The sequence below is a fragment of the Crassostrea angulata genome, chromosome 3 (genome assembly GCF_025612915.1).
Source record: "Crassostrea angulata isolate pt1a10 chromosome 3, ASM2561291v2, whole genome shotgun sequence".
Classification (NCBI taxonomy): Eukaryota; Metazoa; Mollusca; class Bivalvia; order Ostreida; family Ostreidae; genus Magallana; species Magallana angulata.
Genome location: NC_069113.1, coordinates 5,096,127 through 5,168,215, shown reverse-complemented (window position 1 = coordinate 5,168,215; position 72,089 = coordinate 5,096,127). Strand labels below are relative to the sequence as shown.

Sequence of the window (72,089 nt, the reverse complement as noted above, 5' to 3'; positions counted from 1 at the left end):
ACCGACTCTCTGATTCACTGAGTCAACTTTTCTGCGCCAACTGCTACAAGAAGGCGCGTCTGTTAGGATACCCTTCGTCAGTGGTTGCTATGGATACCCGGGTCCCACGCGTCAGAGGAGCCAGTGGTCGTCTGCGTGCAAAATCACCGCGCTTCGCCAAGTGGATTTTTCGTAAATATGTTTACAAGTTGTCTCAAAAACACTCATCTATGATATTTAAATGTTGAAGTGTAAACATTACACATCTAATATATGAACTAACCCACACAAGTCGTTGACATACTGAACATTCGCATTTTGTATGCCAACGTCTCCATTACTGTACGTCCCACTTAAAGCCTGGAAAAAAATATATACGAAATGGTGCAATGTCATATCTGTTTATCATATAATATTGAGGACCAGGCGCTGAAGCATAATAAGTCAAATTGTTGTCCCTGTCCGCCTCTGTATAACGTTGTTTTAATTGAGATTGGTCGAGATAAATACTCTCCACGTATTGTATATACTAACAACGAATTTTGCTAACTTTGAAAACTGGCCCGATTTAGTGGCCAGTTAAGCATAATGATGAGAATGTCTCACGTTGTCATGTTTTGCACGTGTCTGTATGTTTGTCCGTGAGAATATCCGAGTGACGCTGTATGTTTGAAATTCATATTAAACGTTGTTTTGTATGAGTCTTATCACAGACTTCTGTTTTTTATTTCTTCAAACTTTACAAGTTTAATTTACTTTCGTCTTCGCAACTACAAGAATCAATTGACTCTCGGAACAGCATTGTCATGTAAAAACTTTTCCACCTTTGTGTGGACAAAAAACTAGAAAATAAATTGATCAACAAAATTCTAAAAATTAAATTATCGCTAAATTATTAATCTTTATTTGCTCAAGATATACATTTTGTGGGATAATGCACAAAATGAGTAACTATATATTATATGATTTACTTTAGCTATGGTACAATGTCGGGTGTGTAATAAAGACACAAAAAAATGGCAAAAAAAAATTAAAAAATTATGGAATACCATTCCTGTTATTAAAAGCTAATTGGAGATATTTCCCCAGATTACACAATTCTTTCAAATCTTGGACACTTAATAATTGTATATATTTATAAACTGTGTGCTCTTCCCAATAATATTTCTTACTTTAAGACAAAATGAAACTCATCTTCAATATCTATCTATCAATAAACAAGTTTTTAAAGACGATTTTCTTTTGTAACATTTGTGTGCAGATCACTTTCAATAGCAGGGTTATGGAAAGACATTCTAATTCTAACAAAATGTAAATTTTAGGAATTGATTTTTTAAAGTAATATTTAAAAGAAAAATAATCTATAATATGTTTATAAAAATGACATCTAGACGAGGAGTTGATTTGTTCAACAAGGTTTTAGATAAAATGATTTAATAAAATTTGATAATCAATATGATTATATATATCGCATCTGGAGAGGCTACGAGAAAGAATATTTAAAGTTGAGAATTTTAGAGATTTTTAAACGAAAAAAGTGATGTCACCATTCACAATTAGTATGACTTGTTTAATAAAAATAGTGATACCATAAGCTATGTACATGCATAATTATCCTGATTAAATCGAAATACCGTATGTGCAACAGGAAGGGAGAGAAAATTCAAATCGGGGAAAATTATTTATTTGGGAAAAATTGCAAGAATTCATAGTACTTCTCATTTTGAAATTACAGGCACGGGGGTTACATTATTCCATTTTTTCAATTGAAATAAATGTTTAATCCTCTTAATCCTAGTTCTAAAATATATATATTTTTTTTCATCAATTTCCTTTTCATGTAAGAAATAAATTGAATAGCTTGACATCTCTTCCGCTGGCGGTTCCAGTGAATCCATAGCCTCTCACGGTAGTCGTCAAATTTGTTTATATTAGAAGCAAACGGAATAAGTTTCCGGCTAAAAGCTATCGACTTGTTAATTTTGGTTAATCCAGTGCCAGAAATAAGGGGCGCCATGATTTTAGGAGAATCTGAAAAAAAGGAGAGAAAAGTGGTTCTACATTAATTTTTTTTTTTGATGTTTATTTGTAAAAGTGTATTTCCAAATTACATGTAAATTCTTCAGGAAAAATTCTGAATAACTTTACTGAATAACTTTATGTATTTTTCATTGGATCATGTATTAGCCATTTACTATACTTTAATCGAGTGCCTGATAAAATAAGAAAGCAAGCAGTGAACATGTATCGGTAAATTGATTTGAAATTATTTTATTGTTTAATGCAGATAAAAGGATTAGATGCAAGATATCATAAAAACGCTGATCTGTAATAATTCAATAAAATAGTTACAAAAGCTCAACCATAGGCTTAAGGAACCAATTTTTAGGTAATGTAAGTACTGCAGAAAATAAAAAAACCCACGAAACCAAATGACGAATTTTTGAAATATACACATCGTGTAAGTGTTCAGCTCGTGTCAAGGGGAAATGTAAAGACTCAAATATATGTATAGGGTTTCCTTCACGAGATAAGTCTAACTTCAGAGAAACTATAAAATGCTTTAAAAAGTATAGCATTCATCTGCAATATATTTTAAGAGTATTATTTGAATTGCATTTCTGCAAGAACGCGGTTTCATTGCATATTTGGCAAAATGCCACATTCCAAATAATATAAATGTATATTTTGACATTTTTTAATTCTAAAAAGTTGATTGAAAATTTCAGTTGATTTTTTAACAATCATTTCTATACAACAACAAGTGTCGTCTTTTAATTTGTCGGATAATTAGTGTTTTATAAAATAAAATAAAAAACATTTCAATCAAAAGTTATGCTTCACAAGTAAGCATGTATAGTAGTAAATTCTTCTACAATAACGTTGAGATTTTCAATTCAAAAATTGTATAAATGTTATAATCATAATAATCAGTGAATTTTCAAGGAGCATTTATTTCTCCTTTCCATTTGTCACCTACTCATATTAGAATTTTAAACTTTCAATTCAAAACTTAAAAGGGATCATAGCTACTCCCCCTCCAACTTTATAAAGACTAAGTACCATTTCTTGCCAGTGCATTGGTACGTCATTTTTCGGAAACAGTTTTATGTGTTTATATAATGAAGTAACAATGCACTGGCCAAAAATGTCACTTGACAGAAATAAGTTTAATGTTAAAATTTATTTTAACAAATAATATATGCAACATTATATCAGAAAGGACATTAGGACAGCACTGTACATATATGTACATTGTACATGATTTGTATTGTGATATATCATGGTATATATCAGAACCGATATGGTCAGGGTAAAGTAAATAAAGTTAGACCGCCACTTGGTTCCTGATCCATTGTTACATCATATTGATTTGATATGCCACTTTAAATGTTAAAAATCAAAAACAAAATATATTGCAATTCAATATCAAATCATGGTAAAAGTAATTCGGATACCCATATTCAGTTTAACATCATTTTAAAGAGGTGGTCAATACCATATTATGGGAGAGACTGTAGGCATGTCATTTTAAATACATATGTATATGTTTCATTGGTAAAAAAATGGCAAGAACTCAGATTTTTGTTACCTATTTCCTTCCCATTTCAATGAAAATGGCAGTTTGATGAAAACAAAATTTGCTACACTTTTTTAAACAAGGCTATTGTTAGTTATGAATAATTGGTAAACTTATTTAGAATGTCCCTCCGCAAATTAACAGGCGATTTTATTAGTGTCCACACAAGTCACAACTTCGAGTGGCCGATTTACTGTAGATGACCTATATCCTGTTTGGAAATCAATCAAACCTCATTGTTTAATAGCTAAATAACTAAAAAGTATGTCGGGATTTTAAGGTAATATTTTATTGAATTTAAAAATAACTTTTAACACAAATAAACTTTTAACACAAATAAACAAGTCTATATATACCGAGGACATTTTCAATAATGACAGGAAAAAGTCTTTGCAATTGCTATCTCATGAACTATTTTGTTCTAAGCGGTGACCATTTACTGATTTTAAAAATACCAAAAAGTCCTGGTTTGTGACAAGCTCTCATATTGAAAAGGAGGGGCTTGATAAAGCTTAGTATCGAAAATAAAAACAGAAGGTAACAGCTTTTTAAGGTGGAATGCTACATCAAACTTTTGTAGTATGGATCGTTAAAGTATCATTTCCGAAACATGACTTCGTTGTCCAAAGAAGGATATTATATACTCTCAATTATTTAATACATTTTCTTTTGGTATTTTTTTAATGAGAAAGTGGGAAATCTGTTTTGGATGCAAGTAACACTTTGTTGAGTTTAAAAGTTGGTGTTAATAAATGTACGATATTAAAATTTCAAGTGATGCCATTAAGACATTTTAATTATAAAACTATATCATTAATGAAAATTTAAAATAAAAACATCTTTTGTTCATATTTTCCAAACCTTTGGATACAATCTTTTAAAGAGACATGTCTTTTAGAAAACATTAAAGGTAGTCATTTAAAAAAAAGAAATTGATTAAGATGGCGAAATTTAGAATATTATTTATTTATTTGCTTTGCAACCTTTTATAATACAAATGTTCATAATTCCACTCTGATTAAACAACTCAAAAGAGTAAAATGATTTTCCCATTTGTTTTAGACTTTTATATTCAACCTCCCAGACTTGGTTATTGGTGGAAATGTCTTGTGAGGTCGCATAGCAATATCAATTCAACGTTATCACAATATAAACGAACATCGCGTTGGGAAAGAAATGGTGGGAAATTACATTTCAATAGCTGTTTCGCCTTAACATTGGAGAACCCATACCGGTCGCCTTTTGAGTTGTAACAGATAACTAGAATTGATAATTAGTTTTCAGGTGAAAACATGGGATGATATCCGCTAAAAGAAGAATTTCAGTCAATCGCGCCGAAGGTGACAAGGGTTAGCTGGTTGAAATCGAACCGACCCTTTTCTATTGCAAGCAGTGAAAGCTGTATCACTGATGACTTCAGACACGGACGGGAGCTGAATTTGCAATAAAATACAGGTATATAATGTCTTTTTACAATGCCGGGGAGAATGAATGGTAACACACTCAGGTGTTTCTCAAAAGGAAGGCGTATTCCATTTGCAGCGATAGAATTGATTTAATTTCCCGTTGAGAGAGTCATCACGAGAAATTAAATTTTAATTTCTACAACTTCTTGCCATACTCTTCCTCGTGTAACAAGAGATTCCGGTCAGACATTCAAAGTGCACATAAAAGTAGACAACGAATTGGCGAAATCTAAAACTGTGGACAAATCGATGCCGCGATGTATCTCTCAACATAGTAAGGAGATACCTGTTACCAGACAGGGCACGAGATCACACTCGCCTTTTCACACCTAATTTTTTGCTCACGTCCTTAGCAGTGGACATTGCAAATAGCGTGGAAAACCCGTGAAATAAATTGGATTAAAACAGCTGTGGTCCTTAATAAAAAATATTTAGGATTCAGAACAAGTACTTTCACAAGGTACGCCAGTTGTATAGTGTTAATCCGCAAAATACTAGTATCAAAAAATCTGTTATACGCTTTCAAACCGATAGTGTGAGTTTAGCAATCAAACTATGGTAAAAAAAAGTCTTATATGCTTATTTGACCTAAAACTTATTTAGAACCAGTATTGTTATATAGCTTCGCATTGAAACATACAAAAAAAGGAATGAACAGCACAGTGTTACTTAAATTTTCATTTTTTTCACACAAAAACTTGGGTAGCGGTAAATAAAGAACCTGAACAATCTATATACACAATGCCTCCTCAATGTTGATCAACTTTAAGAGTTGAATTGCATTCCATAATTCAAAGGTAATTAATTACATGTTCAGTTCAGTTCAGTTCATTTATTCGCTCAAAACCATTTCAAACATATGGTACATGAGGACAAAAATAACATTAAAATATACATATAAATTGGTTAGAGGTAAACATATATAAATATAATGGTTATAAAGTTAGGAAAAGTTATACAGAATGAACATCATGGAGGACAGACTACCTCGTATGTCTTTGTTATAAATACACAATTTTCTCAACAATTTCATGTTATATGTTGTCAAAATTTTAGCACATTTGGTCGAGCCGAATTTTTTTTGTCTATAAACTTGTTCCGGACTTGTGATATTGCATCACATTCTAAAATATAATGAAATTCATCGGCTATACGGTTTGTGTTACAGAGAGGACAAAATCTTTCATTTAATGGGATATCTTCCCATCTTCCCAGTTCAACTGGTAGATGGTGATTTGAAGTACGAAATTTTAAAGAATTTTTCTGAATTTGAGGGGTAAAATATCTAAATATTTTTTTCATATCCAAAATTTGTTTTAATTTTTTTTTTATATATAACTCCTTTTGATGAATTATTTATATTAGCATGCCACTTTTGAATAAAATGATCTTGTAATCTCTGTTTAACTGCCGTTGAAACCCATTTTTGGTTAACAATATATAAAAACTGACTTTGCCAAACATTTGATAAACAACATGAGTTAAAAATATGGCGAATACAATCAATCCAAGGGTTAATACTGGTTGTATTTTCAGCCTGATTTAACAAGTACCGGTATAATATATTTGTAATGCTAGTATTAGTTCTAGAAATTACCATTCTAGTAAATACAATTACAGATAAAGGAAAACGGCCTGTTTCACCGTAAACCATATAGTTTGAAGTACTACTTTTTAAACATAAAATGGGCTTTAAAAACTTTAAGTGAACACGTTCAATACTCTCAAGTTTTTCAAAACCCCATACTTCTCAACCATACATTGTATAGCAATACAGGTCCAACAATTTTATCAAAAAGTTTTAACTGACATGTAACTGGTAGATTAAATTGTCTAATTTTTCTAATGACACCATATATTGCCTTTTGGGCTTGGTCACATAATTTCTTTTTGGCTTTTAAAAAAGAGCCAGCTCTTGAAAATATAATGCCCAGGTACTTAAATTCTTTAACAATTTCTAAAACTCTGTTGTTAAAATAAAAAACTCTTTTACACATAGGTCCTTTGGAGAAAATCAATACTTTTGTTTTATCTATATTAACATTTAATTTCCACTCTTTACAATAACTTTCAAACTCATTCAGTGCGTTCTGCAAATCATCGCCAGATTCCGCCAAGATAACAGTTTCGTCTGCATAAAGAAGTACAAGAAGTTTTATATATATGTACATAATTCATTTTCTATTGATGTGGTAAAACTTTGCAGACCAGGAATATTTTTTCAACAAGATAATTTTCTAAATCATTTTTGTACAATGAAAACAAAAATGGTGACAAATTTTCTCCTTGGCGGACTCCAACATTGCAAGAAAAAAAGTCGGATACCGTGCCATTCATCTTGATGAGTGATTTAATACCTTTATACATATTTGTAATATATTTAAAACATTTACAAAAAATGGCCAGGGGTAAAATAGTCAGCCAGGTGACCTGTTCTAGCATTAAATTCTCCCATTAAACAAACATATTTGTTGTCATTTGATAAATTGACTAAATCTTGATCAATCTCCAAAAACAGTAATTAAGGTCTTCCGTTTCCAACGGAAGACCTTATTGTTTTCGTACTGTTTCTTATTATTATTTTTTTCCACAAATTTTGTGCACGCGATTTCTCAGAAACTGTTCAGCCTATTTTGACAATTTTTTCACAGATGATTGCCAGAGGTCATAATTCTAGACGTTTTTTGAAATTTTGAAATCGTCACTTCCGGTACCGAGTTACGGCGGAATTTCTATCTATTTACGACCTATTTTGTGCAGAGCTGATCTCAGAAACTATTAAAGATATGAATACGAAATTTTCAGGATAGGTAGTGTATAGTTTGAAGTTGTGCACTATTATATTGTTTTACGCCAGTGGCGCCATTTCTTGGAGCTCGCCTGGGCTCGAAAATTGGGTACGAATTTCTATTCAAAATTTTCATACGTTTTGATCTGTATCTTTTTATGAGTTGATATTTTGTTAAGACATGTATAACAAAAGTAGTAGATAATCATAAGTTCTTTCAACCGAAATCAAGAAAAAGGGGGCTGGCCCCTTTTTTTTTGGGGGGGGGGGGTGGCAAGAAACTCTTAGAGTCTATTACAAATTACATAAAAACGATTAAGATTTCGTAATGCATTATAAAAGCAAAGTTGTTATTTGTAGCAATATCTATCTGGAAAACTCATTGCAACACCCATTTATTACGTAATTAAGGATTTGTATACATTATCTGAAAGTGTGTGTGTGTGTGGGGGGGGGGGGGGTAATTCTAAAATTATATCGATTATTCATGGTATGATTAAAAACAGAAATCACAAGGAAGACCTACTCGTTACTCGTAACGAGATCGTATCTAGTTTGAAGAATATTTGCTTCCCCCAGGCGGGATATAACAAGCTCCAAAAAGTACATCTTCACACGTATTAATAAGAGTTTTGTTAATTTTAAACCTAAAAGCATAATGACAGTCTGTTTTGATAATATAATATGTACATATTTTACAATGCTTTCTCTAATAGCTACAAGAATTCCACCTGATCTGACATTCGATAATGTATGTCGGTTTTTAGTAAATGGCACATATCCAGGTAGACTTATACTGTCCGAGTCGTCTGTTTTTGTTTCGGTGAGACCGATGATATCGTATTTTGAGATGAAATCTGTAAAGTCGGCATAGTTCAATCTAGTTTTTATACCACAGACATTAAGTGATAGAAATTTGAGATCGGAATAAGTCTGTTCTCCTGCGTGTCCCTTCTTGGTATTGTCTGGGGTAGACGACACTCGCGCTCTCTTTGGGTTTCGCTCACTCGGCGTACGATTGTTCCACGCGGGTGTAGGGCTGGGAGCGGATTCTGGCGGGGTGTATTCCTTTCCGTCTATGAATAGCACGTCACGCACTAGTTGTACACGTTTATTGTCTTTTTTCGCCTGCCTTTGCACTGGGTTTAACTTTCTCATCTTTTCTTCAATTTCAGGTGGAAACTGCTCATTTGCGTAGACTCTGCTTCCCTTGAGTCGCTTGGCTGCATTTATGCGAATGTAAATGCAAATGTTCTCTCTGTCTTTGAAGTAGGAGAATTTGGCTACTATTTTTCTTGGGTGCATTCCATTTTCACATCCTGTGTACTCTTTCAAAGTCAATTCTGTACTCTAAGTTGTACTTACTTTGTAAGAAGTCCTGTATCCTCCCCTTTTTGCTCTTGTATTCCAGTGAAAACCAGGTTGTCATGCATTGACCGCGCTTTCAAATCAATCACAGAATTTTGGAGACTAACACTGATTTCTTTGACAGTCTGCAATTCGGAGTCTAAGAATTTTTGTGAACTTCAATATCTTTGCAGTTTTCGTTCATGGTTTTCTTCTGTGCTTTTGTTTCGGAATTGACTGAGTCAAATAGCTTCCCTAGGGAGTCCATATTTGAATCCAAGGCTTTGAGATCACGTTTAGTGCTCTTCGTTTCCTCCTCTAGCCTGTTGAATTGCATTTTCATGGAATCGAGGGTACCATGTAATTGATCTAATGAATTTATTTTGGCTTCAATGGTAAACAATCTTGCGTCCAGGGTATTGTTTTTAAGCTCAATACTAGATAGTTTACTAATCATCTGTGTTAATAAGGTATGCATTGTTGAAAGCGTTACTTGAATGTTAATAAGGTATGTATTGTTGAAAGCGTTACTTGAGACCCACCAGAGTGATCGCCAGGTTCGTCATAGACAATGGAACGGGTTTCCTCAAGAAGTTTGGCTGTCTCAGATACGGACATGTTTTTTTTTTTTATCTAGCCTTAAAATATATCACATGAATGGAGAAACTTGGCTCTGTATTTTGAAATAAACCTTCTATAAACTAATTGATACAAAACAACAATTTTATTTACTGTATGAACACAGTAACTGCTCATGATCAGTGCAATCAACTCGCACACATTTGGACGCCCGAAAAGTTGCACCCGTGTTCATTTATATTCATTTAGGAATCCAATGATAAAAAAATTAAAACTTTGTTTTTTCTTCAAAATTAGAGTTGATATTAACCATTCACGTTGATAATCGTCTATACTACACTAAGTACTAATAGATATGTAAAACCCCACATTTTTATCTGTGAAGTAGTCATATACTTTCGAATGAATTAATATGTTAATCCAGCGAACTCTGTTCTGTGCTGTGACGTTTGATTCATTCTCCAATTGCTGACTATGAAACACTAAACCAGTGTAGTACAGGTACACAAGTTTAGCACTCAGAAATATCAAACTTTGGAAAATTCGTCGGCATTGTAATAAGTCAAACTCGATTAATTTTCAAAATTATCATCAAATTATTTTTCCAGTTAAGTTATATAATCGAGAAGACACACTCCAAACTTTATTTAATAATTGACTAAAGAATACAATCGAGTTAACTTGATGTAAGTGTACTGACGGTGTAACCGTTACTTCTTTGGCATTTCGGGCAGAACTTCATATGTTAGAGTTCTGTACAAAATTGAGTCGCTTTCCATCAATTTGTGGTATTGATATTGATATTAGATAATCTTGAATGTCTTTCTGTGGTATTTGTTCGGTTAAATCGGTGAAATAAAAAAGTTCAGCACTAACATCTTAACAAATACATGTAATAAAACATTGCTCTATATTCATATAAAAATTCATATAAAGGGGTTGTCATGGGCGCCAACGTAATACAATTGAGGTTGTTATTCCACTCTTCGGAAAGACCAAGAAATTGTCAATGATTGTTAGTGATCGACGTTGATGCATAGGAATTTTCATCAATTACGGCGTGGAAGTTGAACTAACCTTACTTGAATGCATTTTGCAACATAGAATAACTGTCGCAAGAGGCTGGTCCGCTCACTCTAAGACGTTTCTATCTGTCGTTTGGGGTAATTTCTTTTAAAGCATTGTGAGTTGTAATTTGAAAGACTTTTATTTTGCTAAAAAAAATCAATATGACAATAATTCTGTCCTAAAATAATTAATATGACAATTCTGCATATAACTTTAACTGTTTTGATAAATAATAATTCCTGTACCACAAACTGTACAGCAACCAATTATTTTACAAGATAATGATAATCTAGTTTTTCTTCAGTAAAAAAGACAGTAAAATAAACACTTTTCTTAAAAAACAAAGAATCATCTGCTGGTGTTTGTTGAAGGTCTAATAAACAGTATATTTATTCTATGATTTCAATTGATTCAATGTACATGTTTTCCTGATCTGGTATATATGTCGTGTTGCTTAAAACATTTCAAGACCCTGCAAAATGTCATGATGGTTCCCATTTTTAGGTCACCTGAGTCACTCAGGTGACATATTGCAATTGGTCTTCGTCCGTCGTCGTGCGTCGTGCGTCTGTGCGTCGTGCGTTAACAATTTTACATTTTTAACTTCTTCTTGAAAACTACTAGGCCAATCGTTACCATTTTTGATGTGAAGCATCTCTATGGTAAGAAGAATATAAATTGTGAAATTCATGGCTCTACCACCCTTGGGGTGCCACGGGCGGGGCCAAATATGCCAAAAAAGCCAAATTTTCAAAAATCTTCTTCTCTACTCCCACGCATGTGAGGAAAATACCGGTTGCATGGTTATGATGTCCATGAAGCCCTCTACCAAAATTGTGAAATTTATGGCCCCAGGATCAGGGGTTCTGGCTCTAGGGTGGGGCCAATATGGCCATATAGTAAAAATGTATTAAATCTTAGACAATCTTCTTCTTTACTACCATATATATATTTTTTTTAACTAAATGCATGATTATAATGTCCATGAAGCCCTCTACCTAAATTGTGAAATTTATGACCCCTGGGTCAGGGGTTCAGGATCTAGGGTGGGGCCATATGGCCAATAGTAAAAATGTATTAAATCTCACTGGCGTCGGAAGCAAATTGAAAGTGGGGGGGGGGGGGCGGCTAGACTAATCCTCAAAAATATTGAAAAAAAAGTAATTTCCAAAATCATGAAAATCCTAATCCGTAGGGGGGGGGGGGGGGTAGACCTATACTTCCAAAAAGAAAAAAAAATTACCCACATTTTTTTCCAAAATCATTAAATTCTTTCATGCTATGTTTCTAATGGTTAGGTATAACTTTGCAAAAAAAGTGGGGGGCTAAGCCCCACCTAGCCCCCCCCCCCCGGTTCCGACGCCTATGAATCTTAGAAAATCTTCTTCTCTTCTCCCATATATATTTGTTAAAAACTAAATGCATGATTATGATGTCCATGAGGCCCTCTATCAAAATTGTGAAATTCATGACCCCTGGGTCAGGTGTTCATGCTCTAGGGTGGGGCCAATGTGGCCAAATAGTAAAAATGTATTAAATCTTAGAAAATCCTCTTCTATTTGTTAAAAACTGAATGCATGGTTATGATGTCCATGAGGGCCTCTACTAAAAATCTGAAATTCATGACCCCTTTGTTAGGTGTTCATGTTCTAGGGTGGGGCCAATATGGCCATATAGTAAAACTGTTTTAAATCTTAAAAAATCCTTTCCTCTACTCCCACACATGTGGGCAAAAAACTGAATACATGGTTATGATATCCACAATCTCCTTTACCTAAATTGTGAAATGCATGGCCCCTTGGCCAGGGGTTCAGGACATGAAAGGGGGGGGGGGGCAATATGGCAATATAGTGTTAATGCATATAATGTTAAAAAATTTTCTTCTCCATTCTCACACATCTGTATTAAAAAAAACTGACTAATAATTATGTTTACCAGGAAGTCTGCTACTGAAATTTTAATTTTCATGTCCCCTCAAGGATGGGTTTTGACTCTAGGACAGGGCCAAAATGGATGTATAGATGTTAATGCATATAACGTTAAAAAATTATCTTCTTTACTCCCACACACCTGAAAGGAAAACTGAATTCATGATTTTGTAGACCAGATCTTAGATTTTCACCAAAATTATAGGTTTCACAGTTCTTTTTGAAATGTGGTCGTCATTACAAATTTATAAATTGTTCTACTCCAGTATGAAACCTAATTAATTAGATGCATATATGAGGCTCCGTGACAAGTTTGTGTATGGAATGTATGCTACTCAGGTGACCGTTAAGGCCAATTGGCCTCTTGTTGTTACGTGCAATTGAACTTCCTTTATGGCAATCCATTCACACAAGAAAAATGTTCATGTAGAAAAGTTATTTTTCGTTTCGGACGTTTGCGGTGTACATGATCACACGTAATGTTATTTGAATAACTTATTGCTAACAGAACGAAAGAAGTCTACAGTTGAATGGTTAATGTTGTTTCAGGAGATGGGGGATGAGAGACCTGGGCTGATTAATCTAAAACACGTTTGTTTCATTCCATAAACTATTAAACATAATCAAATTATCAAAATTTTATATAACTTTTGTAAGGCCAATATTAGAATATGCTTCTGTTGTATGAGATGGTTGTTCTTCCACAGAAACTGAAGAATTAGAAAAAGCACAGCAACACGCTGCAAGCATTGTCACGGGATTTCTAATTTTGGCCACAAGGGAATCGTTGTCTTTTGAAACGGGTTGGGAATCTCTATCTAAAAGAAGGGAAATAGCTAAACTAACGATTCATTACAATCTTGTACCACAATATCTTAGTAATATTGCTAACATTTATAGGAACGATAATTCTCGCTACAGTACTCGTTATGAAGACAATTATATACCTCCTAGAGTTAAGTATGATACATATAGAAAAACATTTATTCCAGATGCTATAGGCAAATAGAACTCACTAAATTGGAATAAAAAAATTCAACATCAATCCGCCAGTTTCAAAGAAGCATTTGATTCAAAATTTCCTAAATATTTTCTTCATGGTAAAAGAGTAACTGACATCATCCATACAAAATTAAAATTGTTTACTAAATTATGATTTACACAGAAGAAATATTGTTGATTCTCCAAATTGCATATGTGGAAAGAGAGAAGATGTATATCATTTTTTATTTGTTTACAAACTATTTTTTAACACAAAGAATACCTTACTTAATGAACTATTCCAAATACAAAATTTAGGTATTAAAGATTTGCATTCTTTACTATGGGGTAACTACAACCTATATTATAAAACTAATCTTAGAATTTTCCCAGCTGTGCAGAACTTTATAACCAATTATCGCAGATTTATATAAGTATACTATTTTGTTCTTAATTTTTTTTTTCAATATATATGTATATATCATGTTTTATGACAATTGCAAATTACTTGTATTAAGGTGAGAACCTAGTTAGTTGCAAGAACTTGTTTTCGAACCTTTTGTATATCATATATACAATAAAATATGTTCAAACCACACCAAAGGTAACATATAAATTGTATTACATGTATATTAAAGACTTTTGAAGTGACATACTGTAACCGTTTTACATTTGACTGTGTATTCTATTTAACGTTTTTTGCAACAAGCAGCTTCCGGTAAATCTAGTATACCGCAAAATGACATGCAGATATGCATAATGTTAGGCAGATTTAGAAAAATGTTAATTCAAATACAGGCTAACATGCTGGCTGAAAAATTAATGTTTGCCGAATATTGTACGCGCTAAATACTAGTATATTACATTTACATTAGTGCATTCATTCATTTTCATTCAATATTTAATTCCTCTTTTCAGAGAGTACACAAAACACTTAGTCTAGCACTGGTCTACTTGAATGGATATTTTTCTCCGATGAGTGTTAACTACAGAAATGTTATTTCCTCTTGGAAAGACTAACGCAATCAAAGACAGCAGAGATTGGTTGTAATATCACGATAATGAACTTTCAATTTTCCGTGCCACATGTTGTTATATAAAATCGAGGTTACAATATAAAACAATATTAAGTCTTAATTAGAGAAAACAAATCAACATAGTTAAAGTCCGTTGGGGATCTGACCTAGCTGGGTTGATATTTTTCTCTCATGAGTAAAATAACAGGTAAAGTTCATGTCAACAACTTACAAATAAAGAGAAATTACTGTTATATAACAACACAACATTGTTACATGTAAAGTATTTCAATGCATACTGTACTTCATATAGCCCTGCATCATGTTGTCTAAGTGTTGTTAGAAAATGAATTTCATTGTAAGTGTGAACATGTAAACTGAGTAATCAAATCATTGTAAGTGAGAACATGTAAACTAAGTAACCAAATCATTGTAAGTGAGAACATGTAAACTAAGTAATCAAATCATTGTAAGTGAGAACATGTAAACTTAGTAATCAAATCATTGTAAGTGTGAACATGTAAACTAAGTAATCAAATCATTGTAAGTGTGAACATGTAAACTAAGTAACCAAATCAAATACTCACAAGGCAAGGTTCGATTTTCAATGTGCAGATTTTGGGCATTCAAAAAAAAATATCATAACACACTGAGAGGTCCTCTATCACAAATTGCGCCACATTGTTTAATTTGAATCACACTATAGTAACTTAATTCTCCAGAGAGTGTTTTCAGAACCCGGGGCAATATACTAGTAATATCCACCGAATTTCATCCGAAAAGGGCAATATGAGTCGAAACATTGTTTCAACTTTTCATTTACGGTAAAAATCCTGGTCATTGAAAAGGACCAAAGAAACAGAGGAGCTTGTTGTACCGAAACTCTCTTTAGAGATGTTCTTAAGCAAAAATACTGTGTAAACGAGATTTCAGGCTTTAAATCGGATTGGGATGAAAAATGTTAAGTTGGGCTACTGTGAGTCTGTAATCTGTCTTCAATGGAATCTGTTGTCAGCTGATTAAGCAAAGCCAGCTCGGTGTTTGTTACAATAAGAAGATTACATCTGGTCTACAAGCGATCGCCATCTTATCTTGTTGTAGGAGTTAAAATGTTAAACAGGTGAGCAAATGTGGATAGAAAGTTAAAAGGATATACCAATGATAGCGTGTTTCAAACCGACTGGTGGTTAGGAATGGAATATAATTTTAACGAACTGTAATAAATCAAGGTAACTTGGTGCAGACTTGGTTGACCCCTGGAACAAGATGACAACTGCCCTATGAAGTGAGGCTGAATACCAGAAACGGTTGTCAACAGAGTCTATTGAAATCTTCTGCTTGCTTTCTGCTCCTCTTCAAGTATCTACACCAGACCCAGCGCCAAGAGTTGAAACCCCAGTTTCGCACCGTGCATAAACACAATTTCCGCAAATTCAAAGCAATATCGCCATGTTTTGTTGATTAAAAAGGCAAATATGCTAATAAGGAGAGACCAATTTTATGCGGGCATGGTTCATAGAAAAAGATTTGGAGAAGTGATGACGAGGCGCCCCTCACCAGTCGATTACCTCCTTGAATTGTACGTCTTGAAAGAGATGGTAATATTATGGAAATATTTCTCCTGGCTGGCGATAAAAGGGAATATTTGTGTGTAAATCCAACCAAGCGTACACGGTACATAAGAGGAGGTGTTCAACACGAACTTTCAATCAGCGGTAGGAGTTGGACTACCCAGGAATCGCTAAAGAACCCTCACCTTCACGTCGGCTGATGCTAGTTTGCAAGATATTAATTCTCCGGATCTACACTATGTTGTTTGTTTGTTCGATTTTATTTATTTGACATCATGGTTTTTTACAATTGGGTAGAGCTGTCAAAGGGCAACTAAGTAAACAATATACAATTATTTCAGGTAATGCAACTATGTATCATGCTAGCTAGAGAACCGTTACTTCTGGGAAATTGTCCAATATTAATCTATTTTTTTAAATTTGAAATAACAGCCTGATTATGACCATGCCTAATGCACTTAAGTGTGTTTGATGTGACTTTCATACACATGCACCTGTTAAAGTTTATTGGTTTCTCTCACAATAGCGTTAATTCTTCTTCTCTTCATTAAAATCTTTCATACACGTGCATTTAAAAATAAGAACAAAATTCAAATCTAATTCAGACACAACAATCAAATCACATTCTTATAAATGTACTTCATTTTTAACGCAGTTATAAAAATAGAGACTGCAGTAATTGAAAATCCACTCTATAAATTTGTCTTTTTTTGTTGCACGTTTTCATGGTTAAACCGGAAATAACGACTATGATATACGTGGGAAAAATTGCGGAAAGGAGAACATTTTTGCGTCAGTTTATTTTTTAACTATGAATAAAATAGAACAAAGTATGATTTTGCACTGTAGAATATTTCTTTGACAAATACTCCCCTTTTAATGAACGCATGTCACACACACACACACACACACACACACACACACACACACACACACACACACACACACATATATATATATATATATATATATATATATATATATATATATATATATATATATATATATATATATATATATATATATATATATAGGGATAGAGATTCCCTATGATTATGATTTCACAATTTACTAGTAAACTTTATAATTAAAAGAAAAAAATAGAAATACAATTTACCTTAAAAAATACTTGTAATATATTTATATACCCTATATATTTAAGTGTTCTTTGAGTAATTATACATTAATGACAGAAGTCAAGTGTAAAATGTTAAAATTTATAAACATTCAGCAAAATATTTTGAAGTGTTTTATTAAATGTGGCTGTTTGTGTTGATCAGATGAAATAATAAAATGGGGTTAAATATACTCCCCGGCCCCACCGTCACAAACTTTCCTCGACCTCAATTCTGATTATTGACCTCAATTTGATATATTTTCTTTTTAAGAATTAGGGCAAATGTGTTGTGTGATTCAAATAAATTGTGAGGTGGTGCCTGATGCAGTACGATGAACTTTACAATGTATGTCACTTTATCTCAGGACTTCGAGGAGGGTTAAAATGATGCGACAGTCTACTGTAATAAATAAATATAATCAACACGTTGATATGCTAATAGATTACTTCGCGCGCTAATTTGCCAGTTTTCCGGAACTGAATTCTTAGAAAATGAACACATGTTTCACACAAATCGAGAAAAACTGTCCTAATTCCGATCTAACAAATACGTAATGAAAAATAACACGCTGGAATAATAAGTCGGTCGTCTGTTGTGATCGGGACTATGACCAATCGTGCAAACTATCCGAAGAATCTGTTCCAGTGTCGGAGACATCGCGCACCTGTTGTTGTCCTACGATCAGGAATCTACTTCAATAAAATTAGTTTAATTGGAATAAATTCTTCACAGCACCCTTGTACAATAGTTGTGAAATTAGTCATAAAAGATTTAATGTATTTTAAACTGAAAATAAAACAATGATTTGATAGACCTGGGAGGGAATGTTTTTCAATCTAAATTTGGTGAATTTAAATTGAATAAAAGCATTAATACAAACGAACAGGAAAAACAAACTAGTCGCTTAATATGGACTTGAACAAACAAAGTAAAAATTTCTTTCTGCAGTATCGCGACGTTTTAATTCCTTAGGCAATTTTAAGAGGACTTGTAAGAAAACTTTCCCACACGAAGCGGAGAAAGAGAGCGAAGAAGTAAAACTGTGTGACCAATATACGTACCCCCAAGGTCGATAGCCGAAAGCATGAAAAAAAAATTATGTCTGCAAAAACGACGACCAAAGGAAAATAAACTCATCAATTTCAAGAAAAGCATATCCTACGGTTGGTAGTTGCAACAAATAGTCACATGTACTTAATGCAATAGTATATTTTACAGTAAAGATAATGTAAATAAATATATTCACCAAAAATAAACATTCTCTTTAAATTACAGTATGGATTCAACGTTGTAGATAAGATCTCGGAGGGACGTACATATATATGACTCTTGCATACATCTATTCAAGCGATTCAATCTGCTGATTAAAATACATCACTCATTGAGGTATAATTTACGAACAACACTTTCCAGTTATTTTAGATACAGTTACCGGTACACATATCTTTAGATATCATGAATACATATTTGAAGAATCAAAAGAACATTCTACATATAATGGGTGTAGGAACATTCATCATCATTGAAAAAAAACCATTGATATATAAATCCAACGTACGCTTTTCTTGTTTCTTTTCTTCTTCAAACAATTCATCAATCACACGAGGAATTCTGGACAAGCCAAAAGGAAACACTATAAAATTGTCTAAGAACTTAGAGGATGGGCCAGCTCACAATTCAACGATGAAAAAGTGAAACTTTCGCAAAAACTCCTCTAACTTTTACATAAACTCCTCTAAAATTAACAAAGTTCAACGAACTTCGAAACAGTAACAAAGTATAATTAGTGACATTTATACAAGTTTGTTGTTATAATTTCTAGTACAAATATAGAAAAACCCTAAGGCAGTTATTATTTTTTACAACACAGAAAATTTCATATCATACGTTAGTATAAAAATATTATGTAACATACCTATTTAAAATAAATCAAATAAATAAAAGGATAATGCAAACCAAAGTACAACATTTCATCTTTCAGAGAGAGAGAGAGAGAGAGAGAGAGAGAGAGGAGAGAAAGAGAGAGAGATATCACTAAGAAGCGTAAAGTTGGTACGTTATTGCATAGTGGCTAATATCTCTGAAGCAAGTAAATTTTTTTACTTAACCATAAATTGTCTTGACACACACTCTGGTCATAAGCAATTGTTGTGTGGGGTAAGAACTTCTAATGTTGCTTTATAAGAAAGATATGGACCCGACAAGATTGCACAGACAGACTGACGGGCGGACGGACAAGGTGATTCCATCCCCAAAACTTTGTTTGCGGGGGTAAAATCACCAAGTCATTATATATACCAACTTTGAATTATACAAGACATACATTTTTTATAAACAGTTAAATGCTACGAAATAGAAGAAAACCAAGCTTCTGAAAACAAGCATTCTGAGAGTATTGCATAAGCAATACACGTCCCCTACCGGGTTTGTATTATTCTATGAAAGCTTCCAAGCACACAACTATTTCAGAGCTATTGTAAACGAGATGTCATTGTTTAATCCGAGATAAAAGAACAGAGGAAATTAAAACTATATAGTTGATATAGAAATTAAATACAAAATAGGTAAAAATAATACTCTTTATTTCATCTCCTGTAATTTCGCTATTCTGTATTCGCTGGTAAGAATTTGTGAAAACAATGCACTGTTATGCACAATATCATTTCTTACCGTCTTCTGTACCCCGAATCAAACCAAACAGTTAAACAGCACAACCCGAAAACGAACCCGATTGTAATAATACAAAAAAACCCTGCCGATTAAATTTACAACACAATGTTTGACACTATTTTACAGAATTTATTTGTTTGTTAGAAATGATAAAAGGAATGGTACAAATAACGCACGATATCATTACTGACAACATACTAGCCTCGTTTATTCAATACACACCGAACCCGATAACGAACCCGAACATTAAAAAATTGGAATATGAAAAATTAATTTTCTCGAAAATATGTCAGTCAGACGCTACAAAAGTGTAAACTTGATCTGTAGTTTGACATTTTGAAGCTGTTCAGCAAGTTTCATATTATTCATCAAATGCATAAAGAAAAAAAGTGTGGATAACTGAAGTGGGACAGACAGACGGACGGACGGACTGACGGACGCAGTGGAAAGCTATAGTCCCCTCCGGTGAAACCGGTAGGGGACTAATAAATACAGGCATCCTGTAAGTTCTATAGTCATGAAAACTAGCGGAATAAGGAGGGTTCTGCCGAGTAATATTTAGAAAACGTTCCATCTACACGGATATCAAATAGATAACCGTGGTTAACTTAACAAGTCAAAGAAAGGCAACCTCTGTACGACACGAGCGTTCGATAACGCACCCACAGATCATGTATGAATAGTGCAATGTTCGCAGGTAATTACGGTTTTCTTTCTTTATATACATGTACTTTTTGCCATTTATTTTCTCATGAAACATGTATTTTTTGCCTTATAACGCATCGACATAAAGATGTCCTCCTCTGACAATTTACAGGGAATTTATTTGCAAATTTCACTCAAATTTTTTAGAAGAAATTTAAAAACGATCTACAATATTGGAATTTGACATAGTTATATAATAATTTTATGCTATATCTTAGCTTACATAAACCCTATGTCACTCTTTAGATCACGGTTATCCCGTATATATTGTTTCCTAAATACAAAGCTTTAGGCAGTCTCTAGGAATGGCCCAATGTGTACCTTACATCGCATTGGAGTTTCTGGACATCGACGACTTGAACATAACAATATAACAACAAACAAGCTAAGTTGTTTTTCGATTGACTCTCTCATCAACTCAAAATAATTTCCTTTATTTGTCACCAACTTTATTTCATCTTTGACACTGGTGTTTACATATAAGGCCAAGGACACTCACTTACAAAAGACGAAAAGGGCCAAATAAAAATATTTTTATCTCGTAATTACGAGAAAAGATCTCGTTATAACGTGTACATTATCTCGTAATTACGAGAGAAAAATCTCGTTATTACGAGTTAATTATCTCGTTATTACGAGAAAAGATCTCGTTATTACAAGAAAAAGATCTATTTAAAATGGCGCATTTCATTGTTCTATTCTCTTTATGTAAAGTATATGAACTACTGCAATCTCTTTTATCATACATATACTTAGCATAATCATCATTTAAAAGCATACACTTTGATATAAAATCGGTCAAAGGGATTTTGAAGAAAGTTTAGAAGAAGGAGCAGATTGATTAATTTAATTGAACCATTTATAAATAAGCTTTAAGAAGGATACATGTAATTTGTTTTCAGACTCCAAAATGTTAATACTGTAAACCTACTTTTATTCGCGTGTGAGAAATTTTCGCGAAGTTCGCGAATATTTCTCGCCGCGGACCAGTATTTGCCATAAGTTATTATAAAAGCAAAGGTGGATAAGGCTAGGCAGTGAAAATTACTCGCCGCGAACCAGTTTATCTCCGTTAAAGCGCAAAATAAAATCGTCGCGAATAATAGTTGGTTTACAGTATACAAAATCTATTATTTTAAATGTACATATAGGTTGTTTATGAACATATAAAAGAAAATTTGGGTAAAGCCTGTATGTCCATGATTGAAACTATATAGTAGTTTAAGTCATCTGTAACAAATAGAATCGTGTTTTTACGATTAGGACTACCCGGTATTTACTTCGGAGTGGGATTATAATATTTAAGATAAAAAGTAGAATTACATGAAGTTCTTTCCACGTAATCATATATATAAGATAAAATGTCAAATCCGATCATTTCATGTAAAATTTAATGAATAATGGCCGTTGTTTTTTTTAAAACTAATAAAAATTGAATTAACGTTTCGGGAAAGAAAAAGATAGACTGACAAGGTGAACCCGTCGACTTGGATGTCTCTTCAGATATGAACCATTTTATATAAATCTTTTCTCGTAATAACAAAATCTTTTTTCGTAAAAAGGAGATAATTAACTCGTTATAACGAGACCTTTTCTCGTAAATACGAGATAATTAAATCGTAATTACGAAAATTAACTCCTAATAGATCTTTTCTCGTTATTACGAGATAATTAACTCGTAATAACGAGATCTTTTCTTGTAGTAAGGAGATAAAAATATTTTTTATGTGGCTCTATTCGTCTTTCGTACTAACTCCAACTAGGTATGTACTTTTTAAGACAAATTTTATGTTTTAAAAAATATTCATTTTTGCTGTCTGTCATACAATTCTTACTCATCTGGGGTGGTACTGAATCAAACTCTCGACCTCCAAAACTTACGTATTGCGCATAATAATGTATATAGTTTATTTTCAAAACTTGATGTTGTGTCAACTGAATTATCAGACTAACATATATTTGCAATTACTGAAACACACTTAGATAATACAGTGAAGGGTGATGATCTTTTAATCACGGGATATCATACCCCTATTCGCAAGGACAGAATTCGAGGGGGGGGGGGCGGGCAGTGTTGCATTGTATATATCTAAAAAAAATCATATTGGGACTAGTTTCAGCAAAATATGCTACAAGCCTTAGATGCAAATATTCCAGTTAATTTGCTAGGTGATTTTAAAGTAAATATGTTGTCAGATCAAAGCAAAAATTTAAACACATGCTACAAAGATTGAACTTAAAATTAATATAAATAATGCTACTAACTTCACAACCAAAGTTGGGACATGTTTTGGTCTACTCCTGACCGATAACACAAGCTTAATTGTAGAACCCAACATATCTGTACCATTCTGTTGCTCCTACTGTGTTATTAGTGTTGAGATCAAGTTTATTGTACATAAACAATACTCCTACAAGAGGATGATAAAAAACTAAGATCAAGCAAATTTTCAAGCACTCGATGAGGAATTGATACAAATCAATTGGGATATTGAAGTCTTTAATTCTGAAAATATCAATGAAATATATTCTAACTTTGAGTCAACCTTAAACAATTGCATTGATAAGCATATTCTAAAAAACTATTACCGTAAGACCAAGAGATAAAGTATTGATGAATGGCACTACACGTCAGCTTATGAAGAAACGAACTAGAACACATTATACATTATTTCTGATATATATAAATCTTAATTATTTACTGATAAATTGGAATAAACTAAAAGTAAAATGTGCAATTGGTAAGGATTTAATACTAAATTGTCTTTAAAATTTGGTAGTAATGTGATGACGTAAAGTAAAAACGCTATGACAAAAGTCTTCGTATTTTTTGATTGACTAAAGCTAAAATTACAAGCAATCCACAACACTGCATTCATAAAGACAACTTAAGATCTACCATCTGACCTCTGACACAAACCTTCTTTATCCTTCTGGAAGATGACCAAGTGAAACAAACTGATATCCTTTTTTATCTTCTAGTTCCCTCTAAAAACCTTTCCAATCTGCTTAGTAGATGCCTTCTTCTGACAAAACTCTCTCATATCTAAATATTCTGTAAGAATTCAAAAGGCGGTGCCATAACCGATATCAAACATAGACGTAAGTTCCGCAACAGTGACGCGCCCGTCACTTTCCATGTCGTTGGAAATTCTTTTGATCAATTTTTTGCAAATAATTCTATTTCTTCCAGGCCTTTCGTCGTCCAGTACAGAGTCTCTACCATTCAAAAATCGCCTATGCCATTTATATACAAATGATCTACTCACTTTGGGCATTTTTTCTGCTTCTTCCAACATTTTTGCAGTTTGTTTTGGTGTTTTACCAAGCGCAACACCAAATTTTACAGCCATTCTTTGCTCCATGACGTCGTCTAACGTCATCATTTTTTGCCTTTTTAATTAGGAGTACCTGTCTTCCAACACTGATATTTTATCAATGGATTAACATATTACGTCATAATTCAGCAAATAAAATGACGTAATATTGCCTTGTTTAGCGATATAAATTTTATTTTGATTTAGCGCCATATAACAAAGATTTAGTCAAAATTTTGTAAGATGAAATTTTTGTCAAAAGCTAAAACTGACCGTGCGCCGTGACAGCATTTTTGAGATATATAAATTTTAATTATTTATTGATAAATTGGAATAAACTAAAAATAAAATGTGCTATTGGTAAGGATTTAATGCTAAAATATGTCTTTAAAATTTGGTCGTAATATGACGTAAAATAAAAACGCTATGACAAAAGTCTTCGTATTTTTTGATTGACCCTCGTAAAGCTTCCGGTTTCGGTTTTTATATGCATCACAACAGCACATGTTAACAATCACAGATGACGAAAATAGAGATGTAGGAACCATCATCTCCTTGGCAGGTAAGGATGTGTCAAAAAGATAATAACACCTATATACACAACTATGCACCATGATTTTAGCGCGACATTGCCAATAATCTGCTTACTTTAGCTACAGAACGACAGGACAGCTGATGACAGCTGAGCGATCGACGACTTACAGACATGATTCAACGTGATCACAACTACTCCATCTAGACACAATTGATGTCGTATCTTAACTCTGATAACAAAGTAGACTTTGAAACACATTGTTTTAAATCTCTTTCGTTTTACAAAAAAAGAAAAGACTTTTTTACAGTTTACATTTCAGCACATTTTAAGAGAAATTTAAGAATATATACCAGCTGTATACATATTAAATATGTGGTGCTTTTAATCTTATAGGATGCCTGGCGACGGTCCTAAATAGCAATATATATAGTATGTATAGTATGTGAAAAGCGACCTAAAGCCAACCAACGACGCTTTATAAAAGGACTACCATACCAGCTTTATCGTCAACATTTAAGGACTAGCAATCTATGGTGACCATGATGTTACAAGTCAATGAATAAGTACCATTGTAAGAAATCTATTGAAACAGATGATGACACCATCAAAGATAAAGAATGTTTATGAACCACCAGCAAACTCTTCTTAGTCAGATACTTCAGTCAAAAGTCCTAATGTGATTCCTTTACATATACCATCTTCTGGAGAGAGTCACTCTGGTTGTGTAATCTGCAAGAAGAGAAATTCGAGATTGCTCACAATGACTGCAGAGAGGACACCACATCTTTATACTGACAGGACACCTGTTATTGTCTGGTGCTGCCACTCTCATTTGATGCCATCAAATGTGCGGAGAGCATGTCCAGCTCGTGTTGTTGTTAATGGTAAACAGTTCTACCAAAACTGAAATGATGTCCTTGTCTAATTTTGGGACAGGCCACATCGTGAACCCTGGCATTAGGTAACTTCAAATTCCGATATTTCTTTGAAACTGGATTTTGTAAGGATGTGTCGAAGATTTTTCGGCTGTCTTTTGCTATTTAAAAATTGTTGTTTTTCAAATATTTCAGCCATTGTTTCATTAGTCTTCAAGACGTCGTTTAAGTAGTGAACAATTAGAGCAATGTTAGTATTTCTGGGATTATGGGTGGTAACGATATTTAATTGTTAGACGTCAACGATAACGACACAACGGATAAAAATTCTCAGACGAGCCATCTTAGCCATATTAGTTTATACCCGACGATCGCTCCTCTTCTGCCTCTGGGGCTCGTTTCATAAAGAGGCCTACGTCTAGGCGTAAGCTTAGTCTGGGTGTAATCCTTGGACTACGTTCGGAAATGGGACTAAAATAAAGAGGCGTACGTTTACGACGGACTAAATTTTGGTCATAAGTCTACGTCTGCTTTTGTTTGGGCGTAAATATAGTCTGTTTACAATAATGGCGACCTTGCTCATTATACAAAGGCGAGAGCGAAGACGTTTAAGGAGGGAAAGGGTGTTTCTAGACAGAAATAATGCCTTAGAAAGTATGCAAGACATCGACCTAATCAACAGATATCGCTTCCCAAGACATGTCATTCTTGATATTGTGTCCAAAGTAGATGAATACGTGGCAAGGCCCACGCGTAGGGTTCATGCTATACCTACGTACATTCAGGTAGAATTTCAGATTTCACTTTTTCCTACAATATTAAAATAAATATGATTTAAATGACTGAATGTTTTTGTTGTTTGATTTATTTCACGTAAATTTGTGTGTATATCAAATGATTGACATGGGAGCAGTGATGAAAACGATAGTTATTTGGATAATACTTGTGCAAAATATTATTTTGAATACATGTGAATTTTTAATGTTGATACCGTTATGCACAGTCGATCTCTTCTAAAATCAAATTCGCAAATGACGGGTGATATAACATTTGTTGTATATATGTGTCTTATTTACATATACATGTAGGTACTTGTCACACTAAGATACGTGGCTAAAGCTGACTTTTTCTCTGAAGTTGGGGATTTGCACAGCATTTCGAGGTCATCTGTGTGCCGTATAATTCATAATGGTATATCTCTTAATAGTATATTTTCCAGTATGATAGATTGAATAATCTACAAATATTTTTTATTAATTGGTATATTAAGTAAATGTACAAGAGTATTTCGTTTATTTAAGAACTTGGATATTACTCATTTTAATAATTTTACACAATTGTTATTGAATTGAGATATATAAAGCGCTCACGGGAATTTATTTTGTAATAATTGGCAGATACTGTATCATTAATTATACAGAGGTGTTTATTTTTTTTAAATTGGTATATTTTTGTCCACTTCAGTTTGCTATGCTATCAATGCAACCATAGACAACATAGACTTTCCGGAAAGGGTGTGTGAAATGCGATCCATCAAAGCGGATTTTCATCAAATTGCTCACATACCAAACTGCATCGGTGCTGTTGATGGGACGCTCATTCCAATAAAAGGAATGACTGGCCCCGAGGAATTTGCGTACGTTTGTAGGAAAAAAACTTTCACGCATTAAACATCCAAGCAGTAGCTGATGCCAACATGAGGTTAATTCATTTATGCATTTTTTTTTTGTTATCCTTTAAAGGAAATATGCTTTTTTCAAATTTGTAACCGCTTAAACCTAGGTACATGCATAAACAGTCACATATATTAATTGTTAGATACTGATACATTAATGTTATTTCTACATATAATTTATATTGCTTTTATTTCTAATCAAGATTCCTACACATCAATGCCCGCTACCCTGGATCAACACACGATGCATACGTGCTCACAAACTCCGGACTTCCTGATCGAGTCCAGTCTCTTCCAGAGGGTGGCTGGTTGCTCGGGGACTCAGGATACCCATTACGCACGTGGTTACTGACTCCCTATCAGTCCCCAAGCAATAGGCGGCAGGAGAAATTCAATGACAGCCATGGAAAACCAAGAGTGGTGGATGAGAGGGCATTTGGCGTTTTAAAGGCTAGGTTTAGGTGGGTCATAATAAAAAAAATTAACCACATCACAACAAAATTTAGCACATTTTTAAAAAAAATTACCATTATCGTGTTTACATAATATATTACCTTTTGTAGGTGCTTACATCAGTCTGGGGGTGTTCTTCCATTTTCGCCAATTAAGTGCTCCAGAATAATAGAAACATGCTTTAGACTTCATAACATTGCATTGAAGGGAAAAATTCCATTACAAGACAGAGGACGAGTAGTGAATTACCACCAAAACATGTTGTTTGGGGACAACGCACCTGTTCTGGCTAATCAGACAAGAGAGCAAGTTGCAAGCTTGCTTTGAATAAAAACAAATATTCATCATTCATCATTTGTTTCAATTTTATTATTTTTTCTTCATTTTTTATGCTGAGGCAATTCGTTCAAAAGCCAGCGCTTTTCTCTCTTCGATTTCAACACGACGTCGTTTTATTTCCACAAGTTCACCCATTAGTTGATCCTTTGGCGCCTTCTTCTTTTTTTCTGAAAAAAATGCAAAGGAACATTTTCATTATCATTCAAAAGTTTGAAATCATTTGTTATTTAAGTTAAGTTAATGTAATATTAATACTTTCCCACCCTTAGAACTCATAAGTTTTTTACGTGTTACTTTACACGATACTAAAAAAAAGTACTTACGGGACGATGGTTCCAAGATTCTCCTGTCACTGTTGATTTTCTCTCCCTCTTCTGGTGGCTCTTCTGGGGCTGTCTCCGTTTCAAATTCTGGCAATTCAACTTCTTTGACTATCGTAAATAACGTTATGAGAACTATAAATACTTAGTATACTGTATAAACACTTATCCATAACTTATTGATATTAGTTCAATTAAGTTTCTTAAAAATTAGCATAGTAGCAAATTTATTTTCTCAAATAAAAATGTTCTTACTGACAAAAGATTGTTCAACGATCGAACTTTCGGTGGCTTGACTGGAACTGGAACATCCTGAAAAAAAAATATATTGTCTTTATGAACGGTATCAGTAGTGTATAAGTAACAGTTATATTTAAATCATATATAAAAGTCTACCATTCGTTTTCCTTAATATTATAAAATCGCTTATAGCAACTTTGTAATAAAAAAATAATTATTTCGTATCAAAAGAGAAAGTTTAATTGTTTTTGATTCGCGATAAGGACACTCCATTCAGAATGCACAATTTCAACATTTTTGATCTGTATGACTTCCAGTCAATAATACATGCACATATCGTGAACATATATACATGTATATATATAATAATACTAGTTAAACTAACATTATTATATAACATATATGTACGTAACTGGCACTGCACCTGCTTCATTCTCAGAAGGGCTCGGTTTTTGCGCCGTATCAACAGCCCCTTCGATACCTGAAATGGTTTCCCCTGGGATCAGGGAAAGAACCTGAGGAGAATACCATGGGCTTTTTAACTGCAATTATTACTTAGTCATGTACATGTTGAATATAATCGAGGGTAGAATTATATTAAAAAAAAATATTACAATGATTATTCGACCTCAAAAGTCAAAATACGTACATCCAACTCCCAGGGTTTGAAACCTATATCAGGTGGAGGCCCCCCCCCCAGTCCTCTTCACAATATTCTTTCTTGTGGCTTCTTTTTTTTTCACCGACATCTTTGCGTCTTTCCATCTCTTCTTCACCTCTTCTGCCTCCCGCGTACCACAGGTTATGGAGACTGCATTGATTCTTGAAAAATAAAAACATCGTTTTTCATTACATGTTATATTTTCCTAAGTAGAAGCAAATTTCACGACATAGGAGGGGGTGGAGCAAGTGGATCAATTACTACTACCCCCCCCCCCCCCCCCACCCCCTGGGGGGGGGGGCTTTACCAAGTTTTAATTTGCACCTACCCTATCTAATACTACCAAAGCACATGTAACTCAAACAAACAAAGAAAAGGTATATATATATATATATATATATATATATATATATATATATATATATATATATATATATATATATATATATATATATATATATATATATATATATTTCAATGAAGTCATTTCGCTATTTTCTCTTATTTTTGAGGAGAAAAGTGTGTGTGTGTGTGTGTGTGTGTGCGCGCGTGTGTGTTAAGGGGGGGGGGGGGGGGTAGGCGAGTAAACTGTTCATATAATGTTATTAAGTGTATTTAATACTTATGCATACATAATATGTATACCTATATCTTAGGAAGTTCAAATGATTAAAGCATTCTTTGAGGAGGATCGATCCAATGTGCTATCATTATTTTGGCATTCAAATTTAAAAAACTATGCAGTGTCAGGTGGAAGGGGGAGGCGCACCCGGCTCCTAACACCTTTGATCTAGGCATTAAATGATTTTGTAGATGAACTTTAAAAATCACACTTCAAACTGTGCTTATTTGATAAATCTTGAAACACCCATATAATATTTCTTTACAAATTGATGATTTTTAATTGAATTCATTTTAATAAAATGCTCGTTTTTATTTTCATTTTTATCTTAAAATGTCTTTATAATTGTATTTTTAAATAATTACCAAAGAATTTATTAACATTTTCATGCAGTACTTCAAGATGAGGCACTTTAGTTCGTAAGAAATAGTCTGCTGTAAATATTCCAACTTACTGGCGTGTTATGTTATTCCAGACCGCTTTCCTCTTTTCCGAAGTTACACTTGAAGAAAATTTCCCGAATAAAATTTCGCGATTTTCTCGAACACAGGATGCCATGATCTGAAGTTCTTCATCAGACCAATTTGGTTTTCTCTTCGATGCTTTTTTCTGACTTTCAGCCATGATGTTTAATCGGTAATGAAAAGATGCAGACGACTATTTTTGACACGACCAAAATTCATCTCTTGAAACTTATAACTTAAGAGAATCGTCAAAATATGTAATTTACATGTAAATGTGAGGCAAATTGGAAAATACACGAGAACATACAAAATTTTGATTCACGTTGTAGTAGCTAATGTGAACAATCTCTCTCTAAGAATTGTATTAATTATTTTCTCTCTCTTTTACATAATTACCAACATATGAATTATTTTTTCTCTCCTACTTTCTCAGAATTGTGTTCTGTACCATCTCTCTTTCTCTCCTTTTTTTCTTTCTCACTCTCTCCCTCTCTTTCTTCTTTTAAGAATTTAACAATTCATTGTTCTCTCTCTTTTAAATGCAATGTAACTACATGTTCTATATAGCTAATTTATTAATTATTTGGTATCTTTTTTTCTTAAAATACTTTTTAGAATTGTGCCCCCCCCCCCCCCCCCCCCCCCCCCGGTGTGTTTCAGCTTTCAGAAATACTGGTATATCATCATTATAAAAGTGTATTTGTGCAAGTTTACACCAATTTAAAGTTTTAAATTAAATCTATATTCGTGTAAATATGAAATTATAACAATTTCATCTGTTTCATCTGTACATACATATGTATATACTGAACATTACATGGCTATACAGCTGTATATTTGTTAGAGTATACTGATGACTGCATTGAATCGTTAAAATATTCATTTAGTGTACGGGCAGATCGAGAAGAAATATACACTTAAACTGTTACTATAATAATATTTTTTATTCAGTATTGTGTTCCACCACGCACACACTTCGCGCATGCTCACATTGGCGGACTAAGTGTGACCTACATCTCAAGATTTACGCCTTCATTTACGCAGCTTTATGAAATGCATTTTAAGCCAGCGTAAATTTTGGGCGTAAATGATTTAGTCGGACTAAGTTACGCCAAAACTTAGACCTCTTTATGAAACGAGCCCCTGGAGTATATATACCGGTTGAAAAAGTTACGGTCGGTTGCTTTCTGATCGAAGCATTCAGGTTGCACGAACTTCTAAATGCATGAACTACACATTGTAGTGAAATGTTTGTAATTAAGAATAAAGGAAACTACAATCAATAAACACAGAATATATTTATTCTTTTAAAGAATTTCAAAGGTATCTGCATTATTTTGCACAGATAGTGCTGCCTTACTTTGCCTGCACATCGAACACATGTGTCGTTCATACAAAGTGCATAGCGTCTATTTTTTCAGAAAACCATGGCGGCACTACATCCAACACAGTGTATAAAGAATAGAAATCCAAGAAAATAATACATAATATCGTTTCCATCGGTTTCCACAAAAAAACCTCCCGTTTCTTGAATCCATGCGATCACTAACATTCCGCGATCTGCCACTGTGTGTGGTTTGCGCATGTGAGATGATATAACATACGCAGGGAAACGGTCTACAATTGTTAAGAATTTTTAAATTATGTTTGCCTAGATTTCAGTATGTCTTGTCAGGGATTTATCAAGGCTGTTTTTACTACCGGTAAACGGTACCTTTCCCCTCTTAAAATAGGTCCAAAATTTCCCCTTTTTCAGAGAGAAAATTCCCAGATCAAACAGAGAATATTAAACTATATAATAGATGTGTTTGTGATCGGTAACTACGCCAGAATTTCCTCAGAAAGAGAAGTTGAAGTTGCTCTGTCTTCTGAGTACACGACCGTGAAAATTAATGTCAACGGCAAAAGAATAATAGTAAACTAATCTAAAAATATTTTCACTGCGTGCATTAACCCTGTGGTGAGTCATAACTTGAAACAAATTAATTCATCTTAGGTTGTAGATATGGGTGATGCAACAACATATTACCTCAGAAATAACAAAAACGATGTTTACTTTTAATCCTGATATCACTGCAGTTAGCTGATCACATTTTATTAGTAAATAAATCAGCAATAAAAGTTAAAATTACTATAAAACCGTTTGTAAAGAGTTATCTTTAAAATTAACAGATCCTCTACATAACTGTAGTAAGTGGGTCAAAGGGTTAGACTAACACCTCAAATGCACGTGAATATACTTTTTCCTCTTCCCTAGTGTTAGATTTTTTTTTTTAAATTCCTACCTACCTTAAATCATTTTGTATGGGGACAGGAAACAGTGATATATATATATTATGTGGGGTTTTTTTTGTTATTTTTTTTTTTTTTTTTTTTTTGCCTAAAAAGGGTAGTTTTTTTTTTTGTCTTCATAAATGTATAGAAATGAACTTCAGAAGCTCCCAGAATGCAGGAATTTGCTCCATTTATTTAAAAACTTTCCTGGGGGCATGCCCCCGGACCCCCCTAGCATTCTCGCGCCTCCGGCGCTCAAATCGAACCTACGACTCAAATTTTCCCCTTTAAATATAAAAAGGGTAGTAAAATAAAATAGCTAGATAAATCCCTGAACTTGTTTCGTCGTTTATTGGATATTCCTTGTCCGCGCAGTAGTTGTTATATTATTTTTGTTCAAAACGCGTTTCTACAACTCTTTTAGTCCAATAACGAGTTTGGATGTATGAGGTAGAGACAAACTTGGAGAATGAATATTTGTTGAAGAGAAGAAAAAGGATAAAAAATTTTTATATTAAACCAAATTAAAGTATTCAATATATACTTTAATCCCAACTCTTCAAAGATGGGCAATATATATATGTCAATTATTACATTTATCTTTAATAAAAATAAAAATGCTTGGTTATATATAGCAGTCCAATGAATACAGAAATGAAACTAACCACTGATAGAAAATTTCCAAAAAAGTTTCAAATTACCAGTTTGTTGATAAATAATACATTTACTCCTGTGAATGGAGTTTATGGATATCTTGATTAATTAAAGGGCACACGAGACGTTCCTCAAATTCAGATTATTTTTCATGAAGTAGTATTCCTTATGCATTTGAATTTAAACCTGTTAATGCTAGAAAAATTCAGGGTACATTACCAGGCAATTTTTTGAGTTTGATTATTTTGTTTTTTTCATAGTACCGATATGCAAAATGCAATTGGACACTTAAACCGGTATATAAAGTTAGAGAATATATTTTCCATTGAAACTATAACGCAAAGTAGAAAATATCTTTAAACAAGAAATATTTACGGAATTGTGAAGTAGATATCTTCAAATTGCAGATATGTCAGAGGAATTGCTTTTACAAAATAATTGAAGATATGTCGCGTCTGACCTTGAATACACAACATATATGAAAATCTTTTCATTGTTGTGTTGTTGTCATAGTAACAAAAGAGATGATACATTAAGTAAAACATTTGTTAAGATGTTTTCAAATGTGTTTCCCCCTAAATTATATGGGACCACATGTATAGAATACTGGTATGTAATTTTTAAAAATTGAAAATTATTTATGAAATTATGTTTAAATCAGTGATTAGTTTTCTTTCTTTTACTTATAAAAGGAAGCAGTTCTCCAGACACCATGGGGAGGCTCGTGAAGGAGCTGGATTCAGTCCTCACAAAATGTTCCAACATTGAACTGACTTTAGAGAGGGCTTGGTACATATGCGGTGACTCCACCTCATAAACACTTCACACCCAACCCAAACAATCTTTCGAGACTTTCTAGGAGCATTGTTATCACCACATATGCAACAAATGACTGCCAGACTCCTCAACGAAACCCTAGGAATCGTCAAATTTCAGAGTTATTTTAGTCATCGCTAGAATCTGTGTCCATGTCATTGTCTTCAGAGTCCGTCAAGTGTATGAGCACAGGAGCAACCCCTCATCCTGGACTCCGTCGAGTTTCCACATTTTTTTTCTCTCCACCTTACGCTACTTCTAAACCCATTAAGTTGATCTAGCCTGATTAAAGAGTTCCTTCATTTTATCTTTCTTAAATATGGTATTTCTCCTGGCGACGAACCTTTTTAATACAGCCCAGACCAACTCAGTAGGATAAAGCTCTCAGTGATAGGGAGGTAGACGCAAAACTGTAGAAACTGCCTTTGAAGCCAAATCGTCTACCACATATTTAGGGTGAGGCTTATGTTGCTTCACCAGTGTGATCAATTCAGCCTTGATAATTCCCGGAGCGTGATGGATACCCTTTCTATCAAGTCAAGACTGGGTTTCACCTAACGTGCCGAAAAGTCGGACACTTAGACTCAGGATCCAGGGGCCCGTTTCACTAAAAGGCGTAAGATACGACGAAACTTAAGTTAGGCCTTAGGGCGTACGCCAAAATTTAGTCCGGCAAAAAACCTCTTGAATAAGGCAGCCTACAGGATATGCGATAATCAGAGGACGGTCAGTCATTTTAGCTGAGTGTTTGACCTCAGTGGATTGTCACTGTGGGTGTGTACTGTCCGACCTGAACAAGGCAGCACCAGTACATCACACACAGTGTCAATTATATATATTTATTATACCCCTTGTCGTGTTTGTAAAAATTCTAGATTCCCTGAAATTACTTGTTGATTATTAACCTAAGTAAGGTTAGGCTATACCAATCATTTTTGACAATCAATAGAAAATCAATTTATTATAAGACTTTGTTAGTGTACACCCATAACCCTGGAAAAGACCAGGCACGAACCCTTCCCCTGGCAGTATAAGTAGCTCGGTACGTTACACTAGTATCGGACTAAGTTAAGGCCAGACTTGCGTCCTTGACAACGAGCTTATGCACATGCACAGACAGATGATAAACAGTAGTAAGGAGGATAGATATATAAATATATAGATAGATAGATATTCATTAGATAGATAAAACGATAGAAACTTGTCAATTGTGTTTGCGTGAGAGAGAGAAAGAGAGAGAGAGAACCGTAAGGTATTCAGGCATATTAATCCTGCTAAGTGACAAAATCACACAGCATAACTTGCTAAAATGTTTTACTTGAAAGATATATTTGATGAAGCATATAGGATATGTACATTCAAAATTATTAACTCAACAGATACCATTTTGTTATCGATGTCTACGGTGATTTCACCATGCATACTTCAAACACCCTTGGAATTTTCTTTTGATCATGCGTCAATTATGGCCCGAGTATAAATATTTCTTTTATTAAATTTTCTGGTTTCCTCTTGCTATATCATTGAAAGAAATCAGTGAATTTGTTTAAAAATAGAAAATATAGCAAATTAATGCAGTAATGAGCTTTTTAACAATGGATTGGACAATATTAAGCAAGCATCGATCGAACAACCATACAACAGATACTAAAAATAACGAAATTTTAATATTTCATGCAAAAAAAACCCCGAAAAAAACCCGAAGAGGCTCGGATAAATATATGTATTACTTTCATATTAAGATTTGTGTTAATGTAAAATGTGAAGCAAAAATGACCTAGGAAATAATTGATAAATTCCAAGTTTATTTTTTTTTTTTACACAATTTGTTTCCGAAGTTAGTTTTTTTTTCTAATTATTTAAGTGAAAGGGAACATACAAACCTTAAGTGCATGCACGTTTATTTGTAAATGTTTCAGTAAAGTATTCAGATCCAAGGTACAAATGTATGTGTCAGACCTGTTGTGGACTCAACATAAACTACCCAACTTGAAGTACACTTACATTTGTATTTAGTATATTAAACGAGGCTTCAAATTTATTTGAAGTTAATAAAGAGTAGGTGTATGTAGCCTACGAAATAAAATCTATTTTATCTGGAGTCATTGTTTTGCGTCGGTTGTTTGATAAATACATTATCTAATATTCCAAAAAAATTAGGGACTTTTGAAGACTCTAAAACATAGTTGGAGCTTTCATCATGTTTTGATATTTACATTTTAACAATTCTGAAAATTCGCTTGTGATTAGTCTTAGTTTAACTACCTAAGCTAACACCTTTTTCTCATCAAAAATGAAATAAAAAAGAGAAAAATATTAAAGTCAAAAATTCACTTAGTAAGTTTTACATTTCCACATATCCCGCTCACACATATTTGGCGTAGAAGTTGGGGGGGGGGGGGGGTGAAATGCTTAAAATCCTAGACATTTCTTATACAAATATACCTTTGTACTACATGTGCATCATGTATGTATATTTTCTGGATTTTTCATTACCCAATTTACTAAAAAATTTGAAACGTAAATCAAATTATTGAATAAAAATAATCCAATGAAAACTATATATCGATTGTCTAAATATGTCATTTTAGCATGTAAACGGCAAGTGCAAATTTAAAAAGAATGTGCATAAAACATGGTAAGAAAGTTTCTGTTCGAGAATTGGTACCACCTATCAAAACTCTTTATTTTCTTAATTTCATATGAAATTAATAAAATTTACACGATAAATTGTTCAATTTAACATTACGGTCAGCAGCGATATTCTCAGCAACAGAATTAGCGGTTAATTTCTGTTTACGCCATAAGTTACGACTACCCTTGGCTAGGCGTAGATTTTTGTCTTAACGAGGCCGGGTCTAATTTGTTCTGCCCTTGATTTTTGGATGAAACTTTTTACATTAATTTCTACTGATATAATTTTTATTTTAAGATTAAAAAATAAGACATTTACCACACCATTTGTTTAGGGGGTCATCTCAAAGTTTGTTAATCTTTAACATAGGACCCTATGGGATTTTGTTTGAAATGTATCAATTTTGCATATTTTTTTTTTTACATTTTTTCAAAACTTCTGCCCTGTGGATTTCTTTTTCTGTTCTACATATTAAAGTTATTGCTAAAAGGCATCAAATGGTCAAATAAAAAAACCTTTTACCTCCTGGTTTGTTCCAGGGGTCTTATCAAAGTTGATTTTTGTATGCCCAATTTCCCAGATTCGTCAGATAATGGCTATTTTTTATTTGACAAAGGCAGAAAAGGTGATCTATATATAGTATTATTAAAAAATTCAGACATATATGTTATAAAAATATATAACATCACATATTAAGGGTCATTAATATAAAATACATGGTTAATGTCTTGAAAAATATGAATTAAGCTATATTTAGGCGGGTTAAGAAAACGTAACAGAGGGCTAGGCTTGCTGAACCCTCTTCACGTTTTCGACCCGAGCCCAAATATAGCTTATACTTCGAGACATTTATGTTTATTCCACAATATAACATTATTTTTACGCATCAAACGAGATATGTTGAACAATTTTCGCTGAATATCTGCAGTTGAAACTATCACGCCATGGCGTCAACCAAGCAGAAAGATGACGTCACAATAGAAATGAAACGCTGCGCGAAAGCGTGCGTACTCGTTCTGTACTCGGCCTCGTTAACTTAAGGCGGGCGCAAAGTTACGCCTTTTAGTGAAACGGACCTTAGTCCAAATATTTGACTAAGTCCGGACCTACGACAGGCGTAAGGTTACGCCGGGCGTACGCCTTTTAGTGAAACGGGCCCCAGTTCTCGCCAGTACATTGTGACGTCATTTTATCAACACATAAAATTATATATGAAAAATGACGCCACAATGTACTCGCCAGTACATTGTGACGTCATTTTATCAACACATAAAATAATATACAAAAAATGACGTCACAATGTACTGGCGAGAAATGGAACTTGTCGAGAACTGGCTCCGATTTCACAAAAAAAAACTTAAGTTTTTACTTAAGTTTAATCTCAAATCCTGAGAATTTACTCAGCTGAGATTTTTCTCAAATTGCGTTTCACAAAACAAACTTAGTCAATTCTCAGCTGAGTCAAATTTTTTACTTAGCTGAGTCAAGAATTGTCATTGTCACAAGTGGCCCCTTATAACTTTTCTTGTTTTTTTAAGTCATTCTCATTAAAAACAATCGTCTGCTTATGTTTTCAACAGAGGAAAATCGGATTAAATTAACAAGAGTCATAAAATGTTCATAAGTCATGAAATGTACACTTTGTTATGCTAAGTATAGATGACATATCTACATGATCTTATATATTATATAACAAACAAAAGACCACATTAAATACATTATGGTTACCTTAAAATCATTAGAAAATAGAATCACTGCACAGTTATTCCATTTAACACAAACAAATGAATTAGTTCCCTTTGTTTACATTTTTGTCAAGGGAGATAACTCCGCCAAAATTATAATTTTTTAATGAAAAAAATATTTATCAAACCTGCATGAAACATTGCATATTCGCTGATTATTGAGTGGAATAGATCTAAGAAATGAACATTACAGACAATAAAATACTGAATTAATGATGTTAATGACATATTCATATTTGAGATTTGACTTAAGTCTGCTATGGAGGTAACTTAAGTTTTTTCTCAAATTGAGTAAAAAACACGACTAAGATTTTTTTGTGAAACGCAGATATTTGAGATTTCTCAAATTTGAGAAAAAACTCAAATATTTGAGAAAAAACTCAGACTTAAGTCTGAGATTTGACTTACGTTTTTTTTGTGAAATCGGAGCCTGGCCCCGCCGTCACCAATATTTTCAAATTACTCAACTCAATACTCAACTCAAATCACTGAGGTAGCCTCAGTTGAGATTTTCCTCAATTCACCGTAACCAATCACTTTGAGGAAGGCCTCAGTTGAGGCTTAAAATTTACACTCAACTCAGTTGTCTGAGTTGCGCGAATAATAACGCGTTATTTCGCGGATTTTTTACGTAGTGTATTTTACGTAATAAAAGTTGTCGTCGATGTGTTGATTTGATTAAATATGGCCGAAAACGATATTGAAAGTTTAATATCTGCAGCGAAGAGGAAAAGGGGGGCCAACTGTTCCTCTGAGGAACAAATTGTCCTTATAGAGGAGGTTTTAAAGTATGAGAATAAGTTGTTTGGGAAAATAAAAGGGGCAGGGGCTAAGGGAAAACATGGCAAAATTAAAGAAGAGACCTGGCAGTCCATCACTGACAGACTCAATTCGTTAGTATTCAAAAGCATCGCTTTTAACTTACCCAAAACATGGTTGTTGTTTTGCAGACGAGTTTCATCATTATCTCCCTTTGAAATAGCAGGTGTGCATACAAATATGTTTCCGGTATATTTCAGCCCCACATAAAAGAAACATCCATGCATAATTTTTAAGCTTTATGGTGCTGAAAACTTTTCTGCATAGTAAAATTAAATTATTTCCTTCGTTGTTGTCAAGTAAATTTGATTTATTATTGTATACCTAATTAGAACTTAATCAATCTTTAAATGAATAATATACTTTGAACAATCGATGTGTTATTCATATTGAAACATCCTTATTTAGTCCGACTGGTCTAAAGTTATTTTATTCTAGAAGCACTATTGTCAGGGGAAAAAAAGAAAATGAACAAAGACATATCAGTAAAATATACAAAATAATAAATAAATGAATACAACCCCTAAACCATCCACTAAACAACGAAAGATAACAATTCTCTCGTTTATATTTCGTGTCCATTAAAATGCTCTGTACATAGCTAGGCCTAAAAACATGTTTTTCTTTTTTATGTAGACAATTCAGAAATGAACGAACATCGGACTCAATTTCCAAAAAATACGATTACATTAAACAAAGAGGTAAATATATAAATGCTCATGCACATTCATCTTAATTCAATTGAACATTAAGTCAAAACTATACAAATAATATTTAACACAGACTTTTCTATATGATTAAAAGCTAAAGATAAAATCGATGGAATACGCCGCCCTAAAACAGGGGGTGGTCCACCACCGGCACCACTGACACAAGCAGAGGAGGCCCTGTATCAAGCGATGGATACCCGTCCCACAATTGTCGGCTTGGTTGGTGGAATTGATACAGATGGTACAAAATGTTCATTTTATTAATTAAATTAGTTACGGCTTCGTCTTATTCAGGCTCTTTTTTTTAATTCGTAAGAGATAATTTACTAATAGTTCTGTACTAACTTTTAGAACCATTACTATGTACCAAACAACCTCAAGAGATTTGCCATAGTATAGTTGCAATGGAGGATTGCCCGACTGTTGAGGCAAGTGGTGATGCCTCAAGTTCATCCAATGGTAGGTTTGCCGATAAGAAGGAAGATTGGTCACGATCAATTTTTGCAATTTTTAAAATACATGTATGAATTTAAGCAATAATTAAATATATATATATATATATATATATATATATATATATATATATATATATATATATATATATATATATATATATATATATCAACAAGACATTTTGATATCTAAATATTTAGAAAAACGTTCAACAGTGGAGAAAAAGAAGAGAAAGATGCCACAAAGAGAACGTATCGAAGAAATGGAAATCCAGAATCTGAATCTGGAAAACCAGAAACTATCAGAAGAAATAAAGAAACTTCTACTAGAACAAAGGAAACTAGAAAAAGAGGAGAAAAAATTGCAAACTGAAATTGACGTCATTGAAATCAAAAAGACATACATGATTTGCAAACTTAATGCAGAGTTTTCTGAATGTCTGCTAGACACAAATTGCATATAGCAATGCTTCTCATCATCACAACATCAGGGATCGCGAGTTCACTCGTGGGCCACAAGTGGATTCGGGACCCCTGACGTAGTGTCCTACAAACGGGAAGGTCTGTATATAGACACTTTTCTTTTAAGCAGTTAACTATTAATTTCTCTTAATGAATAATTATTCCATCACAATTTTAAATGACATAATGTATACTTTCGTGTATTTTCAGAATTATTCGCTTCTGTTTTCTTATTTGCTTGAATTGCCTCAATTGATAGAATTTAAAATCTATTTCAATTGTCAGCGTTTTTAACTATCTAAATACTGAGAGAATTAATTAGTACATGACATGTTTCTCTACCTACCACATATCTCTGAGGTGTACTCTCATGTCTGCAAGTTTTTTGTTTTTGTTTTTTTTTCGCCTCCGAGTTTAAACGGACAAAAGATTTCATGTATTCAAACAAACAGTACTAAAATCGAAGTCACGGGTTCAAAGTTGATTATCAAAATATTTAGCGCTGAAATTGAATCAAGATTTGCCCGATCACACTGCATTCTGCAACCATTACTACCATGCCTATTATCGTCAAATTCTGATTATCATGTGAGCACTTAAGTAAAAACAAATCGGACACGAATTATGAGGAGAAATCGAATAGCTGATTTTATTGGTGGAAAAAAAATTGGTGCTTCTCCTCTCTCTCTTCACTTGGGCGTCTTTCTGAAAATACATATAAATTTTTACTTAATTATAAAATTTTCCCTTGAATATAATTCTAATTATTAGGAAGTACAGGTAAATAATTCATAAAATGAAATAATTGAGCTATTGTGTGTACATGTCTCTTTAGCCAAAATACTTCTGGACAATGAAGTTCCGCATATGACTGCCCTCTGCACCGTTAAATGCCACGTGGTGGTCTGTTGGGTTATAAGGTGTAGCATCTACATCTTGTCTGTGATACATTATGTCTCCCCGCTCAATTCCGATGTTGTGGAGCACCACACAAGCAATGACATATGCTGCTGCTTGATCTTGGTTTGTTCTAAAAGTGTCGTACTAACTATATATATATATATATATATATATATATATATATATATATATATATATATATATATATATATTGAATATTATCTTTCATTAATAAATATTATTCTTTAGTTTTAATCATACCGCTGATTGCACTAAAAATATACCTTAGGATTCCTTGAAGACAGGCAAATCGCCTCATAAGGATTCCAAAGCTTTGTTCTACCAAGACACGCGTTCTGCATAGGGAAGAGTTATACTTCTGTTGGGCCCCTGTGGTCGGATTCAGAAAGGGGGTCATCAAAAACCTTCGGCATGGATAACCGGAGTCTCCGAGGAGAAGGCTATTGTGTTCACCTGAAAATAATGTTGATTTTCGTTACAAATTTTTAAAGGATGTGTTATCTTTGGGGCAACTGTCATAAACAGCTTATAGAAAAAAAATCTCATTTTATTGATAAGTACCACTCTCAAATTGTGTGCAAAGCGCCGATTCCCTCCATATACGACTGTCATGCATACTTCCTGGCCAGTTTGCGAACACACTTGTTATTCTAAACTCGTATTCACACACCATCTATTAAAAGCAATAATAAGTCTTGTCAGGATAAAAACAAATAAAACACTGAAAATAAAACCAGCGGAATCTTAATAAAATACGCATATACGCTATCAGCAAAATAGAAATACCTGGACATTCAAGGAATGAAATCCTTTTCGATTTACGAAGTCGGGCTCGTTTTCTGATGGGGCTTGTATTCTAATGAACTGACCATCAACACAACCCAAGACATTTGGAAAACCTGTTTAAAAAATTCTTATCATTTATGTTTAACATTAACGAAAAAACTTGAGGTGATTTATTATAATTTGGGAGGCAAGTTTAAATTATTATTTTCTGGTAAATGTTTTGCGCTCTTCTGAATTTCACAACAAAAATATGCGAATTTTATATACCCAGTAGATGTAGGTACTTTGCCTACTATACCCTGTTATTCCCTTTTTAAAAAAAATTAACTACAAGTATTTTATATGCATTTTGGTTTCGTAGTGTTTGTTGTTGTTGTTGTTGTTTTTGTGTGTGTGTGTGTGCGAGTGTGTGTATTTTCAACCCAATTAACTATATATTTCTTTCAAAACAAGAGGAATAAAATTAAACTGAGAGTATTTTGTGTGTTGTGATTATGAGTTTAAATAAACTCATATATTGAGTCGACTTTCTGAAGTACGACTTCCCTAAAGCAGTACAAAAGTTATTCCTCTTGCAAAATCATAAACAGAAAGTAGGTGAAGTTTGCAGACGTTGTAGTTCAAAAGAAAAACATTCTGTTTACCTGCAATGTTAAAAAATTCTTGTTTGGTTTGCCTGGCTCTTTCGACTCTTGGAAAGGAGATAAAATCATGGCGTAAAAATTGAGGGCATCTGTCACCGCCCGGCAGCATCTTCCAACCGTACACTCGGAGACGTTGACGCTGTCGCCGATTAACTTGTGAAAAGCTCCAGTAGCAAAAAAAAACGAAGACAAATCAAAAGTTGTAAAGCCGGAGGAAGGGCCTGATTCATATTTGTATGTACAATTGTGTCTACCAACAGCCCAAGTAAGTAATGAATTGTAGGTCGCCTAAACCTAAACCTCTCATACAGCTCATCATCTGTGTAAATTTCCAACGATCTTTTACAACTCTTTGGGGTCTTTGTCTCCGTAGTAGGATTCTGCGAATTTTGCGTCGTCTGCGACGTCCCTCCGCCATGTTTATTTCGCTGAGTATTTTTTCTAAGGTTGCTAAAAAGTTTTACTTAAATATTTGAGTATTTCCTCAAATTTCTGCTTGAGGAAATCTCAGTTTTGTGTGGTGACGGCGACTTGAGGGTGAGGGAATAAATTTGAGGGAAAACTCAGAGTTGAGGCTGAGTATTGAGTTGAGGGATGTTGGTGACGGCGGGGCCAGGTCGCACGCCAGTAGTGTTAATGCATATAATGTTTCAAAATTATCTTTTCTACTCCTACCTGTTAGGAAAATTGAATTCATAATCTTGTAGATCAGGAAGCCCTTTACCAATATTATAAATTTCATTTCCTCTGAGGAAAGGGTTCTGACACTTGGGCGGGACCAAAACAGTCATATAGTGTTAATGCATTTAATGTTTAAAAAAAATGTCTTCTTATCCTCTGTTTATACTGAATAAAAACTGACTATTTGTAAAGAAAGAAAACAAGGGCACCGTAAAGCGGAACATCCGCTCGCGACATTACTTGTTGAAGGGGGAAATGCAATTATATCTAGGAAAATGCATGTGAATTTATCAGATCAAAATAAATATGACATAAATTATCATTTACCTGTTTGACAGTTTTCCTATTCCTAGCAGAAACTCAACACATATGGTTTAAAGTTTTATATATTATAATTTACAATCATTTAGAACTTGACATTCATTTTTATATAAGCATACATAAACATTTATCTGTTTTTAAAAAACTTCTATGACGTCACCCATTGTATTTAGTCAACGTTTATTTTCACTATTCAACCAGCAGGTGTTGGATATATAAATATCCAACTGATAGGAGTTGGATATTTTTAATATCCAACCGTCAATCAGTTGGATATTCAAAATATCCAACAGGGCATTAAACAAAGAAAACTGAAAAAAATATTGAAACGTGTATTTCCAATATAAATCCAAATTTATAAAACAGAATTTTGTCATCCAAAAATGTATATCCGATAAGCCACGAATAATTGTTTTGCAGAACTATCTCCTTTTCTTAATTTTGATAGATTCGGGATCACATATAAATCACTTTCATAAACTTTTAGATTTCCTCTTTGAACCTTCAACCATATCACTCCTTCTAATTATTTTAACAATATAGGAAATATTGTCGCACTATAACTTCATAAGACTCCTATCAATTTTTTAGATAAACCATCGTCTGTTAATTAACGTCAAAATTTAGATTTTTCCTCTCTCCTTGCAAGTTTAAAATATCATGCATTCAAACGGTATCCATGTTTTTCCAGGAATTGTGGATCTCTATATACATTGTACAAGTGTGTACTTTGCGTTAAAAAATTCATCTTCTAAATCTATGTCTGCTCAGTACAGCGGTATGGTTTTCTATAACATGCACACCTGTTCACTCGTCCATGATTAAAAAGGTGTGTTTGGTTAGGCTATTGTGTATGGTATTGCTGGAATTTTACTTTTGTATGACATCACAGTTGGATATATGAATGGGTCAATGATTCTTAGAGGCTCAAATGGGGGAATTTTTTTAAGTAAGATAAATAACTCGATAGTGTTGAATAGTTTAGAGAAAACATCCCCTCCTCGGGCCTTCGGCCCTCGGAGGGAATGTTTTCTCTAAACTATTCAACACCATCTCGTTATTTATCCATTACATAAAACATTTGAAAACTTACTTTTGTTATATTGAGCTTTTGTACAGCACGTCGTCGGTGTTTAGGCTTTTAAAATGAGGGGGAACGAATGGTTCGCACAGCTCAGTGCATGAGTGTTAATTTTTTTTATGAAACCACTCCGCCACTGTTGGTATCCATCAACATCTGATTGGGCTATGAAGTGGTCACCACAAATGACAGACGTATCCTTGCCACGCTTCCAGTCTTTCCGAGTGGATGACACTAACCTGTCCCACTTTTTACTTACAGCTTGGTCAGATGGTACCTTTTTTAAACCAACAAAACACTGTAAATATCTTGCTTTTATATGTTATATTTTAATAGAATTGGCCAATAAATATATATCATTAACATGCGGGGAAAAGACTCGGATTTAAAAAAAATACACAAAAAATGCCAGGGCCCGCTCTTTAACAAAAATGTATTAGAGTATTACACCTTTTGAATATCAGGTCATGCGTCTATTATGATCTTTAAGAAAATTAAATTAAATGCATATATGAGATACCTCGACAGGTTTGTGTATTATAATGGACTATGGCACTCAGGTGCCCGTTGGGCCCTATTGACCTCTTTTTAAATTTTTTTTATTTTCTAAAACCTGCCTCGTCCACATTATAGTTTGACCAGGTGTATCGAGTATACTTTAAAGCTGAACACCGCTCGTAAATAGGCACTGTCCGCCATATTTCTCTTTCAGCACCGCTCTTCCTACACCCCTATATAAGCCATAGACCTCTTAACAGTTCAAAGTATATCGCTGTAGAGGTCTCACCTGTGTGGACGTACATCTTGCCTCGCCATGTTACTCGGTCGCGATGAAATTGTCAAGTTTTACGCACTTTTTTCAAACCAGGAGAGTACTAACATCAAATGAACTGGTCATTGCATTATTTACAGACATAACGTGCACATAAATATCAATTAAATGCATAAAAATCCAAAGACAACGAAAGGAACACTACACATCGGCCACGAGTTTCAGATGTGCAATCGGGTGTAACGAAATCGAAGGGTTTATATACCAGGTACCTGTGTGACGGTTCCTATTTACGAGCGGTGTTCAGCTTTAAGTCAAAAGAAATAATAATAATTGGATGTTAAACCACTGAAAGGAGATTTATTATACCCCCCCCCCCCGCAAACAAAGTTTGGGGGGGGGGGGGTATATAGGAATCACCTTGTCCGTCCGTCTGTCTGTGCAATAGTGTCCGGTCCATATCTTTCTTATGGAGAAACATTGGAAGTTCTTACAATGTACTTCATACAAAGATTGCTTATGACCTAAGGGTGTGTCATGAACTTGACCCAAGGTCATTCGGGCAAGGTCAAGGTCACTGGCAGAAAAAGTGCAAAATTCGTGTCGGGTCCATATCTTTCTAATGGAGAAACAGTTAAAGTTCTTACTTCACACAAAGATTGCTTTTGGCCTAAGGGTGTGTCATGTTCTTGACCCAAGGTCATTCTGGCAAGGTCAACGTCACTGGCAGAAAAATTGCAAAATTCGTGTCCGGTCCATATTTTTCTTATTAAGAAGCATTGAATGCTCTTACTTCAAACAAATATAACTTATGACCAAAGTGTGTGTCATGACCCTGACCCGAGGTCAATGGAGAAAGTTCAAGGTCATTATTTCAAAAATGCTAAATTCTGTCTGTGCCATGTCTTGAATTAATGTAAATTTTAAAAGCTAAAATTAAACCCAAAGCTTGCTTGTCTCCGGCCACATAAAATTATTTTTAGATTCCCATCCCCGTTCCTCTGAAAATGGCCTGCCCCGATGAAATATTTTTTTGGGGGAAAAAATTTTTGTGGAAATTTTTTTAGGAAAAAATCGGGCTCAGTATACCAATAATTCAAAATGTTTAAATATTAAATGGCTGCTTGACATGTGGATTTCGTTTGATTCGGGTCATGGTTGTTAACGGAAGGATGCAAATGTCCTCATGCTTTAACAGTTAACTTAAAATAAAATGGAATGAAAGGATAGAAATTGGTTTGTTTACTCCTATTAGCATTAACAGTTTTAAAAAATAGAGCAGTTGTTATTTATAGAAAATGGACAGTGAAATAGATTCATCCAAAATTTTCTATAATAGCAAAAATACACGCGTTATGATTTTTTTCTTAGCGGGGGGTATCAATTGTGAGCTTGCTCACAGTACCTCTAGTTTTGACCAGCGTTCAATGAGCTGTCTGATATTTATGTATATAATTAAGATACTTTAAGGGTTAATGGCTGAAAAGTCAAGCAGAGACATTTTCTATTGAATTCATAATTTGTTATCATAGTCGGGTAACTTGCAATTTGTTGGCGTCATGAGCATCCTGTTCGATATTGCTCATTTAAACTTCGCTTTCTTTATAATACAGATATAAACGAAGTTTTCCTAACCTTCAAGACAATTTAAAGTGGTCATTCATGACAGTTGCATTCGCCATCCCATATCTGCCACGGTCAGTAGAATTTGGTGTTCGTATTCTGATTTAAGGGTGCCTCTTCAGAAAACTCCATAAACACTTATTGGATGGTCCTTTGCTGGTGACATCTCTGTTCTTATTAAATTAAATTATCTCTCGTTCAAAAAATGGTTAATTTATAATCTTATTTTCAATATGCAGTCTCCTTCTTGTTAATCACTGTAAATTTTAATTTGTTATGTATCTATTTCAATGTATATCTACTAGACATTGACCCGTGCGTGCACGGGTTGACATCGCATATCGGACATTTCCGAAATAGGTACATAGACACACCGTATTATTGACATTTACATAACTACAATAATGCTATTAATTTCACTACACTTTCCTTAGTTTGAATAATCTAAATGTGTCTCGGGAAAGGCTCTCACCACAGTTAGAATGCCTCCCATATACCCGTAATGTAGCAGAAAATTGCAAAATCGCTCCGGAACGATTTTGGAGAAAATAAATGAAGTTGCCTTGAAAACACAGTCTAATTCATTATAACTAACCTTTTATGAGACTGTAAATACCTTTCATCTAAAAAATTTAATCCATATAATGGAAGAATTCAACACTTTTTAACCAACGTTCACGTAATTTATTTAATACAGAGACATTCTATCGTAAAACTAGGTCCGTATGACATAATTCATTTTTACGATAAAACATATTCTATCTTCACTCTCCTAAGAAATGTGATTTTTTTTTTTACATGTAATCAAACATTTTTTGTCATCACGATATCGAAAGTAAGTACATGTACTTAGTTGAAATGTATAGTTGTTATTTTATACTTTCTCTCTAAAGAAATCATAAATATATAAGAACAGAATATATATAGCAAATTTCTCATGAAAATTTACCCGTATTTGTATTATCATCTCTGAGTTTATTCATGCAAATATGATATTGTGGAAACATAAACTAAAGATCCCGTTAGCGTGAATGTATTTTCGTTGATTATTAATTAGCGAAGCTTTCACACTGAGAAATATTAAAAACAAATTGGTAATCTTCAAGTACTAATGATATTTTAAATATATAAAACAAAAGACAGTATTCTTCCGATTTATCCGTCACACTTTTTTGTAAGCGCTCTCATGCCTACAAATTTTGACGGATTTTCATTAAATTTATACCAAATATTTAAACCACTATTACCTTGGTCAAGTTCGAAAATCAGCATTGGTCAATACTTTTTGTTGGAGTTATGGGACTTTGACCACAATAATGACTCCGTTTTATCCAAAAATTGACCTTGTAAGCGCTCTCATGCCTACTAATTTTGACGGATTTTCATTAAATTTATACCAAATGTTTATACCACTAATACCTTGGTCAAGTTCGAAAATCAGCATTGGTCGATAGACTCGATACTAGTATACTGCTTGGCCGGCGGCGGGGGACCCAGGAGGTCTATTCTTGTTTAAATATAGTAGTATAGATATGTCTTGTAAATAACAAATATATATTTAGATTAAGTGTATATATCTATTGTATTTATTTTGAAGGTACTATCTTTTTACAAAAATTTCTTGTGTAATTTACTTCCCTTTTTCCATCAAACAAAGGCCTGTTTGATTGATTATATTTTTATTATGCTTTTTTCCTATTGTTAATCACTGTTATAAGCTGTTCATGTACTGGTTTAATAATGTAATATCCCCATGCTTATCACTTTTTCTTGTGAATGACTGTTAAATGTATTTCAATGTATTGAATTTATTAAAGGTTTAATTTCTTGTCAAAGTATTATATTTGTTAGTTTACTTTTAACAAATTTTTTTATGCCCCCCCCCCCAAAAAAGACAATTCTCAAAAAGAGTACCTAACATATATTCTTATGAAATATTCCTTATTTATTTTCTAAATTTCAGGCCAATTAAATTTTGTGCATATGACATTGCATTTGGTCTATGAAAATTGAATTGTACATCTTTTGACCGTCATCAATTTCCGTGTAAGTGGAAAAGCCCGTTCCGCACAGTATATTATGTAGTTCACGAGATCATCTTCTTGGAACCTACTGAGACGACATCTCACAGGAATTCATTTTATTTGATGACCAAGTCTTTATCTAAATGTCCGCACCGACATGTTGTACTTTTTTAGCAGCACAGACTTGCGATTCTTAGCCTTTTTAATAGCAGTCAGTAACTCTGCAATGTTCCCCTTTTCTTCATCTTGTAAACAAAAATGAACATTAATTTGTTTAAACCATTGTGTTGGAAAAAAATAAAACAGTTTTTTTTATCACAAGACTGATACTGTTTTAGGATATAACATTATGCAGAAATAGTTCATTTATAGAAGTTTTGCCCCATTCCATAAACATTAATTTGTTTAAACCCTTGTGTTGGAAAAAAATAAAACAGTTCTTATTATCACAAGATTGATACTCTTGTAGTATATAACATTATGCAGAAATAGTTCATTTATAGAAGTTATGCCCCACTCCATAAAAGGCGAATTATTTGATTCCCTTTCGGTTGGAGCACAAGAAGTTTTATAGAATTCAGTTCACCAAATGCTTTTACAGGCAGTTAACTTGCACTCAAACTCTCTTACATCGAGTATCAATGCATAGTTTTGAAATACTAAGTATGTACTGTCGCGTGTGTAGTAATGGTTTTGATTTGAAGGACTTACCTCTAATTCTGGCAATTTTTTTTATCTTTGACAATAAGATTTCTTTTATGGCGACTTCGTGAGTTTACAAAAATGACGCAATTGATGTCATAATAAGAAAATAACACAATTTAGCTAGGTTTGGTTAGTTTTTACTGAAAACGGCAGTAATGGGTATTCGCAATTTATACAACTGATCTGCAAAATAAATAACAGGCTTTATGGAAGAACAGTTAAGTTGATGAAGATAGACACACTGAAGATCCGCCTTGGAAGATTTTGCATTGGAATCTGGAAGATTCTAGATGCCTATGTAAAATTTACCAAGGCGAGTGAAACAAATTCAACTCTTCAGATTCGTGCCTTTTCTTCTACTGAATCAGAATGTCATTTATCATTTGAAAAATAAAGTCATAACATGTATGATTTCTTAAAAATAAGGTCGTTTATCGCATATAAATGATATAAAACCTGATAGCTGAACCCAACTAAATATATTTGACCCTGACCTACATTAAGAAGTTTTGAAATCAAATATAAAATGATTCTTAGACTATACCGTAATACATATTTTTTACCATCATTCTTTTTTTGGTATCATACGTTATTTCACTCATAGATATACCCCATATCACCAACATAATGGAGAAAAGGATACATTGTTTCGGGGGTGTTTGTTTATATAATCCACTAGTTGCAGAAGTACATACCCAGATATTAGATAAGTTTATATATATGTGTATTCTCATGTACCTTGAAATATTTTAAATCTCGTAAACTCGCAATTGGGTGGCCATGTTTTCACCCGAGTACAGATCTCGATTGCATTGATTGTTATGAAAACATGGATTCGTCTGGGTAAATACGTGTTCTGTACCTTGATGTATAATAAAAAACAATTGGACGCAGAATTGTGTGAACGTGTTTGGAAGGACTTCTTTAATGTAGTACCACGTCACCAAACAATTTATTTTCTTCAGTTAGTAAACCGACACTGTACAATTAAATAATACCAGAACTAATAATATAGGAAGGGAATTAAAAAAAATTCCGAATGAAATCGAAAATATTACAGAATTTATATCATAAAAATGATGAAAACATTGACTATACATGTAATGTATGACATTTTAACAAACATTGGAATAAAAACACTTCATGATAAACAAAGAGACTCTTTAGACGGTAAAATATCTTTTAATGAAGCTACATCAGTTGTAATTATAATATGGCAAATGATAATTAAGAGTCCAGGTCAACCGTGTAGAATCGCACATGCGGGGGCTGTGATGGGTGTAACACGGGGGCCGCAATTGTGAAGCGGAGAAAGTAGGTCAGTGAGTATTCAAAAACTAATTGCGTGTAATTAAAATAAATTTTGTTTACCAAAAGTATTGCACGGAAGATAGCAATTATTAACGGTCTACCACTAGCAATATAGGGGGTTAGATTTCTAATGAAATGCCCAAACACCTCGACACTATATAGGTAGGGTAGGCGACACATGTTATTTTCGGTCTATTTGTAAAAAAAAATGTGATTCCAACGACAAACAATGTACTTTGTTTGGACCAAAACATTCTTTATGTAGGGAAAATCAGTATTCTGAAGAGAAATGCTACAAAAAACTATGAAATGTAAAGAATTAGACCAAAAATCATATGTGCCATAGGGGGGGGGGGGGGTTACTCTTTTTCAATTTTAGCAAAACTTCTTAGAAAATGTACACTTTAGACTCTGTAAATATTTCTCATGTTCAAAAATTTATTTCAATATGTTTTTGGATGATTTGTTAATCAAAATAAAGGCTATCAACATGTTTTCAGTGACTAAAGTTTTGTAGAGGAAAATGGATAGTAGTTTTGTTGACCACGAGGAAGAAAAAACGGAGTCGGTCCAATATATATGTGATTCATGTGGGAACTCTTACTCATCCAAGTCTAATCTTAGACGTCACGCAAAGTCACACTCAGAAACGAATGAACAATGCTGTGGTAAAACATTTACTTCCAGCTACAATCTGGGAAGACATAGAAAGACTCATGAACCACACATCACCAATCTGCTTTGCCCACACTGTGGGGAAAACTACAATTAAAAGCATTCATTAGATTCCCATATCAGATTCCAGCATAAAGATTCCGGGATGAGTTGCGAAACATGTCAAAAGAGGTTAAGAGACAACTATGCTCTTTGAAGACATCGACAATCACATGAAAGCACCTCAACTATGGAAATGTGCACCAAATGTAATGGCGTACTAGTATTTAAGCATTTGAAAAATCATTTCATCAACTGTAAAGCCCCCAAAACCAAAAATTTTAAATGTGGCATTTGCAACGTTTCATTTCTCAGAGAAAAAAATATCTCCATGCACATAAAGAGAAAGCATACTTCACCTAAATTGTACCTGTGTGGTTGTGGGAAAAGCTTTTTGTACCCATTTTCCGTAAAGAGACATTCAAAAACGTGCAAACAAGCGGAGTAGATGATCTTGAAATCATGAGTTATCTCCCTGGCGTTACTTTTTACTATATCAAGCAGATATTATTATTTTATAGATTGCCTTTTAGATAATTTAAATTCGAATTTGTTGTTTAATCTCAGCGAGGGATATATAACTATGGAGTCTGCTTGTTTCACATGTATTACCACATGCCTTCAGTATACCAGTATTATGTATAATTATATGAGGATGTCACCTAAGTTCAAGAAGGGATTATTATTGTTTTATTAGAGTCATGTTTCATTTATTATGAACATTATTTTTATTTCAGTGATGTTTGAAAACAAAAGGTTACATTGGAAAAATACAAATGGTTCTAGTCATCATTATATTGTTCTTTGTTGAGTGTTACCGCCAATACTGCAATAAGTCATATCCATGCTGGTACTGCAGTTAGTCATACCTATGATGTGACGTCATCAGTTTTTGAGCTCAATATTTTTGTGTGTAGAGCCCGTGAACTTGTGTGAGGCGGGGTCATGTCCCAAGATAATTTTGTACTGAATGTACTTTTCACTGGAGGAAACTACTTAATTGGTGAGTGTTATGATATGTATATTGTTAGAATGTTTTCCAATGCATATGTACATTGTGCAGTAGAATTATATTACAGTACATTTGATAATTTTCATACTTAAGGTGTAGGTATAAAGTTACTATTTATGCATATGCATTGATATTTCAAGGTCATTATTAATGATATATTGATAAAGCTATATGGAGGTACTTATATGTAATTATGAGGCATTTGTGCAACTTTGCTGGATTATGTTAGGTTTATAATTGATATATTACGGGAGGTAACTCCATTTGCAATATGTATGATATCATTTAGTTGTCTAGAGTTATGCCTCTTTGTTTACATTTTTCTGTCGACAAACTTTGCTACAGCATTTCCGATTTATATATCTAGATGCATATCTGAATTAGGTTGAACTGATATATCTGATAGTCATACGTTTCATCATTGTCAACATATATTTGCTAGGATGAATTTGTATGTGTGTGTTTTTGAATTAGTTTATTTACAATATTTTTTCTCTATCTTTTGTAGTAAATCGTCATTCGTCAATCGTCATTCGTCATACGTAATACGTCTATTGATTCATCTATCGTCATACATCTTACATGTTTTGTCACCCTCCAAAATAAAATAAAGACGCATTTACAAAAGTGACCAAAGTTTCCTCATTTCACTGGCCAGTACATTGAGTAATAAACAATCAGTTTACGAAGATTGTTTCAGTCTTAAATATTAATGCCAAGTCTTTTGGTGGCTAGGATTTTGGACTCGTCTTTTTGATGCCATTGTCGTACGGGCAGAGCTCCCCTGGATGGCCCCATTGGTTCCGAAATATTGCCAAACTTAATTTTTCTTTTCACTGGTTGGCGTCTACAATCAAATTCATGATCTCTACAAAAGATAAAGAAAATTTCAACATTTGTTTTTTGTGTATACATGAAGCCTTGTCCTAAAAATCGGACAAAGCCAAATTAAAATTGAATTTAATATAAGAAAAATAATGAAAAATAATATAATGGAATTATTTTCTTTTCCATCGAAGAAAACGTTTTTAAATTTACCCTGGAAAGTAAAAGTAAAAACCGAGAAAGGTGTTTCAAAATACTGTTGACACTTAATGACAACTTACAGAAATTATTATTATCATCAGAGGATAAAGGAATGATTAGAAGAGCGTATAGTGAATGGCTCGATAAATACGAAGAATTTCTAGTGTCTCAGGATGAAGTACGGGCTTGGCTTTCTCCTAGCGATCAGGTCCCTGATGAAGAAAGATTCAAAAAAAGGGATGAATACCTTATGGATTTGAAAAGTTCGGTAGAGGACTGGTTTACGAAACATTCTAAAAGTGTTGTGATTGATAACAATTCCGTGAGTTCTAGTGCAAGTCACAAGAGCAGTTATTCGCAAGCGAAGTTGGAGGAAAGTCAGAGAAAAGCGGAATTAGAGGCCAGAGCGGCATCATTTCAAGAGAAAAAACAGATAGAAGAGGCCAAATTACAGTTGAAATTGAAGGAAGAAGAACTGAATATAAAGACAGCTTTAAAAATATGTGATGAGAGAACTTAAATAATCGAACAACTTGAAAAAACTGATCTGGAAGCGGGACGTCTGTCAGAGGCCGCGGGTGACATTCATCTGCCTTTATCAACAGTGACAACATCAATACAGGATCCCATCATGCATGTGTCTACATCTATAAAGCTGTCAAAGTTGAGTCCATATGCACAGGTGTTTTCGTCTGTTTCAAGACCATTACCAACATGTGAAACAGTTAACCACATTAGCAGATCTACATGTACAATGACACCTGGTACACCATATGTGCCAACAATAACACGCCACAGTACACCATATGTGCCTGTTTCAAGTTATGCAACAACAAGTCGTCAACCACAGACTCAAGTTTTTTTCTCATCTGTCAGAGCCAACATTTACAACTGCAGAAAATCACCACAACACAGATGATCTATTTACAGTTGCAAGACAGCTCAACAAACCTAAAGCTGACATTCAAAAGTTTGAAGGAAATCCAATGGACTACCAAAGATTTATCCGACAGTTCAACACCAAAGTGTGCGCTAACACCAGTTTATATGAAGAGCGCTTGAACTTTCTTCTTCAATTTACCAGTGGTGAAGCTAACAGAATAGTAACTGGATATTCACATTTGGATGCAGAAAGAGGATACCTACAAGCTTTAGATGAACTTAAGGATCGATATGGTGATCCGGATGTTGTGGCTCATACTTACGTCAAGAAGGCGTTGGATTGGCCAGCAATTAAACCAGACAATTCGAAGGCATTAGACTCTTATGCAATATTCTTAACCGAGTGTCAATTTGCTGTGAATAACGTAAACAGTGCTCGAGTTCTTGAATACTCAGAAAACATGAAACTTCTAATTAGGAAGCTACCATTCTACTTACAAGAAAAGTGGCGAAATGTGGTATATGAGCTTAAAGACAGAAAAGAAGCTGTTACATTTCAAAACTTGGTAAACTTCGTCCGCAAAGAAGCTAAAAAGGCGAATGACCCTATCTATGGAAAAGAAGTCATGAATTCGAGTTCAATTGCACCAAAACGACAGAGTGAAAAAGTGAACACATTTTCAAGACCGAGCCGGAACTTTGCTACAAAAACTATGGAGTCCCATTCATCTACAGAAAATCACACAGCTGCTGTTCAATACAAACCAAAATTTTGTGCTTTTGTGAAACCATGCATCTATTGTGAAGGTTCGTCACATTCCTTGGAAGAGTGCAAGAACATTATGAAACTTTTGATGAAAGACAGATATGCAGTTTTAAAAATGAAAGGACTGTGCTTTTCTTGTTTAAAATCTGGACACCAGAAGGGAGTTTGTCAACGCAAGTCATATTGTATTCATTGTAAGAGATGTCATCCTTCTATACTCCACTTGGATCCTCGACAGAACTTTGAACCTCCGGACCAGAACAACAACAGATTGTCTGTACCGTCAGCATCTGTGTCTTCGGCAGCGCATATGGGGGCTGGGGAACTTGTGAGGCAAGCGCTTCCAATTATACCAGTGCGACTGAAATCAAGAAACAGTGACAAATACAATTATACATATGCTTCTTGGATTCTGGGAGTACAGCAACATTTTGTACAGAGAAAATAGCAAACTTACTACACATTGAAGGCAAAAAGACTTTGTTAAATCTGACAACCATGGGACAACAGAAGACAGAAAATTGTTATATTCTCTCTGGACTTGAAATAACTGACGTGAATGGTGACAATCCAATAGATCTTCCTCCTATTTACACACAACCAGAATTACCTGTGTCCAGGAAAGACATAATTTCACTGGAGGACCTTCAAAGATGGCCGCATTTAAGAGACATTCACATTGACAGAATACCAATAGATAGTGATATCGGTTTGTTAATCGGTGTCAATGTTCCTAAAGCAATGGAACCATGGGACATAATTCCTAGTAAAGACAATGGTCCATTTGCTATGAAGACTCTCCTTGGTTGGGTAATCAATGGACCAATCGACACAGTTCCAGAAAATGGCATTTTCAACACATTCGTCACGGTCAATCGCATTGATGCAAGATTAGAAGAACAGATAAGAAACCAGTTTAATCATGACTTTTGTGAGCGGGCGATCGATGATGTTCCAGAGCCGTCAAAGGAAGATAACACTTTCGTAGAATTGGTAAAAAAGTCAGTTCATTTTGAGGATGGACATTATATCATTGACTTACCTTTCAAATCTAAAACTGTTACAATGCCTAACAACAGAAAACAAGCAGAACAGAGACTGATTTCATTATCCCGAAAATTTGAAAACAACATTGAATTTTGTGACAGTTATAAAGCATTTATGGACAAAATTATCAGTGAAGGTTACGCACAACAAGTTCCTACTGAGAACCTACAACAAAACGATGGACGTGTGTGGTATTTGCCGCATCATGGTGTAATTCATCCCAAGAAGAATAAACTGCGTGTTGTATTCGATTGTGCAGCCAAGTTCAAGGGAACTTCACTAAATAATCAGTTGTTACAAGGCACTAAATTGACAAACACACTTATTGGAACTCTGATCAGATTTCGGGAAGATGAGATAGCTGTAATGGGTGATATTGACAGCATGTTCTACCAAGTGCGTGTACCTCTCCAGGATGCTTCATTTCTTCGATTCCTGTGGTGGAAAGATGGAGATCCTTCGAAAAGTGTAACTGAATACCAAATGGTTGTGCATTTGTTTGGTGCAACATCTTCACCTAGTTGTGCCAACTTTTGTCTTCGAAAAACAGCTCAGGATTGGAAAGGATATTCCAGTGAAGAGACTGTTAACACCGTTCTCAAAAACTTCTACGTAGATGATTGTCTTAAGTCTGTCAAATCTGTGAACGAAGCTGTAATCTTAGTGAAAGACTTACAATGACTTTTAGACAAAGGTGGTTTTCACATTTCAAAGTGGATAAGCAACAGTCGAGATGTCATGAACTCAATACCTGTGTCAGAGAGAGCTAAAGAAGTTAAGACTTTAGATCTAGATCATGATACTTTGCCGATTGAAAGAGCCCTTGGAGTCCAGTGGTGCGTCGAGTCTGATTTCTCCAACTTCAAGCTGGAATTGAACAAACAACCGCTTACCAGACGAGGAATTCTGTCGATGGTCAGTAGTGTATATGACCCATTAGAATTTTTGGCTCCATTTGTACTCAAGGCCAAATGTATCCTCCAAGAACTTTGCAAGATGCAATTAGGATGGGACGAGAGAATTCCAGATGACCTCGTAATTCAGTGGAATCATTGGTACCAGCACCTCCAGAAACTAGAAGACTTCAAAGTGAACAGGTGTATCAAGCCCTTTGGATTCAATCCGGTCATTGCGCAGTTACATCACTTCTCTGACGCAAGCGAAACAGGATATGGCACAGTGTCCTACTTACTACTGGAGAATACAGACGGAGAAAGTCATTGTTCCTTCATCATGGGAAAATCTCGTGTTACACCACTTAAACAGACAATCATTCCAAGACTGGAGTTAACGGCAGCTACTATAGCCGTCAAAACCAACAAGATGTTACTGACTGAGCTAGACATGCCCATCGATCGCGTTATATTCTGGACCGACAGTATGGCAGTATTACGTTATATTCAGAACAGAACTGCAAGATTTCATACTTTCGTAGCTAACAGACTAGCAGTGATACATGAAGGATCACAGCCAAGCAATTGGAGATACATTAACACGAAAGTCAACCCAGCTGATTACGCATCAAGAGGTATATCGGCCAACAGCCTTATCATGCAAGAAAACTGGATCAAGGCCCTGAGTTTTTTTTATTGTAACCAGAGGATCAGTGGCCCAAACATCCAATGGAGATCGCTGATACAGAATTATTGGACAATGACCCAGTGGTGAAAAGAGTTACCGTCAGAGCAGTCATCGCAGAACAACAGAATTCAGACAATTCTACAGAGTGTGTTAACAAGTTGATTCAACATTATTCTTCGTGGTACTTGTTGAAACGAACAGTGGCATGGATTCTGAAAGTGCGGAAAGAATTGTTAAGGCGTGTGAACATGAAAAGACTCAATTCTAGTCCAATATTACAAGAATTATATGGCAGAAAAGTCTATACTGAAATTTGTTCAACAACAAGAATTTGACACAGAAATCAATGCTCTTTCTTCAGGAAACTCTCATGTGAATCGTAGAAGTCGAATCAGGAACTTTGATCCATATTTGGATGATGGAATTTTACGTGTCGGCGGTCGACTACACCAGTCAAGTATTCCAGCAGAGATGAAACATCCAGTTATTCTACCCAAAGATCATCATGTGTCAACTATCATTCTTAGACAAATTCACCAAGAACTGATGCACAGTGGTAGAAATCATATGTTGGCAAAGTTAAGAGAAAAGTATTGGATTATTCATGCTCCGTCAGCCATCAGGAAGCTGATATCAAGATGTGTTACATGTAGACGATTCAAGTCGAAAGTTGAAGAACAGAAGATGGCAAATCTACCAAAGGATCGTATCGTTCCAGATGAACCACCATTTAGCAGAGTAGATGTCGATTACTTTGGACCGTTCGAAGTAAAACAAAAGAGAAGTCGTGTGAAACGTTATGCCGTAATATTTACCTGCTTGGCAAGTCGAGCTGTACATTTGGAAGTAGCAGCTTCATTGGACACTGATTCTTACTTAAATGCCTTGCGACGCTTTATTGCCAGAAGGGGACAAGTTACGAAGATAAGTTCTGATAATGGAACTAATTTTGTTGGTGCCGAACGTGAACTTGCCCGATCCAAACAGGAATGGAATCAACACCAGATTCAAAATTCAATGTTGCAGAAGAATGTAGACTGGCAGTTTAACCCACCAGCTGGATCACATCATGGTGGAGTGTGGGAAAGAATCATTCGAATTATTCGCAAGGCCATGAACAGCGTTCTAGGGGAACAGACCTTGGACGACGAATGACTTAATACCCTGATGTGTGAAATCGAATATATGATCAACGATCGACCGATCACGAAGAATACAGATAGAAGAATACAGATCACCACTCTGATTTGGAACCACTTACACCAAACCATTTGCTCTTAATGAAGCGGAAGCCGAACCTGCCTCCAGGAGTTTTTGATAAGGACGACATCTATCACAGGAGACGGTGGAGACAAGTTTAATATATGTCAAACCTGTTTTGGCATAGATGGGTACGGGAATACCTACCGCTTTTACAAGAAAGACAGAAGTGGCAAGAAATCAAACGGAACTTGCAAGTTGGTGATGTTGTGTTAATAGTCGATTCTAATTCTCCGAGAAATTCGTGGCCTATGGGCATTATTTGAGAAACTATACCGGACTGCAACGGACTTGTGCGACAAATTAAAGTTAAAACTGCGACAAATATTCTGATCCCCCCCCCCCCCCCCGGTCGATAAACTCTGCCGGATTCTAGAAGGAGATTGTTAGAACTGTTTGATTATTACGAACTTGTGTAAATTTCTGTATCATTATTTGTGATCATTGAATGTTTGTTCATTGTTGACATTTTCTAGGAACAATTGCTAGTCAAGACACAAATTTGATAAAAAATAGGTTGTTTGTAACTTAATGATGTAAAGTATTTTCGATGTAATTGTGTCATATTTATTCCACAATTAGGGGGCTGGGTTGTTACCGCCATACTGCAATTAGTCATATCCATGCTGGTACTGCAGTTAGTCATACCTATGATGTGACGTCATCAGTTTTTGAGCTCAATATGTTTGTATGTAGAGCCCGTGAACTTATGTGAGGCGGGCTCATGTCCAAGATAATTTTGTACTGAATGTACTTTTCACTGGAGGAAACTACTTAATTGGTGAGTGTTATGATATGTATATTGTTAGATAGACATTACATTTTTCTGTCGCCAAACTTTGCTAGAGCATTTCAGATTTATATCTAGATGCATATCTTATTGTGATTAATTGAATTAGGTAGTACTGATATATCTGATAGTCATACGTTTCATCATTGTCAACATATATTTGCTAGGATGAATTTGTATGTGTGTGTTTTTGAATTAGTTTATTTACAATATTTTTTCTCTATCTTTTGTAGTAAATCGTCATTCGTCAATCGTCATTCGTCATACGTAATACGTCTATTGATTCATCTATCGTCATACATCTTACATGTTTTGTCACCCTCCAAAATAAAATAAAGACGCATTTACAAAAGTGACCAAAGTTTCCTCATTTCACTGGCCAGTACATTGAGTAATAAACAATCAGTTTACGAAGATTGTTTCAGTCTTAAATATTAATGCCAAGTCTTTTGGTGGCTAGGATTTTGGACTCGTCTTTTTGATGCCATTGTCGTACGGGCAGAGCTCCCCTGGATGGCCCCATTGGTTCCGAAATATTGCCAAACTTAATTTTTCTTTTCACTGGTTGGCGTCTACAGTCAAATTCATGATTTCTACAAAAGATAAAGAAAATTTCAACATTTGTTTTTTGTGTATACATGAAGCCTTGTCCTAAAAATCGGACAAAGCCAAATTAAAACTAGTGGGTATTGTTTTTTTTACAAAAAAACACATGTCTCCCCTTCTCCCAAAGGATTGTAATATGGGGCAATTTTAACAATTGAAAAAGAATAATGTTACCCAGACCCATCTTTTTCTTAATTTGACCTTGAGTAAAACATGGTCAAGGTCATATATAAATCAATAGTACACCTAAGTGTATTATTATTGTTCTTTGTTTAAAGTTTGAAGTCCTTCTGTCAAAGTATATTCAGGAGTTGAACAATGAAGTTTTTTCTAATTTGACCTTGAAATAAAAAAAATAGGTCAAGGTCAAAAATTTTGGTAAGGTTCAACTAGGTTATATACCATTTATCCATGATACAAGTTAAAAGTCTGTATGTTAAAGGAGTCTTGTGTTATGGTCTGGACAATATTTTTTATGAAAAGCTTGACCTTGAAGAACAAAATAGGTCAAGGTCAAAACTTTTGGTGGCGTGCAATCCTTCTCAATACCATCTACCTATGTTCCAAGTTTGAAGTCTTAATGTCAAAGGGTATTAAAGTAATGACCCAGACAAAATTCTATTATTTTTTTCTTTTTTCTTAATTTGACCTTGAGTAAAACAAGGTCAAGGTCAAATATTATTCAATAGTACACCTAAGTGTATTATTATTGTTCTTTGTTCAAAGTTTGAAGTCCTTCTGTCAAAGTATATTCAGGAATTGAACAATTAAGGTTTTCCTAATATGACCTTGAAATAAAAATTCTAAGTCAAGGTCAAAAATTTTGGTAAGGTTCAACTAGGTTATATACCATCTATCCATGATACAAGTTTAAAGTCTGTATGTTAAAAGAGTCTTGTGTTATGGTCCGGACAATATTTTTTATAAAAAGCTTGACCTTGAAAAACAAAATAGGTCAAGGTCAAAACTTTTGGTGGCGTGCAATCCTTCTCAATACCATCTACCTATGTTCTAAGTTTGAAGTCTAAATGTCATAGGGTACTAAAGTTATGACCCAGACAAAATTTTTTTATTTTTTTATTTAATTTGACCTTGAGTAAAACAAGGTCAAGGTCAAATATTATTCAAAAGTACACCTAAGTGTATTATTATTGTTCTTTGTTCAAAGTTTGAAGTCCTTCTGTCAAAGTATATTCAGGAGTTGAACAATGAAGTTTTTTCTAATATGACCTTGAAATAAAAAAAATAGGTCAAGGTCAAAAATTTTGGTAAGGTTCAACTAGGTTATTTACCATCTATCTATGATACAAGTTTAAAGTCTGTATGTTAAAGGAGTCTTGTGTTATGGTCCAGACAATATTTTTTATAAAAAGCTTGACCTTGAAGAACAAAATAGGTCAAGGTCAAAACTTTTGGTGGCGTGCACTCCTTCTCAATACCATCTACCTATGTTCCAAGATTGAAGTCTTAATGTCAAAGGGTATTTAAGTTACGGCTTGGACAAATTTGGATGAAGAAGAAGAAGAATAAGAAAGTCGACAAAAACAATATGTCTCCCCTTTGAAAGGGGAGACATAATTGAATTTAATATAAGAAAAATAATGAAAAATAATACAATGAAATTATTTTCTTTTCCATCGAAGAAAACGTTTTTAAATCTTTGTTCAGTAATAATTGTGCTGCGCTTTCTCCTTCGTGTTCGGGATAAATTCCACTGGTTCTTGAAGTCCTTATACAAAATCCCCAAATTAAACAAAGATAATGGATAAAAATTACATTTTTTATGCACTTACTATTGCCTCGATCCAGTATAAGTTTTTAGACGGTGGCTATAAATAGCCACGGTCTATTGCTACCGTCCTGACCGGAAGAGTATTTCTCACAGGGACCCTAGCGGATAAGGAACGATAACTCTGTTACAGACAATGTTTTATCTATGTGTCGATTTCAGTATGAGAACTAATTTTAATCTTATCAGATATTTTAAGCATTATAGCTGCTAATTATTTTGTACATATGTTTAAATAATTTATGAAATTGTGTTTTATTTTAAATTGGCCGTTACCCTGTCTGCTTACGCGGTATCGATTATTTATGCACCAACTGCCAGTTGTGACGTTAAACTCTGTATCAGGGCTGCATAAACTATATCACTGCGATAATTTTTCTATGAGATTTCACAATAATCGCTTCTTATTTTTTATGATGTAAACAATTGTCAGAAACACACTATTTAAACAGGTTTGCCATTTCATATTTCAGCAATTTTTCAACGCATTAATTTTAGTTGAGGCAGAATATTTATTTTGTTGTAGCTTATTCCAAAGAATTCACAACAGATACTGACAATAGATATTACATAAATTACATTTTATTGAACTTCAACCGATCAATGGCACACTCTTCTACAAGTGTGCATGTGTTTTCAAACATACAAAAAACTTGAAATTTACGATACAAATGTGTTTAATTTTGGACTGACCTGTGATTTACATGAACCTTATTTTGTAACCCTCTCAGTCTGTAGGAACATCAATTTTATTACAGGAACCTCAATATTCATCAGACAATATTTACTACTGAATTTGACGCTTTACTTGCTACTGACTTTTTCTCAAACACGCTAATCGATCGACCTCGGATTGTAAAATTCACGTGCAAATCGAGTCGCCATTTTACAATTTTACATATATAAACAAACCACATTTTACGATGTTTCAAAGATTTTCAGTTCAGATTTTTTGTAAGCAAATAAGGGATTGAAGACATATGCTGTAAACCGTCTTATGGATTTCACGGCGTGTCAGCTCGTGTATCTCTAAATAATTTGCAGCAAACGCTAGCTTTTTTGTGAGAAAAAACAATCGGTTCAACTCATGCAATATTCCATATACATTTATTGTACATTGTGAACAGTAATGTAAGAGATAATAGTTTTGTTCACTAACCAGTTTCTGACGAATTTTTTCGCAATAAACTGAATAACGCAATTTGATGAGCGAAGTACAATCTCATTCTGTGACTTTAATCCATAAATGCGCCCGTCGACGTCTCTGCTATTAGAGAACCTTTTCTTTGGTTTTGGGGGGATTTTTTCACTAACATAACATTATTACACATGTACGTAAATATCGCCCCTTTTGTTCTCAACTAATTTTTATCTCGCGAGTACAACTCTATTATGAGCTTTCTTCGACATTTGTTTCCATAATAGGCAGGCCTTATATATTTAAATGCGCCAGTTTGTTGCGACTCGCAATCGAAATACACAACGGTTGGAAAGTGTCATCACTCAACGAAATGCTACATCAGCCATAGCGTATACATCCATGCTATATTTGCGATAAATAATGAAACATGAAGGCAAAAAAATGTGCTTCATAGATGACTGTTGTTTTCTGCTGAGCTACAGAACTATAGCTTTCCGGAAATATTGCTGGGATTTGCGAACCCTAGATAAAGTGTATATAGTACATGCAAAGAATAAAATGATATTTATATACACAGCTGTACGGTCAGAAAAACATACGTTTAACTTGGATTTTGTTTGTTTGGTTTTTTTTTAAAACTAATTTTGAATAATTAATCAGTTTACTAGAAGAGTTTAATGTAGCAAGTAAATTATGCGTGTTAAAGTGTACTGAGAAGCAATAAAATATACATGTGACTTTCCCAAATCCATTCAAATGATTTGAATGAATCTATAGCTAAATACAATTAATGATTAATGAAACTGCCGCGACTGTCTATTGTATGATTTTTTTTTTCAAATTTTTATTCGCTTTCGCTGTGAACAAATGAGAAGCGATAAAATATACATGTGACTTTCCCAAACCCATTCAAATGGTTTGAATGAATCTATAGCTAAATACAATTAATGATTAATAAAACTGCCGCGACTGTCTATTGTATGATTTTTTTTTCCAAATTTTTATTCGCTTTCGCTGTGAGCAAATGGATCCACTAAAGTCGAAGATAAAATATTGATTGACTCTTCTGTTTCATGATGACAAGCAATACCAGTTTTATCAAACAGGTTCTTGTAAACTATTCTGTTTTCTTTACACCTAAATGTATCAACTGACTATGAAGACAAAAGCAAGTTGATGGTTCACAAGACTGCAACTTTTTCCCCGTGAAGAAATTGACGGAAAATGCTGTCGAGAGGGACAATAAACATACTACATGTCTACCAAATAATCAGTAAAAACCTGATAAGTATTTTATCCATTTATTATATCCAATCCACACTTTTCAAAAGTTGTTCCCCTTTACGGGGTCAAAAGGGAAAAAAACCCTTCTTTATACAATCAAATATTTGGGCGTACTGTGATGAAATCGCTTTGGATTTGATTTTAATTATTCATTCAATTTGTGGTGGCAACCCACATATTTAATGAGTCATTCTGGGGCAATCAAAATACAAACATGTAGTACATGTATTACCTAAAATGGAGTTTTAATGTCAACTGATATAGATACAAACATAAAGATACAAACTTCCATACTACAAAGGCTACTGTGATAAATCTATGGGTTTTCCCCAAAAGATGACGATAAAGAGAGACAACATTTGTAAAGTGTGGATTGTGATCACAACTACAATTTCCACAGAATTATCCATGTAGGAAACTAACGACCAGTTGTGCGAGTAAGCGTTAAGTATTAGTACATGTATGGGATACTGCCTTTGGATTTTCGACAACAATAATTATACTAAATATCATACATGTAATGTGCCACTTTCAAACGGCGCCACCGTCTAACAGTACTATCAGTACTTTGATTCATATGTTGATTGTACCTATTTGGATTCAATTTGCAAGTCATAACTTCCACAACACTTGACATCAATCCAGGAACATCACGGGCCTTGATTGATACTTGTGTTTCTCCAGCTAAAACATAACACCCTTCCTCAACAAAATGATACTCGGGAAAATAAATTGGCAGAAACCTACCAACTAATGTAGCAACTGCATAAATTTCACATTCTGTTCCATGTTTAAGACGATCTTGTACTGACTGGGGAAACAATTGTTCGTTTTTGTTAACGAAAACTTCATAATGCCTTTTTTAGTCTTTCAGACCCGGAGTCCAACTGCCGAATGCAAACTGCTCCCGGTGACTCTTGCTTTCTTTCTTATCAAATGCCACAATACAGCTATTTCTTCCGTATCCAGTAATGTGAGCAGGTTTTGTTGATATGACCTGTCTATGGCATCAACATCGTGGTATAAGGAAACTGCTTTTTGCGCTATGCTAACGAATGAACCGAAAGCTGAAATGTCGTTCAATGAATTCTTAATGAATTCTTTGTGTTGAAACAGCGATGCTTGTAGGCCACTAATAACATAGACATATCTGGATTCTCGCCAATTGTTTCCTGCTATAGCCGTAAATTTGTTTAAACCAAACTGCTGCCTCGACATTAATAATCTACTTTCTTGAATTCTGAATGATAATGTTTTAGTAACGGACTTCATGAATTGACTTTTTCTGTGTCAGAGGCATCCCACTCTCGAATCCAAACATGTCTACATCACCATCTGTTCCATCTACACCAGCTGTAACCTTTTTAGCGTCGTCGCATAATATGAAAACATTTTCGTTACATTTCCCAAGAGTATCAAGAATAGGGTCTATAATACTAGGCTCTATTTTACTGGGAATATCAAATTCACCTATGTTAAAGCTCGACAAAGTTTTATTACTTCGGACAGCGAAATTGATATTGGCGCAATCGGGAGACAATGAACCTGATGTTGAACCATCTTTCACTTTACCTACATTTTTTGGGCCACCCATATAATAGAGAAACTTGTCATGAAAAAGCCTATACCCAGTTTTTCAAAATCGTTTTGTTTCAGGAAAGTACCTCATCTCAGTTGTGCATTGATTTGAAAAGAACCGCACCGTTTCCAAAAACAAAAGGAAAGATAAATTGTTGAGAGGAAATTTGCCTTCTACTAATGTCAGGAAAGATATGAAATATTTGTCCATCCCCAATGCTTCTAATTACTGCAATACAAGGTCTACAAGGTGGTGTAATTTTGAGCATCGTGGTTTTCTAGGGGAAGCTTTAAATGGTGAGCATGACTTAAGATAAGGGGAAAAAATTCGCTGCCGTTTTGGCGAAGAGTTTCGTGAACTAGATTTTGCTTTGGGGTCAAAGTGCTCTTAAGTGGTGTTACTAAATTTCCCCTTTTTGCCAATGCCACCCGTTATGGTTTATTCAACCACAGATTGCTTTTCTTTCAGGTCAGTACATTCCTGAAATTGAAAAGCATTAAATATTTATTATCCATACTATAGTAATTATGAAATATCACTTTTATTTGTTATATTATTTCGGAATAAATGTTAATCCAAGATATAGATCGAGTTGCCCATGCGACTTTCGGTTGATAAATTCAAATTTTACACGGAAATTGTTTAAAAGAACTCTACGTTATAAGAATTTTTGCTAAAATTGAAAAAGAGTCACGGTACCCCTTCATCACATGATCTTCGCCCCCCCCTACGGCACATATGATTTTTGGTCTAATACTTTACATTTCATAGTTTTTTTGCAGCATTTCTCTTCAGAATACTGATTTTCCCTACATAAAGAATGTTTTGGTCCAAACAAAGTACATTTATTGTCGTTGGAATTACATTTTTGTTTATCAAATAGACCGAAAATAACTTGTGTCGTCTACCCTACCTATATAGTGTCGATGTGTTTGGGTATTTCAAAAGAAATCTAACTCCCTATATTGCTAGTGGTAGACCGTAAGTAATTGTTATCTTCCGTGCAATACTTTTAGTAAACAAAATTTATTTTAATCACACGCAATTAGTCTTTGAATACTCACTGACCTACTTTCTCCGCTTCGCAATCGCGGCCCCCGCATGTGCAATTCTACACGGTGAGGCAGTGTTAGAATTACAACAAATATATTGAGCTTTTTGGAATAAGATAGGACGTTTTGTGTTTCGGTCTCCAAATTATGGGTAAAATGCTCGGGAACTCTCAGTTACACAGAAACAAGGAATTATAGCCTGTATCCCAAAAGATGGTAAAAGAAATTTTCCGCAGTTCAAAGCAGATTTTAAAAATACTACAATAGCGAATTGTTATTTGTAATTGCTACTATCATATTCTGCCTTAAAGTATAAAAAAAAAATTACATTCTACCGTCTGGTATTAAAAAAGTTTTCAAAATACTATAAATGTTACAAATTTTGCTTTTTATTTTGTAATACAAATGTAGACCGGTACAGTGAATTCATCCAAAAATAAAGAAAAATAGCCATGAAGATAGCATAATTCTGTCTGTAAAATTTTAAAGGCGTAATTTTTTTCTTTTTAAAGATTATTACTTACCCACCGCAAACGCAAACGAAGTTTGGGGGGGGGGGGGTATATAGGAATTACCATGACCGTCTGTTTGTGCAAAATTCGTGTCTGGTCCATATCATTTTTACAGATAATTTTTAAAAATTTTTGTTTCACAAAAAGATTGCTTATGATCTGAGGGTTTGGCATGATCTTGACCCAAGGTTCTTAGGGCTAGATCAAGGTCACTTGCTAAAAAGTGCAAGTTTTATGTCCGGTCCAAATCATTTTTTGGAGAAATATTTAAAGTTCTTACTATGTTACATCACACAAAGATTGATTATTACCTGAGGGTGTGTCATAACATTGACCCAAGTCATTCGTGTAGCGTCAAGGTCACTGGAAGGAAAAAGCAACATTCGTGTCTTGTCCATATTTTTTCATAGAGAAACACTGGAAGTTTCTTTTTTTAAATAAAGATTGCATATGACCAAAAAATTTGTCTTGAATTTTACTTAGAGTCAGTTGTTCAAGTTCAAGGTCAAATTCAGTCTGTGCCATATCTTTTAAAGATACCTTAAAAAAGATTAGAAGATAAATTAGACACAAAGATTGCCTAAGAAGCCACATAAAATTGATTTAAAAATTCTCATCCCCACTCGCCCCGATGTTTTATTTTGAAAAAAAAAGAATGTTTGCAAAAATTGTTTTTTGGGGGAAAAAAATCGGGCCTCGGTACACCAAATTTTAAAACATCTAAGGGCTGCTTAACCTGTGTTTCATCGTTTGATTCCAGTCATCTTTTTGTTATTATAAGGATACAAATGTTTTCATGCATTAACAGTTAAGTTGAAATAAAATAGAATTCAAGCAATTGGTTTGCACTAACAATTTTAAAAATAGAGCACTTGTTATTGATAGAACACAACTGTTTCAAATTTTTCCGTTTCATACCTATGTCCTTTACAAAACGTTTGATTCCCAATAATCTAAACTTTTGTAAATGACAAATATCTGATCGAAAATTATCTAACAAATGAACTATTTATTGTGAAATCGAAACACATAAGTTTTTAGTGCGTTTAATATAGGATTTTATACGTGATTTGAATTTAGAATATGGTATAGTTTTAACCACTTGAGTAAGTTGAGTTGGATTTCCAACATCGATACGCTCAGAACTGAGGGCGAAAAATTTAATCTGATTTTGTAGCTTGAAATTTACATTGATTTTCTTGGAGCGTGAAATTTGAATTGATTTTCTTGCAGCATAGCATAAATACTTCCGCAATTGGTACTTTCTGCGAAATCATTAAATTTTAACACCGTAGAATTAAAACGACCCGCAGTATTCAAAAGACTAGTTTCTAAAAATAGAAATGATGGACCACGAACGATAATTCCACTAAATTACTTATCAAGTCGTTAAAACTCGAATATTTCCTTTTTCCCCTTAACGCGACGTAGTAGAAAAATCCCAGTGCACTCCTAATCAACAAACGTGATAAATATATAATACTGGGTTATCTCTCGTGAAGTTGTTCAATAGGAGTTAAAATGCTTTTGTGTATTATCTTGAAGTTCGAAAATATTAGTAGAAAAGCAGTTCTCGAACCCTTCGACGTGTCTTGGTTATGTAAACGAGTAAACATACTGTGGTTTCATTAATATTGAAGGGTATTAATTTTCGTGGATGAAGTGAAAATTATAGTTTCAAGGATAGGTAAACTCGTGGCCAATGACCCTATCAATACAAAATGTTAATAGAAATTGTACTTTAATGAACATTTAATTTCGTGGATCAACTAAACAACGAAATCCACGAAATTGGTATTCAACGAATATTGATGAAACCACAGTACATGCACATCCGTTTGGTAACATAAAACAGGAATACTCTCAAGTACAGAAGATATTATTTTTTAAGGTTTGTAATATAATTTAAGTATACGTGTTTCTGTACAAAATATATTTAAAACTTAATAACACGTAAAGTCAAATTAAGTAGAATAGGATGAACAATTTATAAATTGTGGAGGCATTTATAATATTACATCTAGCTTTAATCTACCAAGCTAAATAGACTACTTCCTAAATACTAGACTCTGCACAAGATTATAATCCATTTCCAACAATTTTTGCAGGTTAATCTTTGTAAAATGTTGACATGAATTTTTAAAATTTACAATCATTATAAAACCTGCCAGCTGTCGATCATTAGTATTCTAATATTTTGTAATGAATGTTATTATTAATATTGATTATAATAGATATAAAACATCTAGCTTTAATCTACCAAGCTAAATAGACTACTTCCTATATACTAGACTCTTCACAAGATTATAATCAATTTCCAACAATTAATGCAGGTTAATCTTTGTAAAATGTAGACATGAATTTTTAAAAATTTACAATCATTATAAAACCTGCCAGCTGTCGATCATTAGTATTCTAATATTTTGTCATGAATCTTATTGTTAATATTGATTTAAATTGAATCATTGAAAAAAGATTCAAATAAACTCCCAAATCTCAAATTCCATTCTTTTCAAAAGGAAATTAACTATTTTGTGGAATTTAGACATAAACGGTGAATTTGTCTGACTTTTTGAACATAAAAAACCCTCATCAAGTCAGTAAGAGTAAGGATTCGGCTTCCCCCAAATGTCGAAAGAAGATTTAAAACAGAAACTCGAGATAGAATGTATCTTCAGTAAGCCGAAGAGCCATAGACGTTGAAGAATTATTTTGATTTTCGTTTTCATTTACTTTATGTACTACAAAGGGTAATGTTAATTTGATATCATGAATCAGTAAGCACTGTTGGATTTTCGCTAACCTGTACAGAAGGATAGTTTGTTAAGAAAAGTTGGTCCAGATTTTTTAACCTATTTAGCAATTGTGCTTTATAGGACGTAGTCTAGTCAATATACAAGATGACCTCAAGAAAATTGCTACAAAAGGTTTTTCTGCTTTAAGTTATACTGCAATACAGTCTTAATACCATATTAAAAATATACAAAAATATAATTTGCGGAAGACGTTGAAAAAGGGATCTTTAATGTGACCGCGAATCGTAAAATTTCAATTTAATTTATGGTGCAGTTTGTCCTCTATACACAGAAAATATGACGTCATGATGACACAAGACAGTGACGTATCACTTCACTAGTCCCTGAGACGCTGTGATAGCATGATCATTGATATTAGATAAGCTGCAATGATCATTCCTATTACATAAGTACATTAAAATTGGGTTCTTAGGTAACTTATTTTTTTTCCCGCTGCTTTGCGTAAGTAAATTCAGGCCAAGTAGGCGACTAGCTAAGCTTGCGTACCAGAACTATCGCC

At 34.0% G+C, this 72,089-nt stretch overlaps 5 protein-coding genes and 3 pseudogenes across 7 annotated transcripts in view; 6 read left to right on the top strand and 2 right to left on the bottom strand.

Annotated features, from left to right (window-relative positions):
* LOC128177833 (homeobox protein otx5-B-like) overlaps positions 1–686 on the top strand; it is a 7,845-nt gene extending 7,159 nt beyond the window's left edge. For all 3 annotated transcript variants that reach the window (XM_052844704.1, XM_052844703.1, XM_052844702.1), the window contains one exon: positions 1–686. This exon is cut by the window's left edge and continues 542 nt beyond it. The gene's annotated coding sequence lies outside the window, so the exon portion shown is untranslated.
* Positions 687–26,089: 25,403 nt separating this feature from the next.
* On the top strand, positions 26,090–27,978 carry LOC128175630 (putative nuclease HARBI1; annotated as a pseudogene).
* A 42-nt stretch (positions 27,979–28,020) lies between these two features.
* LOC128176186 (uncharacterized) lies at positions 28,021–29,299 on the bottom strand (annotated as a pseudogene).
* A 9,806-nt stretch (positions 29,300–39,105) lies between these two features.
* On the top strand, positions 39,106–40,866 carry LOC128175629 (uncharacterized). Its single transcript, XM_052841401.1, has 5 exons — positions 39,106–39,314; positions 39,877–39,941; positions 40,045–40,191; positions 40,302–40,409; positions 40,619–40,866. Exons 1-5 carry the CDS (start codon positions 39,106–39,108, stop codon positions 40,864–40,866), a joined length of 777 nt encoding a protein of 258 aa, XP_052697361.1.
* A 625-nt stretch (positions 40,867–41,491) lies between these two features.
* On the bottom strand, positions 41,492–43,445 carry LOC128175622 (putative nuclease HARBI1; annotated as a pseudogene).
* A 13,186-nt stretch (positions 43,446–56,631) lies between these two features.
* Positions 56,632–57,861, top strand: LOC128175621 (uncharacterized). The gene has a single exon (XM_052841395.1). It carries the CDS (start codon positions 56,632–56,634, stop codon positions 57,859–57,861), a length of 1,230 nt encoding a protein of 409 aa, XP_052697355.1.
* A 57-nt stretch (positions 57,862–57,918) lies between these two features.
* LOC128175618 (uncharacterized) lies at positions 57,919–58,848 on the top strand. The gene has a single exon (XM_052841382.1). It carries the CDS (start codon positions 57,919–57,921, stop codon positions 58,846–58,848), a length of 930 nt encoding a protein of 309 aa, XP_052697342.1.
* Positions 58,849–59,049: 201 nt separating this feature from the next.
* LOC128175616 (uncharacterized) lies at positions 59,050–59,916 on the top strand. Its single transcript, XM_052841381.1, has one exon. It carries the CDS (start codon positions 59,050–59,052, stop codon positions 59,914–59,916), a length of 867 nt encoding a protein of 288 aa, XP_052697341.1.
* Positions 59,917–72,089: the final 12,173 nt, after the last annotated feature.

What these genes read in the sequence shown, in the direction of transcription:
- LOC128175618 (XM_052841382.1), top strand. Translation starts at nt 57,919, where the DNA reads ATGAACTCAATACCTGTGTCAGAGAGAGCTAAAGAAGTTAAGACTTTA.
- LOC128175616 (XM_052841381.1), top strand. Translation starts at nt 59,050, where the DNA reads ATGGCAGAAAAGTCTATACTGAAATTTGTTCAACAACAAGAATTTGAC.
- LOC128175629 (XM_052841401.1), top strand. Translation starts at nt 39,106, where the DNA reads ATGGCCGAAAACGATATTGAAAGTTTAATATCTGCAGCGAAGAGGAAA. An exon ending in ATCACTGACAGACTCAATTC is followed by an intron (nt 39,315 to 39,876) that starts GTTAGTATTCAA and finishes TTTTTTATGTAG; the next exon opens with ACAATTCAGAAATGAACGAA. An exon ending in TGGTGGAATTGATACAGATG is followed by an intron (nt 40,192 to 40,301) that starts GTACAAAATGTT and finishes ACTAACTTTTAG; the next exon opens with AACCATTACTATGTACCAAA.
- LOC128175621 (XM_052841395.1), top strand. Translation starts at nt 56,632, where the DNA reads ATGGGACAACAGAAGACAGAAAATTGTTATATTCTCTCTGGACTTGAA.